The sequence below is a fragment of the Phalaenopsis equestris genome, unplaced genomic scaffold (assembly GCF_001263595.1).
Source record: "Phalaenopsis equestris unplaced genomic scaffold, ASM126359v1 Scaffold000002, whole genome shotgun sequence".
In the NCBI taxonomy this organism is placed as follows: domain Eukaryota; kingdom Viridiplantae; phylum Streptophyta; class Magnoliopsida; order Asparagales; family Orchidaceae; genus Phalaenopsis; species Phalaenopsis equestris.
In genome coordinates, this window is record NW_018164444.1 from 14,660,604 (window position 1) to 14,732,692 (window position 72,089).

Genomic DNA, 72,089 nt, shown 5'->3' on the forward strand with positions numbered 1-72,089 from the left:
CTAATGATATATTGAAATTTAAGGGACTGAGGGGCCCTTCTAGGTGTGTTCTATGTAGATCTGAGGAGGAGTCAATTCAGCACATCTTCTTTAACTGTGCTTTTAGTCAGCAAGTATGGTGTCTTATAGTGCCCAAACTAACGATTCAAACCATTTAGCTGTCCTGGCTTAATTTTTTTCAGAGCTGGTAGGATTGGCTTGTTCAATCCTTACCTCCTGTACCTTGTATTACTGCTTGGTTCTTGTGGATGGCTGGAAATTACATCAAGTTTGATGATTCTAAAATGGAAGCAACTGCCATTGCTACTAATTGCTTTAGTTATTTTCAGAAACTCCCAAGCATAAGAAACTTCCTGACAATCTTTGTCAGCCAGTCCATAACAATCCAAGGACTATTTCTTATACTCTTATCCTTTGGAAGTCCCCTCCTGCTGGTTGGATTAAAGTTAATACTAATGGCAGTTTTTCAGCCCTTCATGCTGGAGTGGGAGGTGTATTCAGAGATTATAAGGGCAACTTCTTGCTTTATTTCCGTTCTCCTACCTGAGTTGAAGATACTTTGGAAGTTGAAACTCAAGAAATATTTTGGGCCATCTTCATTGCAAAGAGGTGTGGTTTCGATCAAGTTCTGGTTGAATCAGATTCCTTGACCCTATTCAGCATTTTAAATGGAAGGATGACATGTCCTTGGAATCTTCAGTATTTGTATGATAGCATTTAAAGAATGAGTCTGGGACTCAGGTTTATTTACTCTCATATTTATAGGGAAGGCTGCAGGTTGGGCTCCATTCTGAGAATATTCTGATTAGTAAATTTTCTCCTCCTTTAAATTTTCTTTTGAAGGGAGACCTCTTGGCCCTCCTTTAAATTAGAGTTTTTGCTTAGTTGGGGTTTTCTAGGAGGTCCTCCTTCCAGGTTTTGTAAACTCTTTCTTTTGGTTTTAATGAATTTGGAGCTACATAAGCTCCTATTATACAAATATATAAATATATATATACTAATTTATTATAAAGATCACTAAAAGCACAATTTTTATCATCACAGATTATTCTCTTAGAATACCAACGAATTGTTTTATATTTTTTCTAGTTCTCCAAGTATTTACATTTAAATCAATTTTCCTAACATAACTTGTTATATTTCATCTTTTCTTGCCTACTTTTATTCAACCACCAAATATTTTTATTCATAAAAACTTTTTTTTTGTTTTCCAAGTACATTTTTTGCCACTTGTTTAACAATGTTTGTTACTTTATCCCACATTGAATTTGTTTCTTCATGAACATCCCTATTCTTGAAATCTTCAAGTTTACTCATAAAAAAAAATTATCTGTATTTTTTAGGTGCCTCCATCTAATTCTATGATAATAGTTTCTAGTATTCTTTATTTGACAACTCTTCATCTTAAAATACAAAACTAATAATCAAGGTTGAGTATTTAAATTCTCACTTGAATTGGCCTTATAATCTTTACATTTTTGACAATCTCTTCTTCCCCTAAGAAAACAACCAATTTTTGTTTTATTAGATCCACTCTTATAGGTAATAATTTGTTCATCTCTTTCTTGAATAAAATATTAGCAATAACAAAATCATAAGTTAAAGCAAAATCTAATATGGTTCTACCATCTTCATTAATCACTTCAAAATCATAGTCACCATGAATGTTTCTAGAATCTTCTACCACTCTACCAATATGTCCATTTAAATCTCTTCTAATAAAGATTCTTTATTTAAAAGGTATCATTTATATTAATTCTTTTAGATCATTCTATTTTTTTTTTTTTTTGGAATTTTGTCTCATAATACCTTGTACTAAATCAAATAAAATATAATTTTCATTATTTTGAACTCCTTAAAAATAATTTTAGGGTCACATTAAAGATTCTCATAACTATCAAAAATTTCAAACTAACATTTTTTAAAATATTGGATGTAATCAAAAGTATAATTACTATTTAAGTAGTTCTGAAACTAACATTTTTAGTAGTCAAACACAAGCAAAAACATAAGTAAAAAATGAAAGTTTCCTTAATTTTAAAATTAAATTTAACTAAGAAAAATTGAATGGAAGTTCAACTCATGATTGGCGAAACATCCAAATGCTTTAATTAAAGTATTAGTTTTTTATGGTATTAGTTAATAGATTCCTATCATTATTACACAAAAAGTAAATAAAATAAATAAAATATCAGATAAAATAAACCAATAATTATAGAATATTTAGATATAGTTAATATTTTATTTTGTTAACTTTAAGAAACTCAAATGAAGCTTTAATTAATTAAATTGACTATAAAAATTTATTTTTATTTGGTTAAAAAAACAATATTTTAATAATAAAAATTGCTTTACATGATGCACATACATTTATTATGTATAAAATTTAAAACAAGTTCTCATACAATGAATCACTTTAGAAATTTTTTTTTCTTGATATTTTCCTAAGTAAATGCTAGAAATATAACAAATATAAAGTTTTCAAATATCCAAAAAATGAATTTTTGTTAAACATTCAAGATGAAATCATGCATGAATGAAATCATTAATACTCAAAATTTAATTTTTCTAATTTTCCTAATTTCAAAATATTAGAACAATAAAATTTTTAGTTTCAAAAATATTAAATTAACAATGATAAAATAGAAATATACTTGAAATTAAAAAGCAGATATCTCAGCCACACTAAATTTTCCATAGTTAAACAAAATCATTTTTCTATATTTGTTAATTAAAATTGCTGATGCTCCAAACAATGACACTCTAAAACTTACCTAAATAAAAATTAAAAAAGTTGGGCACACCCAAAAGCAAAATAATAATTTAAATTAGAATAAATTTCAACTTGAAAATATTTATATTCAAAGAGCAAAAATCTTAAAAAAGAATTCTAGGTCTATTAAAATTTCAAGAACAAAAAAATAATAATTTTGAAACTATCTTTGAAATAATTATTTTAGTATGATGATTAAAGTTTCTTTGTGCTCTTGAAATTTTAAATAATATTATTATAAATACAAGTAATTGGTTTTTATTTTTGCATTCATTGTTATTCATGCAGTTGCTAAAAAAGAAAAATATATATATATTTTCTTCAATCCCCAAAGTAGATTTCCGTGGCATAAAACACAACATAAAAAGAGATTTACAATCTTCCAAAAGTAAACAAATCTTCATGGTGAACTTTCAGAATGATACTAGCGATAAGAAAGAAGAAACAAGCGTGTGCTATAGAAGTATAGCCTTAGCAATCATAAGTTTTATAAGCCATCTTTATATTCATGTCAAGAACAAGTTCCTGATCCTGGGCAGGGCACATTTGCTTGCACCACGTAGATTTATTTAACAAACTAAGTCCCAAAAGGAAGAAAGAAACAAAAAAGTGCAATCCAAACTATTAGATTCAAGGTTGAAATAACTGTTTAATGTTGGGGGAATGAATCATCCAGAAGCCGTCTTTTTCTGCTGGAAAATAACGGCATAGACAGGAACACCAACGCCAATGCTGAAGGCTGTCAGAACGCCAAGAGACACTTTCAGTTTTTGATGCTTCATGCGGTCCAGATTATACATGTGCTTGGCATGAATATAGAATGGTTCGTCGTGGCCATGGGCTCCCATTTTCTTCACTCCAGTCGCATGAAGTCCTCGAGACACTGGAAAAAAAAAAAAACAATAGTGGTAAGCATATTGGAATAACTCTGCAAGACAATAATCAGTAAAAATCATTAATTTCTCTCCAAATTATTCAATCAGCACTTCCCCTCGCCTCAATGTGTTTGAGCAAAAGCTTCAGAACACTGATATGCCATTTGTTTTTTTAAATATTTACGTCATGGATGCCAAATAAGAACTTCCTTGGCCACACAAACTCTATAATCAGACAATTCATGAGTATTCATGAAGGTGCAACGATGAAATTAACATTCTGTACTGGAACAAACCATTCCAACAAAGAGCTGAGAAGCGCATTAAGCCAATTATGGAAACATGAACGCTTGTCTAATAAGGGAAACTAGGTTTCTTTCTTGCGTTAATACCGACATGGAGATCAATAAAATACAGTTTATTAGTAGGAAATCAATTTTTAAGGATGATTCCTCCTCAGTTAATATATAAATAAAATTTATATGCCAAAGCTTAAAAATAAAGAAAACACATAAGAAAGCGTACCCAAAATGGTAAATATAAACAAAAACAAGCAAATGAAAATGATAACGGAGGTAGTATTATACCTATGATTCTAAGGCAGTTTGAAAAGCTTCCATACATTCTAAGCTGAATTTTTCAAGCAAACTGGAAGATAGGTGAAGAGCCACGTGAGCAATTTTTTTATTTGGAAATAACAAGGCTACAGAATAGGGCAATTTCATGTGTAAGACTCAAATTTTGATTAGTCAAAGAAAAGTCATAATTATTTTTATGTACAATAATATCCCCTGATCTTGAAGATCACAACAGAACTAACAATTTTCTTTCTCAATAAATTGTTAAATTCTCAAGAATTTGAATGTATTGCCAGCAAAAATATACTTTGCTAATTCGTTTTAAATCGGTAAAATGCTTAGGTGTTAATTTTGTACGATTTCAATGGAAAATATGTAAATCCCCCTTTCATAAAATTACTGCATGGTAATCCCAATACTTTTCATGTTAACTAGCCTTATTTGCGGATACTATATCCTTAAATCTCATTCTAATATCAATCAGCTGGAAAATTTGACCTTTCCACATCTTAAGAGCTAGTTTCCCTTGTTTATTTGTTTGATGACTTTATAATATATTACATTATGTATTTATTTATTATGCTCTTCTAAGAAATAGTCCTAAACAATCTAATTTAATAATTTCTTAAACTATCATGTCCGCATTTTATTTAAACATTACAAAGCTATAAAAAGAAAATAAAAAAATTAAACATAAACCTATGAATTGATTAACATTCCCTGACCAATATGTAAAAAATATACTTATACAAGGCAATACAGAAATAATAATGATTTATAAACTGCCATGCTAGCTGCTTGTATTCCAGCCACACCATTTTCAAAACTAACACTTCAAAACTCCCACGAAAAAGCAAATGATGTAGCCCATGAATGAGGCATTTGCCTATGCGAGGTCTTTGGAGGATTGCCGCAGCTAATACAAAGCAACAAATCCATGGCTCCAAGCCTCTCTTAACCTTTAAGCAAACTCATTAAGCTCACCAAGGTGAATCAGGATTCTATTTGCAAGTAAACCCCCATTAAACTTCAAAAGATTGTAAAGAGCAATCATGGATGAAAAACAAAAGGAGCTTGTTAGCTTCAAGAGGCTCTCCAGCCAATTGGACCAACTGACCAACACTAGTTTGGGTCAATTCAAGTTGACCACTTTGGGCTAGCCGGATAGTTTGGTTATTCTACATTGAGCTCATGAGCACATATGAAGCTACATAAAAGGTTGCATGACAAGAAGCTGCAAGGTAACAAAAAAGATACATGAATGATACAAGGAGGTTAAACATCAGCAGTCTCGCTCATCAACTAGGATAAATCACCATGTCATGTCATCCATTACATGGACAACTACCATTCTATATTCAAAGAAGTCAGTTATTTATACCCCTAGCATTTTTATTTGTCCATCATAGCTAATTAGAAAAGTCATCCTATCAGGTGAGAAACTAATCGTTATCCTTATTGAATTCAGACAAAAATTGTTAGTAGAAGCTATCCCGTCATTATGAAGAGAAAATTTCCGTAAGCACAATTTTATGCATTCCTAAATATATTGCTTCAAATTTCGTCCTCTCAAACTGGCTGCCTATTTTTTTCTCACTAGAAAACAAGGCTTTCCCTGTCTAGCCAAGTCAACTCTTCATATTATTTCTCTAAAAGACGAACAACAATTCAAAGAAGCAAGTATCAAACTCAAGCTAAGAAGATCCGACTCGACAGCTTCCCCTTGCGATTATAAGTTTTCCTAATTTAAATGCAGAACAGCTGGAGCCCATAAAAGGACATGAAGGATCAAGTGACGAAGTAGTATTTTGGGAGACAAATCATCTCAAAAGGACAACTTGCACTAACCCCATCAACTCAGCAAGATTTTTCAGTTTCCCTTTGCACTTCAACCTAGGATTTACAAATTTTAGGTAAGCAATGCAATGCACTGACAAATCTTTTCAACAGCATTTAGCAGCTCAGAATCTAAGCCCTTTCTCCCAAATTGTAAGACTCTAGTAGCCAACCACGCAAGCCCTTTCTAATCACAAATAAGCAAAAAAGGGTTTCCCAGTCTTCTTAGCCTACAACCTGAGTAGAAATTTCTCAATAGAACCTTTGGTACTCCATTAGGCTAAAACAACCACCTCAATCTTTTCTAAGAGAGGTTACAGTTGCTTTTGCAAGTATCCCTACTATTTGAGATTTGCTTTAACACTCCGCTTTCATTTATTCGTATCGAGTATTATTTAAAGCATTAAATATATTATTGGCAAATCATTTTAATTTAAATCTAGTCAATTTCATCCTACTACTCTTAACACTAATTTTAGATACCTGTCTAATTAATGTATTTTCAATCCTTAGTTATGCTCAAAGTAAGTAAATTTTCAAATACCTCGTTTTTAAAAAATGCTACTACAATCATCCCAATAATAAAAACGTCCATTGATTTATCATCCTACTTTTGTCACATATTATTCTTGTCATTCACATTTCTGTCACATTCAACTTCTCTATCAACAACCTTTTAGTGCCCAACACACATATATAAATATATTTGAAAAGCCCAAGGGCTGATTTTATTGAAATAGTGAAGATACATGAAGGTTGTATAAGAGGACCCAATAGAGGCACCCTACTCATATGATACCAAGTAAAGTAATATCCCAACTAAAAGATACAGATAGACTCAAAAAATTAAAATTTGCAGAAAACAAGTAGCTAGGGACGAGCAAGTTTAGTCATGTGTTTAGTCCTGCCTCTTCCTCTAGTTTTAGGAGCGGAGCCAGATAACAAACTTTGAAGTGTCGTGTCATTGTCAGGAGTAAACAAAGTATCATCCATTAAGTTTTAAAGTTGGAGTGTGCCCCCAGCCTTTTTCTTACATCGAGAAGTGTAAATCTGTCATTCTTCATCAGAAGACTGGCTCATGTGATCCTCGGTTTGATTAGTTTGATTAGATATTAGAACAGGAAAGACAATCGTTGCTACAACGATAGGTTCCAGTGTATGTTGTCAGTAAATTGTCACCTCTGCACCTGATGCTTCCTGAATCGAAGCTGTGTGGCTATCTGATTTTCGGTCTGAAGATTATCAATTTTAGTATGGTCGGGAGAAGGGTTCCTAGGGGCAGACACCAAATCTTATCATGTGGTGATTCCCTCCTCGAGTTGTATATATATTAAAAAAAAGAATGGAGAGTTGCGTTAGGTAGTTGACAGTCAACGTTAAACTTATCAAAAAAATCATGACATGAATCCTTATGATCATTGTGTAAGTGTTAGGTCGTCCACTGAAAGCAATGTGTTGTATGACTAGAATACAATAAAATGTGTGCAAGGGCCGCTGCACCGGCGCCCGGCTGTAGTGTCAAATAAGCATGGGTTCCCACATTACGGACGGATGCGGGTAAAGAAATTAGGATCTTAGAATATAGGTACTCCCAATGGTAAATTAATGGAATTAGTTGATATTATGATTCACAGAAAAATAAATATCTTATGTATTCAAGAAATTAAAAGGGTTGGAGAAAAGGAAAAGGAGATTGATAACTTAGGTTTTAAACTTTGATATTCTGGTAAGAGCCAGACTAGAAATGATGTAGGTGTAATTATATATAAGAGTTTGAAAGATAATGTTGTAATATTAATAAAGTTGGACATAGAATTATAGCCCTTAAGATTATTATTGATATTAAGATTTTTAATATTATTAGTGCTTATGCTCCTCAAGTAGGTTTAGATATAGGTTCTAAAAATAAATTTTGAAAGGATTTAGAAGACTTAATACAAATGATGCCTCTTGAAGAAAGAAGATGAGATTTAAATGGACATGTCGATAGAGTGATATAAGATTTTAGAAATATTCATGGTGGCTACAGTTTTGGGGTGATTAATGAAGATGATAGAGCAGATGATAGAGCCATATTAGATTTTTTTTAGTCTATAATTTTATTATTACTAATACTTTATTCAAAAAAAGAGATGAGTATTTTATTACTTATAAGAATGAATCTAATAAAACAAAAATCGATTATTTTCTTTAAGAAGAGATCGTCGAGGTTGTAAGGATTGTAAGGTCATTTTAGATGAGGATTTAAGTACCCAACATTGATTATTAGTTCTGAATTTCAAGATGAAAAATTGTAAAATAAATACTATTAAGATTCGTCATCGTAGAATTAGATGAGGGTATCTAAAAGACACAAATAAAATTATTTTTATGAATAAAATTCAAGAATCAAAATTTGGGATGTCCATGATGAGGCAAATGCTGTGGGATAAAGAAACAAACACTATTAAACAAGTGGCAAAAGATATACTTGGAGAATCAAAAGAAAAAACTTTTATAAATAAAAATAGTTGGTGGTAGAATAATAATGTGCAAGAAAAAATAAAATATAAGAAATTATGTTATTGAAATTGGTTTAAATGTAAAAGCTTTGAGAACATGGAAAAATATCAAACAACCCGCAAGGAGGCTAAAAAAACAATCTGTGACGCTAAAAATTCTACTTTTGGTAATCTTTATAATAGATTATATACTAGAAGGGTGAAATATATGTATAACTTGCCAAAGAAAGAGAAAAGAAAAGTAAAGATTTAACTCAAGTAAAATGTATTAAAGATGAAAATCAAAAAGTGATTTTCTTAGAAAAATATATTCAACGTAGGTGGGTGACTTATTTTGATAAACTTCTAATGAAGTTTCTGAAAATATAATCGACCTTTGTGATCTTAATATCGTTAATAATAATAAAATGTTTCATTTTTACAGTCGCATTAGTAAAAAAAATGTTAAGGAGGCTTTAAATAAAACCAAGGGTGAAAAGTCTGTTGTACTTGATGATATCCCAATTGAAGTGTGGAAATATTTAGGAGATTTTGGAGTTTCTTGGCTTACTAAACTCTTTAATATTATTTTAAAAACTAAAAAAATGCCTGAGGAGTGGAGGAAGAGTATTTTAGTCCCCATTTTTAAGAATAAAGAGGATGCATAATAGTGTGCAAATTATAGAGAAAATAAGTTGATATGTCATACTTTAAAATTATGGGAGAGGTCAATGTCCTTTTTTGTGTTGTAGTTTTGCAGGCGTATCACAAAGATTTCTCATAATTAATTTGGATTTATGTCAGGCAGGTGTACTATGAAAGCTATACATTTATTGAGAGGTTTGATGGAGAAGTTCAGAGATAATAATGAGGATCTACATTTGATTTTCATTGATTTATAAAAAGCTTATGATAAGGTTCCAAGATATATCATTTGGAAAGTCCTTGAGAAGAAAGTTGTTGATATGACTTATATTCAAGTCAGTAAAGATGTGTATACTATAGTTGTTACTTGTGTTGGAACTGAAGGAGGATTACCAAATATTTTCTTATTTCTCTTGGATTACATCAAAGATGGGCTTTAAGCCCCTATTTTTTTGCTTTAGTTATGGATGGTCTTACTGGACATTTATAGAAGGATGTACCTTGGTGTATGATTTTTGCTAATGATAATTTTTGCTAATGATATGTATGCTTTTTGCTGATGATATTCTTCTCGTGGATTAGAAGAGAGAAAAATCCCAGAAAAAACTTGAATTATGGAGGTCTACATTGGAATCTAAAGGCCTTCTTTTGAGTAAAACTAAAACTAAATACATGGAATGAAATTTTAGTAGTAGTAGCTCTAGTAACAGAAGTGCAACTTTGGGTGATCAAATTATTAAAAGGTGTGAACAATTTAGATATATCGGGTCTATTGTTCAAAGCGATGGTAATAAAGATGGGGATGTTAATAGTATAATTCAAGTTGGTTGGTTGAAGTGGAGGAATGCTTCGGGCCTTTTGTGTGATAAAAAAGTACCGCTTAGACTGAAAGGAAAATTTTATAAGATAGTGGGGAGACCTACAATACTCTACGACATTGAATGTTGGAAGCATAATACTAAGTTAAGTGTTGCCGAGATGAGAATGATTAGGTGGATGAGTGGCTTTACACTTAGAGACAAAATGCACAATGAATATATCCATGATAGGGTTGGTGTAGCTCCAGTGACGGACAAAATTAGAGAGAGTCGCCTTAGATGGTTTCGTCACACTAAACGTAGATTATCTGATGATCAAATTGGGAGAATAGATGTTTTAGATTCGACTCACGATAAGAAAGGCAGAGGTAGACCTAGGAAGATTTGGGCTTATTGTATAAAAAATGATCTTAATTTATTAGAATCAAATGGAAATATGACACTAAATAGGATGTAATGGAGAAAAAGGATTCATATAGCCAACCCCACTTAGTGGGATTAAGGCTTTGTTGTTGTTCTTAAAAAAAAGAATGGTCGGAGGCTATTATACGAGCCCCTAGTGACCCTCATGTGCTTAACTATTCGAGGATCGCCCTCACCATCGGCAAGTGGCCCGTGGGGGAATCGAACTCGTGATCTGAGGAGAACTACGACCTTCAAAGAGGCTGCTCTACCAACAGGTCACGGCTGACGACACAAATATATACATATATGAGTACTCAACACTAAATATATATATATATACAGTAACGCCACCCATCCTTCAAAATTCCCATCGTGGGATTTAGGTTCCAACCTCCCTGCTATTTCAATGGTGGATTCCGTTGTTTTACGATGGTTGATCTTCAATGATGCTCTCAAGCAGTCTATTATAAACAATGGGTGAAGCAAGAGAAAACGATGCCTACGAGGAGGAGCTTCTCAACTATGAGGAGGATGATGAGAAGGCCCAAGACTCTGTTGGGGCGAAGGCCTATGTTGATGCGGCAAAGGGCTATGTAAGAAATCACAGCTCCGGGTTTAGTAACTTTTTGTTAAAGCCAGAGCTTTCGTGTGCTATAGTTGATTCTGGATTTGAGCACCCTTCAGAAGTACAACATGAGTGCCTCCCACAAGCCATTCTGGGAATGGATGTCATCTACCAAGCGAAGTCTGGAATGGGGAAAATGGCTATACTTGTTCTATCAACCCTTCAACAAATTGAACCAATTGATGATCAAGTTGCGGCGCTTGTCTTGTGTCACACTAGGGAACTAGCATACCAGATATGTCATGAGTTTGAGAGATTCAACAATTATTTGCTTGATATCAAAGTTGCAGTATTCTATGGTGGCGTTCACATTTTAAAGCACAAGGATATACTTAAAAATGAATGCCCACATATAGTTGTTGGCACACGAGAAAGAATTCTTGCACCAGCTAGAGACAAGGACCTTTCTTTGAAGAATGTGAGACATTTCATTCTTGATGAATGTGATAAGATGCTTGAGTCACTTGACATGCAAAGAGATGTTCAGGAAATCTTCAAAATGACTCCACATGCTAAGTGATGATGTTTTCAGCCACACTCAGCAAGGAGATGCTACCCGTTTGCAAGAAATTCATGCAAGATCCAACAGAAATTTAAGTAGATGATGAGGCCAAACTGACCCTTCATGGTCTAGTACAGCACTACATCAAACTTAGCGACTTCGAGAAGAATCGCAAACTAAATGACCTTCTTGATGCCTTGGACTTTAACCAGGTTGTCATTTTTTGTTAAAAGTGTGAACAGAGCAGCAGAACTGAACAAGTTGCTAGTTGAGTGCTACTTCCCCTCAATCTGCATCCACTCTGGCATGTCACAGGAAGAAAGGTTGACAAGGTATAAGGGCTTCAAGGAAGAACATAAGTGGATTCTTGTAGCAACTGATTTGGTTGGCAGAGGAATCGACATTAAGAGTGTCAACATTGTCATCAATTATGTCATGCCAGATTCTGCTGACACTTGCATCGGGTTGGCAGAGCTGGTAGATTTGGAACAAAAGGGTTGTCATAACCTTCGTCTCATCTGCATCTGATTCAGATGTTCTTAATCAGATCCAAGCTCGATTTGAGGTTGACATCAAATAGTTGCCTGAACAAATCGATACTTCCACGAACATGCCGTCTTAAGGCTCTAAGAAAGTTAGAGGGAGGTAACGGCTTTTCCAGCTTATGCGCAAGGTGAAAATTAAAAGCAGCATGAAGCACTCTAATGGACCTATGAATCCATGAACTACAATTAAAAATACTCAAAAAGTAGAGCTATTAGGTTGTGGAACTGAGCCTTCTAAGCAGTCAAGCTCATATTTTTTATTTTATCGGAGATGTTCCTGTATTGTTTTAAATTAGATTAGAACAAAATTGTGTTTTATATTTGCTTATTTTGTTTTTTTTTAATATATATATATATATATATATATAGTAAAACAAATTATGAGTATCACCCACTAAATTAAGCATTATATTATTCTATAATTATAAGCCATCTGACTTCTAAACAATTCCCCTTTATTCAATCTATCTAGTAATTTTAGCAAGGCTTTCACTGTCTAAAGCTATGAAACCAACGAAAATATATAAACATGGCACACCATTTGGAATATCAATTATTTATATCTTTAAATATAATATATATATATATATATAAACTCAATGATGCTACTTTATGTAATTTTATTGTAATTTATAACCTTTTGATAATTCAACCACTTATTTGCAATAATACATGCTCCATAAAAATCTTTAAGAATATTAATATACCTTTCGACATATTTCTTCTTTGATGCACATCAAATTATATCCATGATATTCAATCATAGGCCTTCTATAAATCAATAAAAATCATATGAATGTCATTTCTTGCCCTCTATACTTCAGGAATTGTCTTGTGGCTGCAATGATAAATCTCTTTGACATGAAAGTGAATCAATTCTCTAAAGAATAATATAATTTTTTTTCAAAACCTATTATAATTTATTAAGAGTCTGCTTGGAAGAATATTTATAAAATGAATAAGTCTAAATGAGATACTTATTTAGGCTTAGACCATTGTGGGGTATATTATTCTTGCCGATTAACAAATTCATTTTATTTTTTTTCTTAAAATAAACAAAATAATAAGAAATATTAGAGATTAATCTAAAAAGCGAGTGGGGTTAGCTTGGAAGTAGATGCATAAAATTAACATTTTAGGTCTACATGAGATAATTCTCGATTGCAAAATGACTACGTTGCATTCCTTTTGCACTGCTTTTAGGATTTCAAGTGTTTGGCATGGAGAATTAAAGATTCAATGTAAAATAAAAATAAATTTAGAAATCAATCTTTAGTTCACTTTCATTGTATTTGGATTTCAATTGATTTGGCCGAATTTGAAATAAATAGCTCTATTCAAAGTGTTGTTGACCACCCGCCTCCGCACCCAGTCATTGGCCACCTATTGTCGACCACCCGCCACCAGCAGACACCACCTCCGACCATTGCTCTTGAACAATCCCCACCGCCCCTGTCCACCCGACCACCCGCCGCCGACCCGCCACTACAACAGCGGCAGCCATCGCCAACCCCCACCACCACCTCCTACTGCCAGCTGCCGACGAGGACGATAGCCACCACTGCCATTGCGCAGTCTCCATTAATTTATAAAAGGCCTCATATACTTTAAATTACAATGCTTTCTATTTACATCAAGCCAAACAAAAAAAATTCATATGTTTATTTTACTTCAAATCAAACAATTATAAAATATTTCAAATATAAAATATTACTTCTGCATTGTATCATTTTGCACTGCATTATTTTTTTAGCCTATCAAAGAACCCTTAAATTATCAACCTAATATAAAATTAAAAAAAAAACATATTTTGTATTCAAATTCTCAATAATTTGATCATGGCAAAACACAAATACATCGGTTCTTCAGTTTTTTATTTATTTCTTTTTATTTATTTTATAAAAATGTTAAATTTCAATTGCATGTGGTACTTATAAGTCTCCCGTAACAAATGGGTTCTCAAAGAAGCACCTCAGACTTCCATTAATTTTCTCATCCTTAACTAAGATCTTAGTCTTTGCTTCTAATGGATATAACTTGATCAAAATTTTTAAATCTTTTATCACTTTCCTTAATTATTTTATGTATCTTTTTTAATCTCTCCTTAGTAGCAAGTAATATTATAAATCATAAAAAATTATAACTTTTGTTTTGCTCATATGCATCTACGCAAAACATCTTCCGTATAATATATTTATAAATCTCAATAGTTCTAACTTTTTTTCACTCATTGCTTGTGTGTACCCATTTACTCCAACAAATCTCCTTCAGAATGATTTTTCTTTTGGAACTAGTTATGTTATTCAACATTAACTCTAGTTCAACTAAAGAATTCTAATTTGCATCTCCATCTTTCAAATTCCACCAAATTATCTGAAGGCAAATATTTTATTTGATTATTTTCCTTTTAGTTCTAACATCACATCCAAAACTACTATCTTATATTGTGATTGAACTATCTTTTATAAATTACTTTACAGTCTTTATTAAAGAATTTTTTCCTTCAAATAAAAAAGAAGAATTGTGATTTAGTGACTCCTTTCTTAAAACAATTAACAATGTTATTAAAAGTGGGCTTCAAAGCATGTTAAATAGTGAAGTGCTACATATTGCTTACATGCAAAGCACAAGCTTGCAGCAAAAAGCACATTTTGCCGCTCAATGTGTTGCTTTGCAACATCGTGTATTCGGATCCAAATTGTAATGAAATCTTGATTCAACTTTCATGGTTCATTTCAACATTAGTCTGATAACTAAGCATGATTTTTCACATATCCTCAGTATTTCTATTAGCCAGTGACTTATTTCTCATCTATTCTCCATTCATTCTTACTGAGACCTAAAGAAATTCTTTTCTTGGTGATTATTCATATCACTCTTTCTTGCCCGCTAGTTTTTTTACATGCTCACTGGTTTATGTCACAACCTTTAAAAACTTCATATTACTTTTGAATCATGGAACAGGAGTCAAATTCATAAGAACGAAAAATCTAAAGATTTATCCAATATAAAAGAACTTGTATCTTTCATAGATACTTCATCTTCACACAAGTAAAAAAAACAGATTTAGGAAGTATAAAAAGATGGCAAAATAACTCTCCTTTCCCTGCCATTTGGCAGGGTTTTTACAAACTTGACAGATGGAGACAAGAATCATTCTTCTAAGGCCACATCATATAGTTTTGATGAATTAAACAATAGACGTGATGAATAATGAAGTGATTCCCTCCAACGTGAATGTTGAATAAGAAGAAATTATTTAAAAAGAAAAGAGTAAAGTGTTAAAATAGTCCCCAACTATTTAGTAGGGTTATTATAGTCCCAGAGTTTATCTAAGTGCCAAATTAGTCCCAGGCCCCATGTAAATAGTCAAGGGACTATTTTGGCACTTTGCTCAAAAAAAGAAAAAAAAATCCTTGATGGATGAAATTAGAGAGTTTTGAAACTGCCACTAAAAAATCAGATTTTTCATTTCCGAATTTTTTAACTAAAGCTTATTGAACGATCAGAAATGAGCCATAAGTCAGCTTAGTTTGCTTTTATTTTTTGATTTCAATTGAAGTTGAGAAAGCATGGGTTTTGTATAAGTTTAAATTATTCCCTTAGTCCCTGTTAAAGATTATAAGAACTGTGAACATCAAGAGCTCAGAATTGCCCAAGTACTCTTTGTCGCAAAGATTTTTTTTAACTCCAATTAATTCGGTTTTTCTTTTTTTCACTTCTTTCAGTTTATTTTTCATATGATAGTTGTAATCTTTTATTCTACATACCCTTAACTCTAATTGATTATCAATGGATTTAACTAGCAACATCTTGAATCGCTACTTAAATTTCACAAGATGAAACCACAAAATTTGAATTTCAGTAGTCATGTAAGTCTCATGTGTTAGGTTTTTCCTCCATTATGTTCAAAATGCTTTCGTTTGAGTAGATCAAAAATTGAATATATGGAATGTAATTTTAATAGTAGTAGATCTAGTGGCGGGGTTGTAACAATGGGTGATTAAGTCATTAAACTAAGTGAATATTTTAGATATCTTGAGACTATTGTTCAAAAGTTATGCTGATTCAGATGGGGATTTTATTAGTAGAATTCAAGTTAGATTGCTAAAGTAGATGAATGCATCCTATCTATTGTGTGATAGAAAAACACCACTTAGACTCAAAGGAAGATTTTATAAGATGGTGATGAGACCTGCAATGTTTTATGGTGCATAATGTTGGCCTTTAAAAGAGAAGCAAAAAGTTAAGTGTTGCAAAGATGAGAATGCTCAAGTGGATGAGTGGCTTGGAGACAAAATGTTAAAAGAATTTATCCGCGAAAGGGTTGGAATAACTCCAATGGCAAACAAGATTAGAAAAAGTCACTTTAGATGGATTGGTCACATCAAAAGTCGATCATCTGATTACCCTATCAAGACAGTAGATGTTTTTTATTTGACTTATTTTAAGAAAGGTAAAGGCTAAAAGACTTGGGCATGTTGTATAATAAAAAATCTTAATTTAATAGAATTACATGAAACTATGACAGTCAATAGGACACAATGAAGAAAAAAGAATTCATGTAGCTGACCCGACTTAGTGGGACAAAAGCTTCTTGTTGTTCTTGTTGTTGTTCTTGTTCTATTGTTGTAAATTGCATACTAGTCTTTTTGCAAAGAATAACCTTGAGAATGTATGTCTTTTTAACAAAATAAATGAGGTTAAATTTCCATCTTATTGTAGATGAATGTCCTGTTGAGTTCTTTCCAAATGTTAAACACTTCAAGGATGGGTTTAACTCTTCCCCTTTCCTTTGCTCACGTTGACCTTCTTCATCAACTTAAACTTGTTCCTACACAAATTACCTGATTTTTCTTTTTATATATCATCTTTTGCTCAATTTCTTGAATTGACACATCTATTACTAGAGAAATTTTTTTTTTGCATTTATTGCAACATAGAAACAAAAATTATTTGAACATTTTTCTTTGTCCATCTCTTGGCTAAAATGAGCCTGATCTTATTAATATTTCTTTATCCATTAAATGGTGAACCAGGAGATTATTCTTTGTTTCCATTCAAGCAAGTGACCATAACTTTTTCAGGCCAGCTCCAAATTCCTTCCCAAAGGACGAAAGTGGATGTGGTAACATTCAAGGAGATGGAATCATCTAGGGAGATTTCTCTCGTAATCTGATTTTAATAGCCATTCATAGGGCTCAAAATAGATGCATAAATACGCCAAATACCAAACTCAAATTAAGCTAATTGCGTAAAGAATATAATTCATTTTGAATAATTTATTTTTGCAAGAAGGCTTGGAGTTGAAGACCAAGCTAACAACCACTTAGTGGGAAGTAGCAACCTAGTCTTTTTATCTTCAAATACCAAACTGATGTAGTAGCAGTCACCTCACCTAACCACCCATCCTAATGCCAACTCAATTCCCTATGCACAACTCAAATTAAGCCAATTGTGTAAAAAATATAATTCATTTTGATTAATTTTTTTTGCAAAAAGGCCTGAAGTTGGAAGACCAAGCTAACAACTACTTAGTGGGAAATACAACTTAGTCTTTTAAACGTCAAATACCAAAACTGATGTAGCAGCAGTCACCTCACCTAACTGTCCATCCTAGTGCCAGCTCAATTGCCTATGCACAACTCTCTTAGTCCCTCTACAGGATTCTCCCTATTTTTTCCATTTTCGGTTCAACAACTTTCTATAATTTTTTACTGCTAATTTCCTTTATCATGTTGCTTATCCACTAGCCAATGGAATATAGGTGCAAGAATAGAAGAGGGTAAATATTATCTTTCTTTAGCAAAGAAATAGATAAATATTCCATCCAAGTGCCCTGTTTCTTATTCTTTTTGTTCAGCACACATTAAACATCCTCGTTCCCTTTTGGCTTGCTAATTGATTCAAGATAGTCTTAGAGCCCGGAATTCCTGCCAATGGCCGATGGAGATATTGCTACTGTAAAGCAGACGTGGAACTTGTTGTGTAGACTCTTCGAAGTGTCCATCACAGCATATGAGAGAAAGTTCACTGCCTTATTTTTAAAGATTTAGAAGATTCTCACTGCAGTAGACGGAGAAACTATTACTAATCAACCTCCCTGAGAAGCCACCATAATGTTAATCGAATGCGAGAAGCCACTTTCCAAACATAATGTTCACAGACCGTGAGTTCAGCGAAAAAATTAATTTAATGAATCTCAAAGTTCTAGTTCTAACTCATCACTGCGACATCAAAAAGATGAAAGCTACTTGGGTTGGATACCAATCCCAAGCTGGACGCGTAGGTGTATAATGAGCCTAAATAAGCTCGCCACCCAAATCCTTATATCCAAGATCAACAACAGTACATGCTCAAATTCAACATTCCCCACTTCAATGGTCATCTGCACCTTGAAGAATGTTTTGCTTGGCTCAAATTGATGGAAACCTTTGAGCATATGGAGACACCTAGAAAAAGCAAGTTAAACTCAAAACATACAGGTTTAAAGCTCAAGCAACTGCATGGCACAAACAACGCCAAACACACCGGTGGTAAGAAGGTTAACTCCAGATTCATTCATGACCCATGAATTTTGAGGTCGTTGAAGAAGTGGTTCCTAGCCACTAATTAAGATTCAATATTGTGCAGTCAATAAAAGCAATACATATAACAAGGCCGCCCAGTCAGCAAATACAAAAATGATGTATCACCTCAATGCTCATGTTGGCCTCCATTAACCTGAGTGGCACTAGGTATCACATTATCTTAGCGAGCTACAGGAATCCGTTGGTGACCTACTAACTCTTCAATCCATCCAAAGGCTACAACAAATCTCAGAGCTCTAGTAAAGTTTCCACATTTCACCAAATCATTGACCAATAGTCTGTTTGGGGCAGTTGCAGATTATTTATAAGCAGATTATCCTGACAATCTGATGATAATCTACAGATTAATTATTAGGATAAACTGGCTTGTTGTCTGAGGGATCTTATTCAGAACAGCTTATTTGCAGCTGTTACTGGATAAATGACCATTCTGCCCCTCTTTAGTGATGTTGTTTGCAATAAAGCTGTATGAGGAAAATAATAAATAAAACAGAAGCCGCAAACTGTTATAGAACTTTTATCCCTTCTCTGCAGAGCTAATGGACCCTATATTAGTAATTCCAGCAACTGGAAACAGGGACTGGCTGTTCAGACAGGGAAGCCTATTGCAGTTCTCTCTTGGCATCAAGAATGACTTTGGGTGGGTATTCAGGGATGCTGCAACCAACAGCGGAAATTCTAGTGGCACAACAATTCTATAGGAAAAGGAAAAACTTCAAAAACGGCAATTTCCACTCTAGGGAAGCGACCAAAACTCTGGCTGCAGTAGCTGGAAATGAACGCCTAAGCAGGCCAAAACTGAGGAAGAAAGAAAGCAGGGCTACAACCACTGATGGAAGTTACAGCAGTCCTGAATTGGTTTCCATTGTCTTAATCGTTCTTTTAATTTTCTTGCAGGTATTCTCCTGCATGTCTGGTGGCACAAGCTTTGGATGAAAGTTGAATAATTGGATATGCAGAGGAAAAAAGTAGAGTGAAAGAAAATGATTCTTTTAAAGAAGTAAATTCCCATTTCTTCATAAACATTAGTTTCTCTAGTTCTTTTTATTTTCTTGCAGGTATTCTCCTGCATGTCTGGTGGCACAAGCTTTGGATGAAAGTTGAATAATTGGATATGCAGAGGAAAAAAGTAGAGTGAAAGAAAATGATTCTTTTAAAGAAGTAAATTCCCATTTCTTCATAAACATTAGTTTCTCTATTTTCCGTTCTCTCAATGTTTTATCTGTTTTCTTTGTATATGAAACACTAGATCTGATTGCTTCTTAATTTGTGTCTGAAGTAACAGGAATTTCCAGCCATCCTGAGCTTCAAAACCAATTGATGACGGGTAGGGAGTTCACCGTAGAATAGAAAAAGGTTTATGGAGGTTTAGATTGACAAAGGGCGTATCTCCAATAACTTCTCTGGCTATCCCTTGCTTAAGCCACAAATGGTGCTCTTCCTCGGCATATGGAGGAAAGTAGAAAAGAAAAGCCATAAAAAAATGCGTAGGCAAGAGGCCAAAAATGCTTACAGTGGACGGGGAAGGTGTTGAGAAGAGAAGGGCTGAAGGAGAGCTTCCATCCTCTTAATCCCTGGAGCCTTATGTCTGCCAAGGATACTGCGGTTCGAGTGTTGGAGAGATTCGAGCCCTCTTCCTCTCCGCCTTGGACCGCGATCAGAACGAGCTGGGAGAAAATCGCGAGAGAAAGGCGGAGGAGATCGAGACGTAGAAGATTGAGACGGGATTGGGGAAGAAATCGAGGGCTGGAGGTAATAAGCGCGAACGAAAAACAGAAAGCAGGGTCCAAAACGCGGCCGCGAATAATGAAGGAATGGCGTCGAGCGATTTCCTAGCATCATCCATATGCGCAAAACAAAAGCTCGGTGGCGTTTTTAAAAAGCTGTCGCACCCCAATAAGCTGCCCCAAATGAGCCCCAAAATATGATCTCCAGGAAAATAAATACCAACTCTCTTCAAATCAAACCATGCTGACACAAGCCTGTGCGAGAGCAACTGCTAATGTACCTAACATGAACACTTCTTAGCAGTTCAATCACCGCATCCAAACTCAATGCAAGTCCAAAAGTCACTCATTACTATCAGTTCAATCACCACAGAAAAAATAGAGAATCACCAATGGAATAACTGAATCATGTGATTAGCAAGTAATTTTAATGAGAAAACTGATGACATGTTTAACAACAAAAAACCAATGGTCAAGCCATTGATTAAGAGTTAGGACCGTCGGACATCCTACAAGGAATAGTCAACAATCAAGAAACCAAAATTTGTAATGGGCATAAATGTGGCTTCGTAAATTTGAAGGCAAAGCTCATACTCTAGTTTCTTGAAGTTTCAATTTGTCATTTCATACAACAAAATATCTAACTTTTTATTTTCAATTTTACTGCAGAGTTCAAATTTCAGGGCTTGATTTATTAAAGAAAAAAATAAATTTTCAAAGAGCTATTTTTTATTTTTAGGTTAGAACTATGTTTTATTTCATAGATTGTATAAATTTTGTGTCAGAATAGTTTCACTGTTGTAAATTGAAACAAATCACAATTTTGATGTTGTCAAAATATTAAAGCGATGACCAAAATTAAATGATTTGTGAGTTTTAAATCTAACCAAATTAATAAATACAATCAATTTAACTAATACTTTATGTTAATTTTAAATTGTGTTAAATTGATAATAATAATTTATAAGAAAACTAGGTTTGTGCTTGGCATATGATTTGAATTATATGATTTCATTATTAATCAAATTAGATGGATTTAATGAAAAAGATCAATAATTTACATTTATCGAAAATACCTTAACTTCATAGAACATATGGATATCTAAAATCAAGGAACATGGATGTCTAATAGACTCCTAGACAAAAAGGATTAACTGAAAAATTTAGCATTAGAGTTGAATATTTTGTGTGTGTGACTTTTCAACTATCTATCTATCATTCCAAGCAAAAAATTTAGATGTTCATATGCTAAACATAAAAATCAAGCATACTAAACACCAGATGAAGTTCAGGTTCATCTATATTAAAGCGAATTTTACCGAATTATTAGAGTTGGACTTTATAAGAGTACGAGCCATCTATCATGTCTCATTGTGACCTTCAACAAAGTTCAGAGCATTAAACAATAATAAAAGATGGAGCTACAAGGAAAAGATATTCAATGTTACATATACTCAATTTACAGAAGCTAGGAATGAGCCTCCTAATGATAAAGCTCAAAAAATTTATAAACTATTTAAGGCAACTTAGCAACCCTTGTGGAATAATTACACTAAGTACTTTTAGCTATATATTACAATGAGAATGCTTAATATTAAAATAGAGTTCATATGCCCTAAAATTGTTTTAATCAGTTTAAAGGATGATAATGAAAGGAACTAACCTAAGCAATAACTTAAGTGCCGAAGGACCTGTATAAAACTAAGAAATTGGTATTCATACTGAATTTAAGGGTGAAAAAATATACTTATGAAGTAATGAATGCATGCAATTAATATTGATTACAAATTTTGCATGGCATCATAATTTAAGCCATAAAAAAAAACATGAACATAAGATGTTTCGCACAAGAGGTAATTTTTTCTCATTTCACAATTGAAAAAAATTTACACATCCTTACGTTCTATTAAACATATGAAATTGCAATACTAAACCAAATGTTTTGAGCAATCTAATAGATGGACGCATGAAAACACTCCAATCATACATATCTTGAGTTTACTTCTGAGCCACAAAATAACACGCCTGAATTATGGGCTAGTAATTTCACACAATAATCAAAATTGTCACACCTTACTCAAATTGTTCAGTGACAATAATATCATAAATTTTATTTTAAATGATGTGCATAACTACTCCTTTTTTACCCTCACAATACTCCACACAGATGAGTCAATCGAGCGTGACGAAGCTGATGAATGAAGAATGCAACACTGCACAATATAATTTTGAATGCCTCGATCATTCTTAAAATTCTCCTCAAATAATCGTTGATCGCAAAACGAACCATGTGAGTGCTTTCCTGAATATCAAAATTGCCTAAGAATTAGTCTTCTACGATCAAAAAGAGCAGGCACTACGGAATTGATGAATTGACGACATGAAGCATGCAATTCGGACAGGACTCATCTAGACAAGCCTCAAGTCACACAAATGACTCCTAATTGTAAAAATAAATTGTATGAGCGCGTCCGGAATATGAAATTGCCTGAGGAAATGTCCTATGTGATTAAAATGAAAAAACATAATGAAAACGACAAACTGCTTGCATGTCGTGCGCAATTTAAGCTTAAATTATCTTGATCGTCAATGAAGTCACCTAAATGATCTCCGATCACAAAATGGAGTGTGTAAGTGTGTCTGAAACATCGAATTTAGCTAGGAACAATGCCCATAATATTTGAGCCATGCATATAAATCATCGTCACAAATTTCAAGACAACGGATGATTTAAAATAACAAATTTTATTTAAAATATATCTGCCATCGGAAGCCAAGACACCGCCATTCACATTTGTTGCCCATGTCTGCCCCGTTTACTTGCCCACTATGAATGAGCCAATGCAAATAAAAACAAACATATTATAATAAAATTAAAGCAAAAGCAAAGCAAGGCAGCAGATCCCCAATTTCTTTTCCTTCTCACGCATGCAGGCCCAAATCCCATATTCTCTCACAAATCTCCCCTCCAAGACCTCACCACTACGCCTCCTTTCTCCTCTCTTCACACACCAGACTGAAACTTTCCCATCCCCGCTGCCTCAAGCTCCGGTTGCGACTGCACTAGCTCCAGCAACCCCCTCGTATACACGACGTCTCATCTCCTTTCAAAGCCATGAAGCCCCACTCCTTCCTGCTCTCCCCCCACCATGAGCAATCGACAACTACCCTCCCTCACCATCCCAGCAGCCACCTTATTCCCTGTTACCAACTGAAGTCTTTAGCCTTCTCGGCACCCCATGCAATTTGTTGTCTGCTCCGCCACCCACACCTCCCCCAGGCCGCCGCTCCAGCTGTGACACCTATTCCAAAATCTCGGATACGCCTGTCCCAGCTCGTGAAAAAACCATGGTTACCTCTCCTTCTGCCCACACACAAACCCAAGCCACAGCTCCCAAACCTACAAATCTCTCCAGCAAACTCTATACTCATGCCTAAACTCGCCTCTCCCTCTACGCTTAGGCAAGAATCTGACCTCAAGCTGTACACCAAACCTTCCAACTTCTCGAACACACCCCACAAATCCCTCCCACACAACCTAAAGAGAGCTATCTTCTCCATCTTTCCTTCATAAGCCAGCCCATCTTTGCTTAACTCTAACCTCAACAGACATCAAGGTAAGTGAAACAAAAATATGATTCAATATTTTATATTGTTTATTTTTGCCGTTGCTGTTTAGAAAAATTAAGTTAAGTGCTATTTGAATACATCAAACAGCATGTTTACTGTAAGATTTAAGGCAAAACAATGAAGAAAGCAAATTTCAGGATTCTGTTAGGATGAAGTCGTCATTTTTGCTTGTGTTAGTGCAGCGAAGAGAAATATAATTAAAGATTTTATGTGAAATCTATTTTGCTGTTTCTACACACACACACACACACACACACACACACACACATATAAGGGGGAAGAAAGAAATATGTTGTTTTGAAATCCCGGCAAGTTCGACAATCACCTCACTTCACAAAGGTATAATGCAAAATATAAGTACCCGTTCAAGTTGTTCCAGGCGGGAAAACTTGCTATGGCTTTTAAATATGTATTTGAAATGCGTCTTTTAGCCAAGTGGGATTGAAGATTTATAACCTTAAATGCCGCCCATGCACGTCATTTAAATGGGTGGGATCAAAGATTTACGGCCTTGGTGTTTAACACCAACCATACACATCTTATAGACGGGTGGATATGGCCCAACACTCTCGAGGTAGCCCCCAAGCAAGGATGAAGCCGGGAGGCTGTCAAATTTTCAATTGACAGGGGGACTTAAAATAAGACTTAGGGTATGTTTAGTATAGCTTTCTGTCTGCTTTGCATTTCATACCGTCACCACAACTCCGTTTAGGAAACTACTTTCTAGAAATTTCTGTGGTGGGAAGTTTTTTTCAACTTGACCAGTTAAAGAGCAGTGGCTGTAAGAAAGCAATTGTATGATTTTTTAGAAAAATACATATATATATTTATAGTTTCCAATGCAGCTTTCTAAGAAGTTCATTTCTCCACTACAGCTTAACAACCAAAGCCGTATACCCTTAAAATGAACCTAACCAAAACTTAAATAGATTAAGTAAATAATAGATAAAGCTTAAAAGACAATTATATATACTTAAATTAAAAGACGCAAAAAAGTGAACTTGAAAATTTGAAACGTCACGTTAAAATACCGTCAGAACCTACTTGCACTGAGAAAATTTTTTAAAGCTGAAAACTAAATTCAGAAACTGAATGAAATGTATTGAAATTGTCCGCTATTTATAGAGGAAAAAAAGATGTCACGTAGGCCCGCTTAAATTTGATAAACTGAATAAAGAAGAATTTCGCCACCCAAAAAAAGACAAATTTCTAAAATGACATCTGGCTAAAGCATATAAACAAGAATCTAATTTAAAAACTACAATTGTCCTCAAATAATGCCCCTTGACACAGGCTCGACAACCCTTTACATAAGCGAACAGAAGGCAAAATTAAGAACTTAAATGAAATTATTTGCACTCATATCAATAATAACAAACCCGTGCAAATAATAATAAAATCCCCCTAAAAATCAAATTAAGCTAACAAATATAAATGCCCGCATGTGCTTCGACTAACATTTTAAATATTCAATCACGAAATCCGAGAATGTTGCACGAGCTAAAATGTATGCTTAAGCTTAAAGGTAACATGCTCCAAAATATGTGCGGAGCCATTTAAACATCGATTCAAACCACGAAACATAAAATCTCCTGCATATGCTTTGATTTGCTCCTAAAATTGCTTCCAAAAATGTGTATAAATTCCAAAGCTTTTTAAAAATCTTATTTTTAAATACTGTATTAAAAATATTAATTATGCATGATTTTAAGTGGATCGCCTTACTTATAGGGCAAGTTCATAAGTCCTGCATGTTGGCCAATATGATCCTCCTCCATATAGTGACTGAAGTTAATAAGATTGAGCTCCCACTGAGTAAGTTTGATCCTACTCACATAGATTTGAGCTGACATGACTAATGCTCTTAATGATGTCTAACTAATAATTCTCTGATGATAGCTGAATTAATAGAATATTTCAACCAAATGGATCTACTTTCAAAATTAAACTTCAAAATATATAATAAACATTGAACCTAGTTCTCTGTAAGCGGGATCGAGTCGACAGAGTTTAAAAACACTGTTCCCCGATGATGACCAAGTTGATAGAATATTTCAACCGAACCACTCATCAAATTAAAAGATTTTAAATCATAAAAAATTATACTTAAATGAAAAATTATGTCACCAATGCTTAAAGCAAGATACATCCATGCATCCATAAATTTCTGTCGAGGCGAACAAATATAATATTGACTCGATCTCACAAAGAGTCTATATCATCTTAAATATGTTGTTAAATTCATGCTCAAAATGATCTAATGACATGCCATGAGTCCTCTGCCTGTGTGGTTTTGTCGTCAAATTGCACCAAAAATAGTTATGATCAGAGCCATCTGACCAGATGGTTTACCACTAAATGACACCATTATATTACGATCATAGCTATAGATCGTATGTTCCCTAATGACAATCTGTTTTTTTGAGTATTGAATCATAGGGTATATTTAATAGGACACGAAACGCTCGATAAGCTAAGGTGGATTTAGATTATTCCTCTTAAACAAACATTCACCCTAGATATATAAGGTCCTCTAGACGAAGCAACCCATGGTTGTTGGCAATGATCTTTATGTCAAGTTGGGTTGACCACCACCGCTGACTAAGTAGACCTAGGACCATAACAACCTGAGATGACAGAAACATGGGATCTCAATTGGGTTCTTCATCATTTCCCTGACCATCTACTTTGAACTCACGGTGAAAATTTTATAATTTTAAAATCTAAATTTGTTTGCTACTATATGTTAAGTCTAAATACTTAAAATCTAATGATTAGCTTTAATAAAAAAATGCTTTCCAATTATCGAGAAGAGTAATTAACCATAGGGGTTTGTGCCTATGAGAAACCTTGTACCCCATATCTTAAAGTCCTTGCAGAATGAGGGTGAAATCTCTACGTAATGTCTTATCTACTATCCATCTACCATCTAAATATTAAACTTGGAATTGAACAGCTTAAGCTATCAACGAGAGTTTGGTGTTTTTCGAATTTTGGAGCCCACGCCCCTTATATCTTTCTCGCTATTAATATTCTTACAGCATAGAGCCCAAAAGAAATAAATTGAAAATTATTTACAACCACTGATAAATAATCAAAAAATTTTATGAAAGATGGTGTGTTCATACATGATATCTATAAAAGAAAATAATTTCAAATGAAGATGACAACAATGTGAATTATTAATAATTTCCAATCTATGGCATCTTATCAAATTGGAGCACTATAAGAAAACTAGCTTGCTTAAATTACATTGAATCACTAAACGCATTTATATTGAAAAATGGTGGAAATAACTTAATATGTCACTGCCTACCTATCATACAGACCATAAAGAATTAAAATGCGTTCCTATCATACAATTCAGAAAGAATTAAAGGCATTTCATGTTTCTGCCTACCTATCATACAATTCAGAAATTTAAAATGCATTCCACAAAAAATATAGTTAAAAATTTTCAGCTCCCACCAAAACTGAGTGGAGATTAATTATGACAAAGGGCTGTCTCAATATCAAAGATTACCAACTCCCTCATGTTATCGAATAAAGAACTCTATGGTGTTGATCATAATTGAAATGAGACAAGTAATATTTTTAGATCTCTCATATTGAAAGCAAAAGTTAATATAACATAATCTCGATATTATACATTTAAAAGAAATAGATTATATTTAACACTGTGATGGATATAAAAATAAAAAATGAAAAATAATTTAAAAGCAAGAATAGATTAGTAGAAGTACTACAGAAGAAGAGAGTTAAAACTTCAATAAAGAGAATACAAAAAAAAAAATTTAAGAATAAAGCCAAATATTGCCTCACGTTAAATTAGAGAATAGCAATGTGAAAGTTGGTACCATTACTAAAAATGACAGATGACAATACATTAAATTTGAGTAGTTACGTTAACATATCAGAAAAAAATAACTGAAATGAAAAGTCAATTGCAATATCCGCATAGAGGGCATTTTACCAAAATTCATTCTAAATCTTTTAATTGAGTTAATCTTATTCTTTAAGGATCTGTTTTCAAGACATTTTAACGATGACTCTATTGAGGAAACTTTAACTGAATATTCTAATCAAATGCATATTAGAGGATATTTTCACCTAGCTTCATTGTCTCAATAGTAAATTTACTTGTCTAGTCGATGATTCATTCCAATACCGATAAAAGAAGCAAATATCAAAACTTGCTACCACAAATGCATTGCTTCGACCGAATTTGTCGCCTCGGCCGGCTCTTACCTTTTGCGGGACTTAAGTGAATCTTTTCGCTGCCTTCGCGAGGATAACCGTCGAGACTCGCTACTGTGGTGATTTGCGTCTTACCATTCACAGAGCTCGTCGTTGTTGGGCAGAGAACCACTTCATGTCCTTTATCCACATTGAGCTTTGATATTGGTTTTTTTATACTTGGTGTTGTGGGTCGAATTTGCTGTTAAGAAGCCAATCGGACGATTATAATATCGTTGTCGATCGCCTTCTTTTATGTTTTACCGATCGGACGTCTATGGCGTTGTTGTCGCTTAATTTGTGATATTACCGATCGGCTCGTGTCTTATACTTTCTCAAGTCTCAGTTATTTGTTCGTATCGTCCCCCCGGTCGGGCCTCAACTTTCATCAGGACTTAAGCGGATCTAGTCGTTGCCTTCATGGGGGTAACCATCGAGACTAGCTAATATGGTGATTTGTGTCTTACCTTTCACGGAGCTTGTCGCTACTTAAGAAACCATCTCTAGAGCTTTATCCAATTCAAGCTTAGAGACCAAGATTTTCGATGTGGGTGTGTTGTATGCTATTATGCCGACCGAACCTCTTGGGAATTGTTGTCGGTGTTATTCCTTGGATTCAAGTTCCCTAGTGTTAATTGGACCTAGGAAGAAATTAAGATAATTTTGTCATAGCATCAGAAAAGTTTTTTGAATTTATACTCCTTTTATCACTAAGTAGTGTGTCAGTCGCCTGAAATTGATTGAGCGGTGTGCAAATACGATCAGTCGGCTCATTGCGATGGTTGGGAACCAGCCATTAATTTTGTGGTACTCGTCTCCTAGTCAAAGCCTCTAGAAAGGCGACAAAAACAGCATTTTCAGCTCCATATATGTTATTTCATGAACTCCTTGGCATGCTTCTTGTTTAATAGTATCTTTGAGATACATTTCTCCTCGTTGGTATCGCTTTCCTTCTTGTTGGTAGCATGCTCTACGCTCATCCGACATTTTAAGATGTTAAATCCAAATTTGCCCTATAAGCATGCCCAAGGACCAGAGCCGTGGGAACCTTGATGGAGAAGCAGAGAGAAATAAATAGAAGAGCACACGTAAACTTGCCTCGTAAAGGCGAACTAGAATAATCCAGGTCTCTGTGACCATTTTATATATTGAAAGTGTGGGTTACTAGAACGGAGAGAGTTTTCTCTATAGAGCATGGGTCTGATATAAGAGCGAAAAAGCTCCTAATACATGCTATAGACCTGCTATTTATAGAGGATAGAAGGAAAAAAAAAGGTGAAAGATTACATGACTGTCATTGTTTTAATAAGAGTATTATAGGACATTATTGTCCTTTATATTGCCTTTTTGTATTTGTAACTGACCCTTGTACCTTTTCATCTAGCCTGAACCTTGGTCGGCAAATCTGGTGTTGGTTGGCTATTTTGTCTAATATCAGTTTGTTTTTGCTCTAGGAAGTCGGCCGACTTTGAGAGAAGTAGCCAATCAGCCCAAATGAGGTCGATCAGTGTGTTTGATTATAATTCCTTTCTGATTTCAAGATATCCTTGGGGGAGTTATTGAGAGAGCCTCACGTTGATAGTTGTGAGAGTTTGTTGGGGTTATTACACGCTTATTTGTTCATTGTCGTGAATATATGTTTCTGCTCAGCCTGGGTGGCCATTTTGGTTGTCAGACCGGCCTTGAGTTGCTCGTCTATAGTTAGTCGCCAGCCCTTTGGATGGCTAAACAACGGGTCGGGTGGTAGTTTTTCAACCGATCGACTTCATGAGTACTTGCAGTTTTTTCGTTAAGTGGTGATCTTTATTTTACCCTTTTGATATGGACTGCTAGATTGTCTCAAGATTCATACATATCATTTTTTGGTGTACACTCCTCATATAATTTTGGATATAAGTACATGAAAAAAAAATTGAATGATTTAGAAGAATTAATTCACATAATACCTCTAGAAATAAGATTTTTTATTATAGGAGATTTAACTAGACATACTGGTAGAGTGGTAAAAGACTTTAGAAGCATTCATAGTGGCTATGATTTGGGAGTGACTAATGAATATGATTGAGTCATATTAGATTTTTTTTAGTTTATGATTCTGTTATTGCTAATATTTTATTTAAAAAAAGCATGAGCATATTAACAATGATGAGAATAAATCTAATAAAATGTAAACTAATTATTTTTTTGAGAAAAATAGATCGTCGAGCTTGTAAAGATTATAAGATCATTCAAAATAAAAATTTAAGTACTCAACATCAATTATTAATTTTTACTTTTAAAATAAATGTTGAATGATAAAAAATAAAATGAAATATTGTCATAAAATTAGACGTGGGCAACTAAAAGACAAATAAAATTAATTTTATGAGTTAACTTTAAGATTTTAAGATATGGGATGCTCATGAAGAAGTTAATACAATATATGATGTATAGAACACTATTTAGCAAGTTATAAAATATGTGTTTGAAAAATTAAAAAGAAAAATCTCATGAATAAAAATAGTTGGTGGTGGAATAAAATGTGCAAGAAAATGATAAAAAAATAAAAATATATAAAAAAATTTAGTATATATGTAAAAATTTAGAGATTTGGGAAAAAGGCAATAAGATGGCCAATAGGGAGTCTAAAAGAATACTTTGTGATGCTAAGAATTTTATTTTAATAATCGTTATGATAGATTACATATTAAATAGTGTGAAAGATATATGTATAAACTCATTAAGAGACGATAAAAGTAAAAAAATTTAGTTCAAGTAAAATGTAGAAGTCAAAAAGTATTTTAAAGAGACGATAAAAGTAAAAAAAATTAGTTCAAGTAAAATGTAGAAGTCAAAAAGTATTTATCTTAGATGAGTATATTCAACAAAAGTGGCTGAGATATTTTGATAAACTTTCAATGAAAACTCTGAAAATATGATTGTCTTTAGTAATCTTAAAATCGTAAATAATAATTTTTTCGTATTTTCACCATCGCATTAATGAAATAGAAGTTGAGGAGACTTTATGGAAAATGAAGAATGAAAAAATAATAGAACCTAATAATATTCCAATAGAAATGTGAAAATTTTTAGGAGATCTGGGCATTTTTAAACTTACTATTTTTTTACTATTATTATAACAACTAAGAAGATGTCTAATGAGTAGAGAAAATTTAATTAGTTTCTATTTTTAAGAATAAAAAGGATGCACAACATTGTGTCAATTATAGATGAATTTAATTAATATCATACATTAAAGTTATCGAGAAGAATAATTGAAAATAGATTAAAACGCGATATAAGGATTTCTCAAAATCAGTTTTAATTCATGTCGGGCAAGTCCAATATGGAAGTTATAGATTTATTGAGAGTGTTGATAGAGAAGTACAAAGAGAATAAGAAGGATCTACGTATGATTTTTGTTGATTTAGAAAAAAACTTAAGAAAAAGTTGCAAGAGAAATATTTTGGAGAATTCTAGAAAAGAAAGGAGTTGATATTGTTTATATTCAAGTCATTAAAGATATGTATACTAGAATTGTTACTTGTGTTTGAACATAAGGTGGATTTACCAAGTATTTTCCTATTTCAGATGGATTACATCAAGGATAAACTTTAAGCCCATATCTTTTTGCTTTAGTTATGGATGTTCATACTGGACATTTACAGGATGAGGTATCATGATGTATGTTTTTCACTGATGATATCTTTCATGTGGATAAGACTAGAAAGAGAGTTCAAGAAAAGTAGATTTATGGAGGTCAACTTTAGAATCTAAAGGCTTTCTTTTGAGTAGATTCAAGACTAAGTACATGAAATGTAATTTTAGTAGTAGTGGTCGGGTGGTGGGATTGTAACAATTGGCAATCAAGTCATTAAAATGAGTGAAGGTTTTAGATATATTGGTTCTATTGTTCAAAGTGATGGTGATATGGATGGGAATGTTATTAGTAGAGTTTAAGTTGGACTGTTGGAGTGGAAGAATGCATCGAGTCTATTATGTGATAGAAAAGTATCTCTTAGACTTGAGAGAAAATTTTATAAGATGGTGGTGAAACCTAGAATGTCTTATGATGCAATATGTTGGTTGTAAAAGAGAAGCATAAAATTAAGTGTTGATGAGATGAGAATGCTCTGGATGAGCGGCATTATACTTAGACATAATGTGAAACGAATATATCTGCGAAAAGGTTGGAATAGCTCCGGTGCAAACAAGGTTCGAGAGAGTCATCATAGATGGCTTGTTCATATTAAATATTGACAATCTGATGACCCTAATAGGAAAGTATATATTTTAAATTTGACTTATGTATAGAAAAGTATAGGTAGAATTAGCATTTTGTCTTAAAAATAATCATAATTTATTAGAATTAAATGAAAATATGACTCACAACAAGAGACAATGGAGAAAAAGATTCTATGTAGCCGACCCCACTTAGTGGGACAAAGACTTGTTGTTGTTGTAATCAAATCCAAAGCCGATGCAGCCTCAAGAAACATACATTTTGAGATAAGGATTTTACCCCTACATGTCAAATTACATAACCAAAATCAAACACACTTAATAAAGTAGGCTGTGAAAATTGGGTTATACACGCACACCCTAATAACAACCAAGAAGGTTGTTAATCCAAAACTAAAGTTTTCTTCTGGTGAAAGCTTCTTCGAAAACACAAACAGAAAACCAAATTGAATGACTCAAAACTACCATCAGGTTGTTATCAGGTAGTGGCAGCATGAATACGAATCAATCAAACCAACGTCAATACCAGCTACACATTATATTGTTACGCAATGTAAAAGATCAACTGCCTCAAAGAACGTAGATAAGCAATGCATCGGACGGCCACTGGAAATGCAAAGGCATACGCAATCCCAAATACTGAAAAAATATGCAAATTTAAGGGAGAAAAAAAAAAGCTAGAGATGATTAGCAATGGCTGAATTGCAGCAGTTGACGAAGGAAAGAGAATGGTTGCCTGATTTTGATAACAGTGATTCATTTGACGTAATAAGCTTGAGACCGGATCGGATTCCGCCATTCAAAGCCATAGCTGCCCCTCTTGAACCCTGCTGCCTCTTCTCTTACCTGCCACGGGGATTTGCGTGCCCTAGATAGAAATTACGGGTAGGGCAATCGATTTAGCTCGAAGATCCTAAATCGCTCGAAATTGATTCTAATTTTAGAAACGGGTAGCCAAAATTTTGTACGAAATTTTTTCCAGCCATATTTTTACTTCCAAATTTCCAATATAAAAATTTGATTCTAATTTTTTCCAGCCATATATATATATATATATATATATATATATATAAGAGTTACAATTCGATTTCAATTTGAAAAGATTCAGAGCAAATTAATTTCAGCTATCTTGTTTCGATTTTGAGCTGGATTGAGCTGATTTCAAATTGAAAAAGATCCAAATTACTCAAATTTGAGCTAGCATATTTCAATTTCAAGCCGGATCGAGCTCAATTCAATTTCAAGTCGAGCTGGCTCAAAATCGAACATAACGACTCACGAGCTGATTTCGATCCAAACTCAATCCATTCGAGTAAATTTTAAACCAACCCTAGCTCGGCTTAAAATTGACTTAATAATAGCCCTAGTTGACTTAGTGGTGAGGAATGGGAACTTTGAGTAACAAAAATTTAAGAAATTTTAAGAACAGCGGGCCGTGCACAAGACCAAGACTAATTTTTATGACTGAGTTGTCACAAGACCTTCCATGAAATGAGTGGCTTAATTTTCATATGATCACATCCACCCATAAAATGTGTTTGATTGCCCATAAATAATAATCTTTTGTTTTACTAAAAAAATAATTAATTATGTTTCATTCAAATTTTTATATTTAATCTCAATCTAAATAAGTAAGCTAGTAAATTTATATTTTGTACATATCACTACTGAATAATTAATAATCTTCTAAGAATTAGATGTATGTATTGTAGTTTTATTACACTTATTATTGCTTATGTCATGCTTTAGTATTCGAGTGATATTATCATTGAGTGTTGGTTGTGTAAATAGTTATGATTTAAATATTACACATTAAACTGTTATCAAAATAGAAAATTTTGATTTTATGTGCCTCATAATAATAGAGATTGGAAAGATAAGTTTGTAAGCTCAAAAATTCCTTCCAGACTAAAATAATCATTTTGACCACATATTATTTCGATTACGTTTTATCTGTTTCTAACGACGACGGTTTCGAAAATAATCAATTTGATTTCGATCCCATAGACAATTCTCAAATTGTACACAATCTCGATGGGTTCAGCGATAACAAAAATAGTAATAATAACAATGACTATGATAACAGCAATCAGATGACAATATTGTTGCACTTGAATTACAAAGAGTGCTAATTTCCATGAAGTTGGAATTCTCAGACTCTGAAATGGCTTTAGAAAAATCAATCGATGTATCTCCAAAAGAAACTCTAAATTTGGCACAAAAGCAAGAAGAGATAACTAAGGTCAATATACGGAGCGGAAAAGTTTTACCTTCAAAAATAGCTCCTAAAGATAAAGCAAAACAAATGGTCGTACTCAAAGAAGTGATTTCGTCGGTACAAGAGAAATTAATTCAAGAAAACATTACGAATCTTATATAAAGTGAGCAACAATGTTTTAGCCCATCTTAGAAAAGTACTAACAAAGTTGAGCATTTATGATGCCCTGATCTTCTCCAAGGAAGTGTGTGAGTTATTAGTAAAAGCTCTCTTGGATTCCAAGATCAACTTAGCTCAACTTGCTAGTGCTTCCTCAGATGAGGCTTATACGTTGAAGGGACAGTCCAAAGTCACATTTTGTATAATGATCTACTGTTGGTAACAACTGAACATAACTGTCTGTTGTATATCTCGGTGAATGTTAAAACACCATGCTTTCAAGTGTGCTTATTGACCTGGGTACCTTTATCAACATTGTGAAACTGAGGACACTCGCATATCTGGATATTGATTCCTGTAGGCTAACAACAAACAAAATGATGCTACGTGACTTTAATAAAAAAGGAGAAAGTGTCGTGGGTTCGATATCACTACTCTTAAAGATCAGCGATTTAGTGCCAACAACAAAATTTTATGTCATAGATTCTGAAACATCTTTCAACGCTCTGTTAGGTTGACCATGGCTATATGAGCACAAGATGTTCCCTTCATTGCTGCATCAATGCATTAAATAACCTTATGAACGACAGAAGTATTACATTAAAGGAGACCTACAATCATTTTCAGTACATGAAATCAAGATACATGAAGATGCTTCCAGTTAAACTCTGTTGAAGATAATGGTATTCTCCCGAGATATGGTGGCAAGTGCAGAAGAAAAGGATAAAAATAGGGAAGTCGATAAAGAACTCAAAAAAGAGATCAAAGAAGAAGAAAAGAAATTCAACAAATATCATGCCCTTAAACAACAAAGGGGTAAATTCTCAAAAACTCACATCTGAGGTCAAGGCTAGGGATAAGGAAAAGGGAGAGAAAACCCATCCTTTGATATAAAGAAAACTTTAAGGATTAACATTAACTTGGATTCTAGTTCCACGGAAGAAAGAGAAGAAAAGATCAATGATAATAACTTAGGAAAAATGACAATTCAAAATAACAGTCGAAGATGAAGAAGAAAAAGAAGAATATGTGTCAATGTACGAAAGAATTAATCACTATGTACAAAATATAACCCTAACTTTGATTTCTTCATACAAAATTGAGGGTTGGGTGGTCAAAGTGGTATGTAGTGAGGGTATGAAATCCATTATATTTCGTCTTAGATCTTCTTTTTCTAGTTCTGAAATAGATGTAAGTTTGGAAGAAGATAATTTCTTAAAATTAATGGAACTTCCTATTGAACACTATATGTCAACGTGGTCTGATACCAAAATAGTGATTGACAGATCAACCCCACCTCCTTGAACAACTATAAAATAATAAATACAATGATTGTAATTCGAATGAGGGTGTTGGATTCAGCACGATCGGGCCTCTAAATAACACAAAATTTTGTCTAATTGTGTCGAAGAATCTATTACAAAATGTGCAGAAGCATCCAACAATTCTGAAGAACCTCCGATTGAAGATGCACCACTAAAATTTAAGGAAGAAATCAAATTAACAATAGATGAACTAACAAAGGTTAATTTGGGAACCGAGAAGGTCCTAAAACTAACATTCATTAGCTCACTACTCAATGATACTGAAGTAAAATAAATAGTCTAAGTGTTGAAAGAATATAAAGATTACTTCGCCTGGACCTATGACGACATGCCCATACTTGCTTTGGAGGTTGCATTCCACAAACTTGGATTTGAACAAATTGTAGTCCCAGTGAAGCAAGCTTCAAGGAAAAGGTGTGTACAGATAGAACAATGGGTCATAGATGAGGTTAAGAAATTGATCGATGTCGGCTTTGTCCATGAAGAAAAAAATCCAACTTGGCTAACCAATGCAATGCTTGTAAAGATGAACAATGGCCAGATCTGATTTTTTGTCAACTATAAGGATCTAAATAAGGACTACCCAAAGGATGAATTCCCCTTACCAATTCCATAATTGATGGTGGACATTGCATCAGCACAGACAATCTTCTCGTTCATGGACGGATCGCCAAGCTAAACCTAGTTCAAAATATCTGTAGAAGATGAACTAAACATGGATTTTAGAACACCCACTGGGATCTACTTCTATAAAGTAATACCCTTTGATTATAAGAATGTTGGAGCAACATACTAGTGAGCTATGAAACGGATCTTCGATGAACTCATCCACAACCAAGTCGAGTGTTATGTGGATGAATTAGTCGTCAATAGAAGACAAATGGACGATCAAGTGTAAGATTTAGAAATCATCTTTTAACAATTATGATGATTTAATCTTAAGATGAATTCCTTAAAAGTGCGTCTTTGAAGTGCGTCTTTGATGTCACCTAAGAGAAATTCTTAGGATTTGTCGTTTGTCATTGAAGGATTGAAATTGACCCTCTCAAGCTTAAAGCTACCTTAAATATGTCACCATGATGCAGGTGTTCACAATAGGCTATAAATGTCTTTAAACAATACAATACACTAGCAGCTTACTATAGGAAATATTAATATCAGTCATAATAAATCTAACTTCAGTTTAATTAGTTTTATCTTAAAGCTGCCACTCCTAATAAACTAAGGCTTTTTGATAATTTTTATATCATTACTATGATGCAAACAAAAGTATACGTATCGCTCAAGTAATAAAGGGCTTTAACAAAGTTCTAAGTATCGATCCCACAGGGAGGCAATAAACTTATGATAGTAGCACAAATACACCATATTCAAACTATGTAAAAACTCCATTAAGAAATACAAGTCGATGGTGTTTTAATGTAACTAATAGAACTACATTTTCTAAGCTAATTTCTAATTTTTGAAGTTAAATTTACTAGATTAAATTAAGTTTTAGTAACAAAGAGTTCAAATTTAAGAAAGTATCATTCCCCTTACAATGAGGTTATGGTTAGTGAATGATTCAAATTGTCCAAAATTGTATTTTACAAAATAGGAGCATTCCTATTCTTTCTCCTCTTTATGAGTGAAAAAGAATATTGGCTAATCCAAGTTTTGATCCCTAAATTTGCAGTTAGGCTAGGAGGATACTTGCTCTCACTCTAAAGCTCCCATGTTCCCCTCGCCTGAGGATTAACATCTCGCTTTAATTTTCAAATGCTTAGACCAAATTGTGGATTTTAGTCTGTTACCCCAATATCTCCAATTCTACATGCATCAAAGTATATTTTCCTATTTACTTGCACTCAACCCCATGGACTACATTCTCATCCATGAAATTTAATGTGATTCTCACTTTGTTGTAGAATGCATAGCCCTTCCAAATCGTATGTTTCACAACAAATTTTAACATTTCAATTGATCAGATCGAAAAGTAAACGAAGTTCTAAGTTTAAATTATCACAATTATTATCATTTAATTATTACACAACAATTTTGATTCATCACAAAAATATATCTCATTTTAGGGAGAAGGACAAAGAAATCTACTCAAAATTAATGGGTAAGATAAAACAAAACATAGATTTTATATGTAAAAACAAGTTCACAACAAAAAAAGTAAGAAGCACAACTTATCTCAAGCACTTCCCCACACAAATCCCTTGAAGTTCTTTTGAATCTCTTTCTCTTTTAACAACACCACTCAAATCTCTTTAAAAAGGTAAGAAAGAATCAATCTCTCACTTTCCCTCTTCTACTACAACTCTTAAAGAAAATCCCCTTCAAATCTTCACATGAAACTCTCTCCAACTCTCAATAACTGACTCCACCCTCTCACACACTTTATCCTCTTTTTTCTGACATAAGAAAACTCCTTTATAATGTTGGGATGAATTTCTCAAGAGTTGCCTCCAAAAATCATCCAAATTCATTGAATATAGGGAGTAATCGTCTCTTCACTGCGACGCTAAAATCTGGCACCATCGACGCCATCAGTCTTAAATCTGGCACCTTTTTCCTCTAAATGTTTAAAATCATTATACCTAAAACAAAATATCAAAATACATTCCTTTAAAGTACAATATCACAAAAAATTAGCATACAATGTATATGAAAAATCAAACATTTTTTGTGCATCAAAATTCCCCAAACATAACTGTTACTTATCCTCAAGTAACTCTTTTACTACATAAAAATTATGACTTATGGTGTTGAAATATACTTTAACATGACTATAATTTTTGTTTTATAAATATGACAATAAGATTTTTTGATAAGTTTTTAATGACTTTGGTCAAATATATAAGTATAGGAATATTTAGTAATCAAGCATAAGAGTTCTAATTTTCTATCATTTCAAGAATAATTGTAATTTGTCATATTACAGATGCTTGAAGTACCATATGAAAAGAATTTCATGAGACTCTATTAGTAAAGATGTTAATTCATAAATATAAATTCAGAAATATCGATAAGTTCTTTCTTTTAAGTAGATTTAAGTGAAGCTAATTTTTGGTTAGGCATCTCCTCAGGCTTCTCTCACGTATATTTTCTTTTCTTTCTTTTCTTTTTCTTTATGATTTTTTTTTTCAATCCTTTCTTTTCTTTTATTTTTCTTTCTTTTCATGTGAGGATTACTATATCTGGATAGCCTTTAATGATTTTGAACTTCAACGTCCTCTCCCTAAAGTAGAAACTTATGACATTCATTTACTTTATAAATATATTAGTTTTTTAATGATTCATCATAGGGTCTCAATCTTTTCTTCTTATATGTATCCCTAAGACACTTAATATTTCAAAAATACAATTTCCTCTACTTTAAATAGTAAACTATAGTCTAATACTCTTATATTAAACATCTTAACTCTAAAGTTAACATTCATTATTAAAAACTTTAACTTAACTCTACAATGATATTTAAATAAAATAAAAAATATAGTTTTCTAAATATAAGTTCTCATACCAAAAGTCATGTTAAAATAATTTTTAAAGACATAGTTCATTGAGGAAAAATGAAATTTAGTCTCTTTTTTAAGAAAAGTTTTTATCCCCCCCAAACTTACTTTTTTCAATAAGTATGTTTTTAGTACTAAGATGTAGGTGGAAAAAAAGCATTAAATAAATTCAAAAAGACTAACTTTCTGTGCCAAATTTCTGAAATTGAAACTATGCAGGTTTCAATTTGAAAAGAACAGGTATATAGCAATGTAGAAAATTTACTAAACATAGTACATCAAAAGATTTGCAGGGCAAACAAAAATTAAACATAAACTTTAAAAATAACTAAAAATCCAAGTTTAACATATAGCAGAATAAAAATAACATCAATCCAAAACAACAAAACAAGTTCAACATTCAAATTTAACTAACAAACATAAACAAAGTTTAATTAACTAACAACAATAAAACAAACTACTAAAATAACAAAAACAAAGTTTAATTAACTAACAACAATAAAACAAACTACTAACAAAACCAAAGTAAACGGTGATCACACAAATAGCCATAAACAACACATCATCCTCCTCTACAACATCATCTTCCTCTTCTTCTTCATCAGCTTCATCTTCCATATCATCGGGCTCACAAAGAGTGAATCTAGGGCAAGCAAGGAATTCGACTTTATCTCTTAGTCTAGAGGTAGGAGATGAGCCAAGCAGTAAAATTGGGGATTTACTGTACAGCTTCGTAAATTTAAGGTGTGCTGGGGGTTTCGGTAAACTGGCGTCGTCGGCACCAGGCCAAAAACTTTCCAGATTTCAAATATTTCATGAATTCAGTCATTTCTAAGTCACGCCATCATTTATCTAGCCTAATTTAGCCCTAATTTTTATAATTAAATATTCTACACAAACAACACAAAACTAACATTTACTTATAAAATCCAACATATACAAACAAACATTTCAAACCACACTTACACAAGTTTTGCAAATCACACAACATAAAATTTTAGCATCGAAATCACACCACACCAACTTAATGTTAAAAACTAAATACCTAACACAAACACCAACATATAAAGTCTCAAATCGAAACTTAAGCAAGTTCAAACCAAACATACATAAGCTCACATAATATAAAGTTCCTTACTTTGGAGTCACTACTCATCGTCGTCTTCCATGCTATCTTCTCCTCTGATATCTCCAATGGATTGATGGTGCACATACAAGTTATAAAAAGGATGGTGGGAAAATTCATTTGTCAAATCTTCTTCAACCCAAGCATTTCTCTTAAACATATGCATCATACCTTCTTTTAAGCGCCCAATATGATCAAATTGCTCATTCATCCTCTAATCCAAATGATCAAACAAGTAAGAAATATTGTTAAGTGCATTCATGATATTTTGTACCTCTTTCTCCAATTTCTTGATTCTCTTCAGAATAACATGTGAACTATCAGAAAAGCAGGGTTGCATAGGTGATGAATTTTGAGATGATTGATCCATAAGAATGTTCATATCATTTACCTCCCCATTTTCTATGTGGTTACAACTAATAACTGGGTCCATGGGCTTCCATGAAAGAAGCACTTTTTCCCAACTTTCATAAAGTACTTGTGACTGACTACATACCAGGAATATGGTAGATTGATGTCCCAACCCATAAGTAGTTCCATTTATAATCAAACCCAAGACAGATTTTACAATTATAGCACCCACATCAATAGGTCTTCCCGTTTGAATACAATAATTCAAGATAGCACTTTCCTTTGTTACTTTACTGATTTTCATGGTAGGAAGTAATTTTGCTGAAATAAAGAATTGTCATTGCTTCAACACAAAATTTAATAATGAAGAAGGAAAAACTTACATGCCCATTATCTCTTGTCTCCCAACCACCTTCATTAGTTAGGAATTGATAGACTTCATACACATCGTCTCTTGTAAGGGAAAAATTTGTGTAATGGCAAATCAGGATGCTTTCAATCATAAGAAAATCATTTATTCTTGAAGGATTACATTGTACCCACCTACCTTAATCCTACAAAGATTTGCATAAAACTCTTTTACTACGGGAACAACTACTGGAACAGTTGTGTAGCACAACACTTCCCAACTCCTCTGCATAATAATCTCCTCCAATTGAGAACTTAGAGTGTTGAATTGTCGATTCACAAAGCCTCTTTCCTTGATCAATATCTTCTTCATGAGAATCCTATCATATAATTTCTGCGCATCAAAGTTGTTGAACTTTCTTCTATTTAAAATTTCATATCTAGAAGTTCCTTTAGAGTTGGAAGCCATGAGATTCAAAATTGGTGAGTTTATTTCGTTTCACTGACTTAAATAACTCCAAAACATATATTTTGGGAGTTACAGGGAAGAAAATCAGTCCAAAAATGCCAAAAACCGCCTTAAGAACCTTCCAAACTATCATTATAACTGCAGCACCGTCGGCACCGAAATCTAGCATTGCGGCCCTAAGGCTCATTTTGCACCGTTTTGCTTTTAGTGCAAATAATTCCCAAAACTTACTTAAAATCCAATAATTACCGTGATTTATGCATTTTAGAATGTGTAGGACTCTAAAGTACAGTTAACTCATAATAATAAAAGCTAAGATATCATCATACTATATATAAATGTAAAAACTGATTTAATTTATTAACAAATGTAAATATGGGTTGCCCCCTACAAAGCACTTGGTTTAATGTCGTCAGCCTGACAATTCCAATTTTTACTTTGGGTGACCCAACATTAACATCTCATTAAAAATTGGTCTATGTCCCTCAAAATAAGGTTTCAACCAATGCCCATTAACTTTAAATATTTTTCCAGTTCTCAAATCTTCAATATCTACAACTCCATATGAGTAAAATTTAATAACAGTTAATAGCCCTAACCACTTAGACTTTAATTTTCCAGGAAATATTTTCAATCTTGTGTTATACAACAAAATTTCTTGTCCAAGTTCAAATTTATTTTTTATTATCTTTCGATCATGCCATTCTTTCATTTTCTCTTTATAAATCTTAGCATTGTGATAAAATTCATTTATAATTTCTTCAAGTTCTTGCAATTACAATAATTTTTTCTCACCAACATCTTTTAAATTAAAATTAAATTCCTTAATAACCCAATATGCTTTATGCTTCAATTCTACTAGTAAGTCAATTCTACTAGTAATACTAGTAAGTGACAAGTCTTCCCAAAAATTTATCTATATGAGGACATTCCTATAAGAATTTTGTAGGTTATCCTGTAAGCCCATAATGTGGTATCTAATCTAGCAGACCAATCAAATTTGTTGGGATTTACACTCATTTCAAAAATTATTTTAATTTCACGATTAAATACTTCTACTAGACCACTAATCTGGGGATGATAAGTAGTAGAGATCCTATGCACAATTTTTTATTTTTCAACCAATTTCTCAATTTTTTATTTCTAAAATGAGATCTTCCATCAGTAATGATTACTCTAGGCATTCCATATCTTGTAAAAATATTTTTCATTAAAAATTTAGAAACACTCCGAGCATCACATCGAGGTAAAACAATAGCTTCAATCCATCTTGATATATAGTTTACTGCAATTAATATATATAAATTCTTGAATGAAAGTATAAATGGTCCCATAAAATCTAATCCCCAAACATAAAAATTTTAACTTCTAAGGTAAAATTCAAAAGCATCTCATTTCTTCTGAAAATATTACCTACTCGCTGACAACGATCACAAGTTTTAATATAAGCATTACCATTTCTAAAAAGAGTAGGCCAATAAAATCTAGATTATAAAATTTTATGTGTAGTTCTATCAATTCCAAAATTTAAAATCAGGCCATTTTTGAACAATTTCTTCAGTTTCTTCATAAGGTACACATCTCCTAATAACATGATCTTTGCATTGTTTATACAAATATGGGTCATTCCAAAAGTAAAATATCGCATTGTTAATAACTTTCTTTTATTGTTTCTTTGTCAATTCATATGGTAAAATGTCACTCACAATAAAATTCGTAATGTCTGCTTACCACGGTATACACCATTCATTAATCATATACAATTGTTCATCAGGGAAGACTTCATTAATTTCAATTTCAAAATCAGATGATTATTCTTGTTCCAACCTCAATAAGTGATCGGTTATTTGATTTTCAATTTCCTTTATGTCTACTATCATAAGATCAAATTCTTTCATCAGAAGTATCCATCAGATTAATTTTGGTTTCACAACTTTCTTTTGCATTAAATATCTTATAACAGAGTGGTCGGTATACACCATACATTTAGTCCCAATTAGACATAACCTAAGCTTATCAAAAGTATAAACAATTACCAATAAATCTTTTTCAGTAGTGGTATAATTAATTTGAGCATCATTTAGAGTCTTACTAGAATTATATATAACTTTAAATATTTTGTCATATCTTTGCCCTAGAAAGCTCCAATGGTGTAATCACTAGCATTGTACATTAACTCAAATGGTTTCTCCCAATCAGATGAAACTATTATAGAAGCAGTGATTAATTTTTCTTTTAGTAATTCAAAAGAATTAAGGCACTCCTTATTGAAATCAAATTTTGTTTCTTTTTCTAAAAGTTGGCATAGAGGCTTAGTAGTTTTCGAAAAATCTTTTATATAACGCCTGTAGAAACCATCATATTCTAAAAAAACTTCTAATCTCTCTCACTATGGTAGGAGGTGGTAGCTTTGCAATAACTTGAATTTTTGTCAGATCTACTTCCATAAAATATTTAAAAATTTTATTCCCAAGTACAATTCCTCATACAACCATAAACTGACACTTCTCCCAATTTAAAACTAAATTCATTTTTTCACATCATTCTAGAACTTTCTCTTAATGATTTAAACATGATTCAAATAAAGTTCCAAACACCAAAAATTCATCCATAAAGACTTCTATTCCTTTTTTTTATTAAATCACAAAAAATTGACATCATGCATCGTTAAAATGTTACAGGTGTGTTACATAAACTAAAGGGAATTTGCTTAAAAGCAAATGTGTCATAAGGACTAGTAAATGTTGTCTTTTCCTGATCCTTAAATTCAATTAGAATACAATGATAGCCAATATATCCATCCAAAAAGTAAAAATATTTGTGCCCAGCCAACCTATCCAACATTTGATCCAGAAAAGATAAAGGAATGTGATATTTCCTAGTGGCAAAATCTGATTTTCTATAATCGATATAGATTCTCCAACCTGTGACTTGTCTTGTCGGTATTAATTCATTTTTCTCATTTATTTCTACAATCACATCCTCTTTCTTTAGAACACAATGAATTGGACTCACCCAAACAATGTTTAAAATTGAATATATTATTCCAACATCTAACCATTTTAAAATTTCTTTATTAACCACTTCTTTTATCATCGAATCTAATATTCTTTGAGGATCAACTTTAGGTTCATGATGTTCATCCAACAAAATTCTATGCATAAAAATTGAAGGACTGATTCCTTTGATATCAACTAATATCCATCCAAAGGGTTTCTTGTATCTTCTTAAAGTTTCTAATAGTTTTTGCTCTTCTAATTCAATTAATTCCAAGGATAAAATAGCAGGTAATGTAGATAAATCTCCCAAAAAGACATATTTTAAGTGTCTAAGTAGTATTTTCATTTTAAGTTTTGGAGGTTTTATAATCAAAGGAATGAGATTATTATTATTATTTTCTGTAATATCCAACATCTCGAACCTTTCCTGAACATAATCTAACTTTTCATTGCCAATTGCTCTTCTAATTCAATTAATTCCAAGGATAAAATAGCAGGTAATGTAGATAAATCTCCCAAAAAGACATATTTTAAGTGTCTAAGTAGTATTTTCATTTTAAGTTTTGGAGGTTTTATAATCAAAGGAATGAGATTATTATTATTATTTTCTGTAATATCCAACATCTCGAACCTTTCCTGAACATAATCTAACTTTTCATTGCCAATTTCAATAGACTTATCTTGCATTCCATCCTCATCTTCAAGTTTCAAGTCTTCTTGATCTATTTTCTCTTCAAACTTTTCTTTGAAAAGATCATTACTCAAGTAATCACAAATTTCCAATATGAAGCATTCATCATCTTTTCTTTTTGTAATGTATTTCATGGATTTTGATATATTAAATGTTACCTCTTGATCATTAACTCTCATGTTAATTCTCCTTTTTGAACATTTATCATAGTTCTCCTAGTAGCAAGGAATAGTATTCCCAAAATAATAGAAGTTTTTTTATCTTCCTCCATATCTAAAATAATAAAATCCATATGGAAGATAAACTTATCAACCATAAATAACACGTCTTCTACTACTCCTTTAGGATAGGTGATCGAAGGATCAGCTAACTAATGAGTTATAGTAGTGGGGGAAATCTCTCGTAAACCCAACCTTTTAAAAATATATAGAGGCATAAGATTTATACTAGAGGCATAAGATTTATACTAGCTCCCAAATCACATAAAGCTTTTCTAAAGAATCTTTCACAGATTGCAAAAAGAATGGTAAAACTTCCAAGATCTTTTAGTTTTTCAGGAAGATTTTTCTGAATAATTGTGTTACACTCCTCACTAAGTGTAACAGTCTCATTATTTGTAAACTTCCTTTTTTTCATTAAGTATATCCTTCATAAACTTCACATAACATTTTTGTCAAGGCTTCAACAAATGAAATATTTATGGTTAATTTCTTAAGTGTTTCCTTGAATTTTGAAAATTATTTATCTCTTTTTTACTGTTTCAATCTTTGAGGAAATGGAGGTTGTGGTTCTTCTACAGTAATTTTCATTGGTTTAATGGGATATTTTAAATATTGATAAATATCTTCGTCAGACTTTTCAATTTCCACCCCTTCTTTTTCAACTTCAATTTTATTTTGAAATTTCATTTCCAATTTTCTTCCACTTCTAAGTTGAATAACATTAATTTGCTCTTTATTCTGATCTTTCAGATTAATTTTGATATTACTAGGAAGAGTTCCTAGAGGTCTAATGCTAAGTGCAGTAGCAATATGTCTCAATTAATTTTCAATGTTTCTAATTACAGCTCCTTTACTTTGCAGTTGTGCTCCTTAATTTTGCAATTGAATTCCTAACGATAATATCAATTCTTCCATAGACAATTTCTTCTTCTTAAATTGTGAGTTACTATTAAAATCTTGAGGCTAAGAAGGTCTATAATTTGTATTTCCCTTATTTTTTGAATTTCTAACTAGATTCACCACATTAGAGATATTATTATTGCAACTAAAATTAGGGTGATTTTTCCAACTAGAATTGTAATAATTAAAATAGGGATTAATAGTTCTATTATTTATTGCATTCAAAGGCTCATATGATAATTGTGAATCTATCATCTGTCATAATGAATTTTCCTTAAACACAGGAGGTGTTTGAGAGTAGTTCATTCCAAACTAATATATCTTCTTTGATAATGCAACAATTTGAGTAGCCAAAATAGATATTACATCAGAATCATGAATATTAGTGACTCTTTTTGGATTTAACCTTTCAGTAGGCCATTGAAAATTGTTAGTAGCCATCTCTTCTATTAAAGAATATGCTTCATCGAATGGTTTAGACATTAATGATCCACCTGCAGCAGCATCGATAACTGATCTAAGAGATCCCACTAATCCATTATAAAAGTTTGAATTATTAACCAATCTGGTAAAACATGATGTGGACACTTTCTAAGGAGTTCTTTAAATCATTCTCATGCTTCGTATATTGATTCCCCTTCAATCTGACAAAAATATGTAATATTGTTTCCAAGCTTAGAAGTCTTTGATGGTGGGAAATATTTTGTTAGGAATTTCTGAGATAAATTGACTAATGTTCTAAAAGATCCAGGCGTTAAAGAGTTTAACAACATCTTAGCTTTGTCCCTTAATAAAAAAGAAAAAAGTCTAAGTTTGATCACATCTTCTGACACTCCATCATATTTAAATGCAGCACTCAGTTCTAAAAAACCAAAAAGATGTAAATTAGAATCTTTAGTCGGTGATCCCCCAAATATGTTATATTGTACCATTTGGATAATAACAGGTTTAAGTTCAAATGAATTAGCAACTGCTGTAGGGTTTTGTACCTCAAGTAAATTTCATCTATTGTAGGATTATCATAGTCTCTTAAGGGTCTATGATGATGTTCACTTTCCATCCTTTGGTTATCTAAGTTATTCGTCATTTTGTCCAAATTTTTTGATTTTTTTTGATTTTTTTGTAATAGTACGTTCTAACACTAAATTGTAAGGTACTAAATCTTTGGATTCTAAACTACACAGACAAAACAATCAATAAACTTAAAAGTAAGCAATCACACAAAAATATATAATAATATTTTTTATGCTAAAATATTTCCTAATATAAGTTTTCTAGTTCACACAAAGACTTTCAAAATGCTACAAAATTCATTGTTACCTCCTCAACAATGGTAAAAAAAACTTGACGCGGGTGTTCACAACATGCTATAAATGTCTTTCAATACAACAACACACTGGGCAGCTTAATGTAGGAAATATTAATATCAATCATAATAAAGATCACTTCAGTTTAATCAATTTTATCTTAAAGGTTCCACTCCTAGTGAACTAAGGTTTTCTGATAATTTTTATATCGTCACTAGGATGCAAACGCAAGTATACATATCACTCAAGTAATAAAGGGCTCTAATGGAGTCCTAGTATCAATCTCACAGGGAGGTGATAAATCTTATGATTGTAGCACAAATACACAAGATTCAAACTATGTAAAAACTCAATTAAGAAATACAAGTCGATGGTGTTTTAATGTAGCTAATGGAACAACGTTTACTAAGCTAATTTCTAAATTTCAAAGTTAAATTTACTAGACTAAACTAAGTTTTAGTAACGAAGAGTTCAAATTTAAGAAAGTGTCCTTCCCCTTACAATGAGGTTATGGTTAGTGAATGGTTCAGATTGTTTAGAATTTTATTGTGCTAAATAAGAGCATACTGATCCTTGATATTTATGCTTACGTTTTATATATGAATTTATAATTTATATTTCCTTTTAATTATATCTCTTTCTTTACAACACCAAAAACTTGATGCCAATGCAAATCAGTGTTCAATTGTTATTATTATAAAATGAGATTCTATGCAAATATACATATCGTTATCAAGTAATATAGGACTTTCTGATTAAGCCCCAAGATATGGAACCCACAGAGAAATTTTTATATTCTTAACAAAGAGAACAAAAAAAAAAGACTTTTACTTTTTATAAACAATCTTACTCAAACTAAAGATAAAATTCTAGGAAAGAAAGTTCAATTTTTTTTGTAATTTAAAATAAAAGCAAATAACTAAATTTAACTAGATTTTTGTAAGATGAAAGAAAATGCAAATAAAATATCTTTTTCCTTATTATAAATCAATAACAAGTCATGGAATTCAGTTGTGGAAGTATCTAAAATGTGTTGTGCTAAATAGAAGCAATTATATTCTTTACCATTCCTAGAGATTCTATAAAGAACATAGCTTAATCTAATGCTTTAGTAATCTTGAAGATGGGCTAAGAAGAAAAGATACTAGCTCACACTTTAGAGTTTCCTCTTCTCCCTCCACCTGTGGACTAACATCACGTATGAAGAAAAAAAACATTAAATCGAATTGGGGGCTTTAACTTGTCACTCTAAAGTCCTCTAATTCTACACCCATCAAAGAATATCTCCCTATTTATTTGCACTCAACCATATGGATAATATTATCACCCATATGATCTCATGTGATTCTTACCAATTTTTTATTAAGACAATACCATTCCTATTCTTACATGTTCTCATAACAAATATTAACAACTTAATTGGACAAATCAAGAAGTAAATGAAGTGCAAAGTTTTGAATCATCACAACTTCTTCCAACATTGATTTTCTATACTTCACACAACTTCCATCCATAACTTAATTACTTAATCATTTTAAGGAAAAATATAAAGAAAACTACTCATAATTCATGGAGAAAATACAATCACAACTTGGTTTAAAGTAGAAATTAGAGTGAAAACACAAGAAGTTTTAATTAAAAACCAAATGTAGATACAAAGATAAAAAATTATCTGAAAATCCTTTCCACAAGACTTTGAAGTTCCTTTGGAAAACTTTGCTTTTCCTTATAATCTTCCTTGGAGAGTCGCGCCAAACTCTAAGGACTCTAAATCTCTCTTCTAATCCTAATACAATCTATACTAAAGTAAGTAGATATGGTGAAGTGGAGTGGCGTGATACTTGAAGAGCTATCCTACACTCACTATCCTACACACTAAACATAAACCACATGCCCTCCAACAACAACTAACTTCTGAACTTCAAGTCTTCTTTATATAATTTTCCAATGGGTGCTTTGACGTCTCTTCAAATTATGTCTAGATTCAATGAATCCTCCAAGGGATACATCATTTCAAGAGAAATTTAAATTAATTTTTGCGTAAATAGGAAGTTATCCACATTTATACCAAAGGATGCCTCAAACACCCCTTCAAAATGGTGCCAAAAATTATTTAAATTCTCCAAAATAACTACCGCGCTTAAGTACAGGGTCTCGACGCTTGGCCAAAAGGCTCTGGGCGTAAGCACCAAGTCTGGGCGCTTAGCCGACACAAATCAGTTTTGCACCTTTTCATCATTCTCATCATTATCTTCCTCGCTTCATACATGTGTAGGCTCGTATGGGGTGTAGTGTGGATGCGAAGGAAACACAACACTATGATCTTCTCTAATCCGTTGTCCATATAACTGTGATAACTCTTCTCATACTTACTATGCTTCTGTAGATAATCCCCTAGACAATCTTCTTTTTCTTTAATATCATGTACAATTTGATTATCAACACCCTTCCTATCTATTATTTCAAAGTCAAATTCTTGTAAAGAATAATTCTTCTTATCAGTCTTGGTTTTGCATCCTTATTTTTCATTAAATATTTAATAGCAGAATGGTCAATATGCACTACACATTTCGTTCCAATTAAATATGATCTAAATCTATCAAAGGCATATATTATAGCTAATAACTTTTTCTCAGTGGTGGAATATTTAATTTTAGCTTCATTAAGAGTTCTACTAGCATAATGGATCACTTTGAAAATCTTATCATGTTTTTGTCCTAAAACAGCTCCAATAGCATAATCACTTGCATCACACATTAATTCAAAAAGTCTTTTCCAATCTGGTGAAATAATATCTAGTGCAGTGATTAATTTATCTTTTAATAGTTCAAAAGCTTTTATACATTCCTAATTATCTTTTTCCAGTAAACATCATAGAGGCTTAGCAATTTTCGAAAAGTCTTTAATATAACACCTGTAGAATCTGGCATGTCCTAAAAAAAACCTAATCTCCCTCACATTTGTTGGGCAAGTTAAATTAGTGATCACTTGAATTTTTGCAGGGTCTACTTCCATACCTTTTTCTGATATATGATGTCCCAAAACAATTCCCCCTATTAACATAAATTGACATTTTTCCCAATTAAGGACTAAATTTGTTTCTTCACAACGCTTAAGAACTTTAGATAAATGTTCTAAACACGATTCAAATTTAGTCCAAACTCTGAAAAAATCATCCATAACACTTCAATTCCATTTTCTATTAAATCACAAAAAATCGTCATCATACAAATTTGAAATGTAGCAGAGGCATTACATAAATCAAAGGGCATTCTTCTAAAAGAAAATGTACCATAAGGATTGGTAAACATTGTTTTCATTTGAACCTCAAGAGCAATTTGTATTTGGTGATAACCAGTATATCCATCCAAAAAACATAAGTATTTATGCCCAGCTAGTCTATCCAACATTTGATTGACAAGATTTTATTTTCTATAATCAATACATATTCCCCACCCTATGACTTATCTAGTTGGTATAAACTCATTATGCTCATTAATTTTCACAGTAACCTCTCCTTTCTTAAGAACACAGTGAATAAGACTAACACATTACTATCTAAAATAGGGTAGATAATTCCAGCATCTAATTACTTTAAAATTTCTTTCTTGATAGTCTCTTTCATAATAGGATTTAATCTCCTTTAAGGATCAGCCCTAAGTTTGCAGTTCTCTTCCATAAGGATTCTATACATACAAATTGAAGGACTGATTCCTTTAATATCAAAAATAGTCCATCCAAATGCTTTCTTAAATTTCTTTAAAGTTTCAAGCAAACCCTCTTCTTCTTCTACATTTATTTTTAAGGACGTTATAACTAGTAAAGTTCAAGAATCACCTAAAAAGACATATTTTAAATGTGCAAGAAGTAACTTTAATTCAAGTTCAGGAGGGTTTTTAATTGATGGACTAAAAGATTCATCTTTCTTTGTCATGTCTAAAACCTTAAAACTTTCTCGAACATAATTTAAATTTTCATCATGAAAATTATCAAAATATTGTAATTCCTCTTCTTGCTCGTGTTCCAACTTTTCACTTTCAGATTTTTCCTCATAAGTTGCTTTGAAATGACATCCACTCAGATATCTTGTAACATCCATCCTATAACATTCATCATCTTTACCTTTTGCAGGATATTTCATTGATTTTAAAATATTAAATATAACAATTTGATCATTGATGTGCATAGTTAATTTCCATTTTTGCACATCTATCATTGCTCTTCCTGTAGCTAGAAAAGATCTCCTCAAAATAATAGGTATCTCTTTATCTTCCTCTATATCTAGCACAATGAAATCAATAGGAAGATAAATTGATCTTCTTTTACTAAAACAACTTCTATAACTCCTTTAGGATATGTTATCAAACGATCTATTAACTGCAGAGTTACAGTAGTTGGGGTTATTTCTCTTAATCCCAGTCTTTTAAATATAGATATGTCATAAGGTTAATGGTTGCACCTAAATCACATAAAGCATTCCCATAAAATCTATCTCCGATTGCATATGGAATTGTGAAGCTACCAGGATCTTTAAGCTTTCAGAAAGCTTCTTCTGAATTATAGCACTACACTCTTCACTAAGTGCAATAATATCATTATCTTCAAACTTCCTTTTTCTATTGAGGATATCCTTTATAAACTTCACATAGCTTGGCATTTGTTCTAAGACTTCAACAAATGGAATATTAATTTTAAGTTTCTTAAAAATTTTCAAGAATTTCAAAAATTGATTATCCAACTTTTGTTGTCAAAGTCTCTGAGGAAATAAAGGTGGTAGTTTCTATAAATCAATTTTAGGTGGAGAAATAGGTTTTTTCAAACCTTTCGGAGCGTCCTCTTTTGGTTCTTGAATTTCTTCTTTCTCTACTCCAATCTCTTTTTGAACTCTACCTTCCAACTCTCTTCCACTCTTAGTTGAATGACTTTTACTTGCTCTTTATTTTGTCTCTTGGATTTATCTCTATATTACTCGGAAGGGTTCCATAGGATCTATTACTTAATGAATTGACTATTTGTCCCAACGGATTCTCAATATTTCTAATTGTAGCTCATTGACTTTGCAATTGATTTTCCATTTGTAACACCCCATTTGTAACACCACTTCTTAACACCACTTCTTCTATAGACAACTCCTACTCAAATTATGAATTATTGTTAAAACCTGAATGATAAATGGGTCTATAATTATAACTACCTTGGTTGATCCAGTTCCCAATGGGTTTACTTGGCTGTTCCACCATTGTTGATTACTACCACCCAAATTATTGTTATTCCAGTTAAAGTTTGGATGCTTCTTCCAACCTGGTTATAATAATTGAAATATGAGTTATTAGGCTTGTTAATGGCATTCAAAGTTTCTAATGATGTTTGAGAATCTAACATTTGGTCTAATGAATTTTTTCAGTCATAGAAATTAACTGAGAAAAATTCATTCCAAATTGGTTTATCTTCCTTGAAATTGCAGCAACTTGATTTGCTAGCATTGCAAAAGTATCAGATTCATGAATATTGGCTGCCTTCTTAGAATTTACCCTCTCAGAAGGCTATTAAAAATTATTAGTAGACATTTCTTTAATTAAAGTATAAGTGTCATTAAATTGTTTAGACATCAATGAACCACTAGCAACGACATCGATAATAGATCTAAGAGATCCAATTAATCTATTATAAAAAGTTTAAATTATTATCCAATCTGGTATCGAATGATGTGGACACTTTCTTAAGAGATCTTTAAAATGTTCCTATGCTTCATAAATAGATTCTCCTTCAAATTGACAAAAAGATGTAATATCATTTCTAAGCTTCGCAGTCTTTGATGGTGGAAAATATTTAGCAAGAAACTTTTGCGCTAAACCACCCCAAGTTCTGATGGATCCAGGTGCTAACAAATTTAACCACATATTAGCTTTATCCTTTAATGAGAAATGAAAAGCCAAAGTTTAATAGCATCATCCGAAACACAATGAGAAAGGAAAAGCCAAAGTTTAATAGCATCATCCGAAACACAATCATATTTAAATATAGTTCATAATTCTATAAAATTGGTAAGTTGTAAATTTTGATCCTCAGTTGGTGCTACCCCAAACTGATTATTAGATACCATTTGGATAATAGCAGGTTTAAATTCATATGAATACTACCATGAAGTTCATACACTGTAGGGTTAGCATAATATCTTGAAGGTCTAAATTCTTGATAAATTTCAGCATTTTGATTGTTTTGATTTGTCATTTCTTGAATATTTTTGTCTTTTTCTTTATTTTTTATTTTTATGATTTTTATAACAGTTCTTCCCAATTCAGAATCGTAAAGTACAAGTCCTTCAGAGCCTGAACTATGTAACCACTATTATTAAAAAAATAAAAACACATAAATAAGAAGTTATATAAAAACAACACAACAGTTTCCAAAAATAAATCTAACTTGTTTAAATAAGACTTTAAAAAGTAAAAATTAGTTTTTTTAAAATTTCTTCAAGTATTTTTTTTGACTGTTTTTCCCCGACAACGGCGCCAAAAACTTGATCCCCGATATTTATGCTTACGTTTTATATCTGAATTTATATTTTATATTTCCTTTTAATTATATCTCTTTCTTTACAACTGCACCAAAAACTTGAAGCCGATGCAAATGAGAGTTTAATTGTCATTATTATAAAATGAGACTCTATGCAAGTATACGTATCGTTATCAAGTAATATAAGACTTTCTGATTAAGCCCCAAGATAATGAACCTATAGGGAAATTTTTATATTCTTAACAAAGAAAATAGAAGATTGACTTCTTACTTTTTAAGAACGATCTTACTCAAACTAAAGATAATATTCTAGGAAAGAAAGTTTGATTCTTTTTGGTAATTTTGGTAATTTAAAATGAAAGCAAACAACAAAATTTAACTAGATTTTTGTAAGATGAAAGCAAATGTAAATAAAATATCTTTTTTCTTGTTATGAGTCAATAACAAGTCATGGAATTTTGTTGTGGAAGTATCTAAAATGTGTTGTACTAAATAAGAGCAATTATGTTCTTTACCCTTCCTAAAGATGCTATAAAAAACATAGGTTAATCAAATGCTTTAGTAACTTTGAAGGCGGTCAAGGCAGAAAAACTATTAGTTCTCACTCTAGAGTTTCCTCTTCTCCCTCCACTTGAGGGCTAACTCCATGTATAAAGACATAAAACATTAAATCGAATTAGGGGCTTTAACCTATCACTCTAAAGTCCTCTAATTCTACACCCATCAAAGTATATCTCCCTATTTATTTGCACTCAACCATATGGACTACATTCCCAACCATATGATCTCATGTGATTCTTAACAATTGTTGACTGAGACAATACCATCTCAGTTCATACATGCTCTCACAACAAATATTAACAACTTAATTGGCCAAATAAAGAAGTAAATGAAGTGCAAAGTTTTGAATCTGTACAACTTCTTCCAACATTGATTCCTATACTTCACACAACTTCCATCCATAACTTAATTACTTCATCACTTTAAGAAAAAAGATAAAGAAAACTACTCATGAAGAAAATATAATCACAATTTGGTTTAAAAGTAGAAATCATGGTGAAAACACAAGAAATCTTAATTAAAAACTAAATTTAGATACAAAGATAAAAACTTATATGAAAACCCTCTCGACAAGACTCTTGAAGTTCTTTTGAAAACTTTGCTTTTAATTACAATCTTCCTTAGAGGGAGGCATCCAACTCTAAGGACTTCAAATATCTCTTATAATCCTAATACAATCTATACTAAAGTAAGTAGATATGGTGAAGTGGAGTGGCGTGATACTTGAAGAGCTATCCTACACTCTAAACATAAACCACACGCCCTCTAACAATAAACAACTTCTGATCTTCAACTCTTCTTTATATAATTTTCCAATGGGTGCTTTGGTGTCTCTTTAAATTACTTTCAGATTCAATGAATCCTCCAAGAGATACATCATTTCAAGAGAAATTTAAATTAAATGTGGCGCAAATAGGAAGTTACCCATGTTTATACCAAAGGATTCCCCCTTTCAAAATGCCACCAAAATTTATTTAAATTCTCCAAAATAATTGTTGTTCTTAAGCGCGGGGTGGCTCTGGCACGTAAGCACCAGGTCTGGGTGCTTCGCCACGATAGATTAATTTTGCACATTTCTTCATTTTGCTCCAAATTTGATCTTTTTTACTCATTTCATCACATTCATCCATTTAATCATATCTATAAGAAAAATACACAATACCTTCCATTAAAGTGCAATATCATCAAAAATAGGTATAAAATGTGTATAAAAATACTAAATATTTTTGGTGTATCACATACTTATTCATTCTCCTTTTTACGAGCAAAAATGAAAATTGCCTAATCTAAGGTTTAGTCCCTAAATCCACGGTTAGGTTGGGAGGATACTGGCTCTCACTCTAGAGCTCCCACGTTTCCCTCTCCTGAAGTGAAAATATAACAAAAAATGAACATAAAATGGGTATGAAAAATCAATCATTTTTTTGGTGCATCACACCCCTAAGGAATTTGACCAATTTACAGTCCTTCCTAGGTAAGTTGGCATATATAAGATGTTTCATATCTTATTTTTAGGTAGGTGTTAACTACTCACTGCTTTGACCAAAAAATATGCTAAATTTTGTGGGATGACAAATGTTAACACACTTTTGAATGCCTCAAATAATATATACACTACAACTTTAGAAGACTCCCTAGGAGCCTTGCTAACCCAAGTCAATGACAAGGGTAAGGGAAACACACTATACTACCTGAGTTGTTATCAAATCCCAAATAAAATAAGATATCCCTCTATTGAAAAACATTAAGTAGCTTTAATTTTGATCGTTCCAAGGCTTAGGCATTACATGTTTTCTTAAAAGGCAACTCTTGTTTTGAGGATCAATCTTCTACAGTACTTGATGAATCAACCAACATTGTCTAGAAGATTAACAAGGTGGGTGATTATACTACTTCAGTTCAACATAAGTTTTGTGCCCCTACAAGCCATAAAGGGATAGATACTAACAGACCTCCTAGTAACACACCTATTACCGACAGGGTCACATCTCAACGAACGACCTGCCCGAAGAACAAATATTAGAGCTAAAGGTTTCCTGCACTCAACATTGGGAAATGTACTTTGATGAGGCTTCATCTTCTTACAAAGACAATGATACCCAAATAATCATACCCAGTAAGGCTGGAGTTGTACTGATCTTCATCCCTCTAGACTAAGTGATGATGCCTTTCTCTTGGCATTTGATAGAGCCATCTACAACTAATGAGGTTAAGTATGAAGCGCTCATAACTGGGTTAGAACTAGCAATTCTAATCAAGATCAAGAACAATAATGTCTACATTGATTCTCAATTAATAATAACCCAACTCACTAGAAAGAACAAGGTTCTAATGTCAAGGCTCGAGCAATACTTCGTTACACAATGAAGTTGTTGGAACAAATTCCGAACATTGCACACCTTAGAATTTTAAGGAAATAAAACCCGTTAGCAGATGCTTTGATAATGCTTGCGAAGAATTTTGCATGTTTGGATGAGGACCACATTCCAATCTCAGTACAAGGGCAATAAGTTCTCTCACAGGTAGACATGAAAATTTTCACAAACTTGGTGTCGATACAATAATAGCAACTAACGAAGAAGAAATGAAGACTTGCGATAACCATTTGTTGAATATTTGCAAACTTGAAAATTACAAAAAAATAAATCTACAACAAATCAGATAAAAAAATGAACACTGTCCAAGCTTTGGTAAGCAATGTCCACTCTTGTAGTTTCTTTGACCAAATGTGGTTGTAATTTTTTAGAAAAACTAAAACTCAAAACATTGTTAAAGAAGTTCACTCTGGCCTTTGTGGTGCACACTAGTTGGGGTCAAAATTAAAGATGAAAATTAAATTAATTGGATACTATTGGTTTGCAATGATGATAGATTGTTTGAAAACTGTAAAAAGATGTCACCAATGCCAGGTGCATGAAGTGGTCTTTGATCCCCAAAATTATAGTTGTGTACAATTAATAAAATTGACTCTGCTTTGCAGCAATGCCAAGAACTTGGTTTGTTATTTTATGATTAAGAAATTGAAACAATTTATGTTGGGATTCTACACAAGTATATGTATCATTATCAAATAATATAAGACTTTCTGATTAAGCCCCAAATTTTGATCCCACGAGGAAGGTTTAAATTCGAAATGGGAATTTAAATTAGGAAATTCACAATAATAAAGAAAATCTACTATACTAATTTCAAATATTTATGGTGCTATCAGAACTAAATTATCAACTATTAGCAAAATTGTAAAGCAAAGCTAAACAATAACTACCAAACTATGTTTTTATGATGAAATTATCTAATATGAGAAAGCATCTTTCCCACTACAATGAGTTTTTGGTTAAATGAGAGAGATAAATGATTTGAATTTGTATTGTACCAAATAGGAGCAATTTTAATTCTCTACCCTTAAGTGTTATAGAGAATCATTGGCTAATCTCAGGTTTAGTCTAAATCCATGGTTAGGCTGAGAGGATACTGGCTCTCACTCCAGAGCTCCCACTTTTCTTCTAATGAAGGATAACTCTCTCTTTAGTTCTTAAACACTAAGACCAAATTGGGGATTTTAGTCTGTCACCGTAGAATCTCCAATTCTTCGCCCAATAATATATATTTTCCTATTTATTTACACCCAATTCCATGAACGAAGCACTCCTTCATGGAATCAAATGTGATTCTCACTTTGTTGTAAAACTCATACTCAATTTTCAGGATAATATGTTTCACAACAGATGTTAAAATTTCAATTGGCCAAATCAAAAAATAAATTAAGAACGGAGTGAAAAATCATCACAATTTATTTTATATTTTAAAATTGACACATCCAAGTTATCTCTTCATTTCACCATATCTCAGAGTAGATAGAAAAACAAAGAAAACTACTCAGATTTATGAGGAAAATATAACAAAATACAAATTTCATAAATAAAAGAATGTTTATACAATAATAATGAACAAACACTGATTATCTTTAACCCTTCCTAAAGCAAATCCCTTGTAACCTCTTTTGGACACTTTCTCTCTTTATAACACTCTTGATTCTCTCTTCAAAGATGTAAGGAAGAAGAAATCTCTCACTTCTCTCCCTCTCTAACAACTTTTAAGAGAAATCACAAGAGAAATCACACTTAAATCACACTTAAACTCACCACCTTAAACAATACACACAATGGAACACTCAAGAAAACTCAATGACACACTAGCCCCCCTCTTTTCTGATCAATTTTTGCTCTAAATAAAGCAAAATGTTAGTTTTCCAAGAGGTGTATCCAATAACTCTTCAAAAATCATCCAAATTCATTGATTCTTCTAGAAATTTGTCCAACACTGACATTTGCGTTGTCGGTGCCTGTGGTCTGATTTATTCCTTGTGCACTCTGTCAAATGGCATCGTCAGCGCCCAGTCTGGCACCGTCAACGCCCCCGCTGTTATGGACTCCTCCTTCATGCTGGCGTCGTCGGCGTCCTTGTTGGCATCGTCGGTGCTGAGTTTTTCTACCAAACGCCATTTTGACTCCAAATTCCATCCTTTTTGCTTTAAGTACTAAAAATCATCAACCAACAATAAAACATAAAAAAACCTTTTTTTAAAGCACAATAACCTTCTTTTAAAAGTTAATATGATAAAAAATGAGTATAAAATATAGGTCTAAAAATGCATATATTTTTGGTGCATCAAAATCACCCAAACATAAATGTTACTTGTCCTCAAGTAACTCTTTTACTACAGAAAAATATGACTTATAGTAAAGAATTTAACTTCTAGAGTTCCATATTTTGGTCTATTAAATATCATAGCATAACTTAAGAAAAATTTTAAAATAACTCAAGTTATTACTAGAGGTATAAGAATATCTAACAGTCAAATCTAAGATTTCTGATTTTCTATTCTTTTTAGGAAAAATTGCAAATTGTCATATTAAACCCACTTAGAGGAAAAAATGCAAATTGTCATATTAAACCCACTTAGAATATCCATATGAAAAATAACTCAATGAAAACTTTATTAGTAAATATGCTAATACTTAAGCACAAGTTTAAAGAATGTAGTCAAGTCTTCTTCCTTAAGTTGATTTAAGTGAAGCCAATTTTTATTAGGCATCTCCTCAAGTTTCTCCTCACATTTTTTTCTTTTATTTTCTTTTTTTTTTCTTTTCTTTCAGGATCATTTTCAACCCTTTCTCCTTTTTTTTCTTTTTTATGTGAGGATTACTATATTTGGATTGCCTTTAATGATTTTGAACTTCACTATCCTCTTCTTAAAGTTAAAAACTTTTCACATTCCTTCACTTTATAAATTCATATTAGCTTTGAAGATTTTTCATAAAGTTTCATTCTTTTCTTCTTACATGTAACTCTAAGATTTTTAATACTTCATATATACAAATTCCTTTACTTATAATAGAAAAATATAGTCTTATTCTCTCATACCAAATACCTTAATCTCTAGAATTAACATTTATTATTGAAAGTTTTTTACTTAAGCTTACTAGAATTTAGAAACAAAAATATAGTTATCCAAAGTTAGGTTCTACTACCACAGGTCATGTTAAATTAAAAATTTTAAAATATAGCTCATTAAGGACAAATAAAACTAAGTTTATTTGTTTTAAAAATGAATTTTTCTCCCCCTCAAACTTAATTTTTTAAAATATTTAGCATGAAAAATAGAAATTACAGGGTGAAAGAAAATAGTTAATACATAAGAAAAGACTTACTTGTTGAAGGTTTTTATTTTGAAACTTAACATTGAAATATTGCAGGTGCTATTATGAAAAGCTAAAAGACTTAAAATATTAAATAACACATAATATATATAAAAATATTTGATGAGAAAGAGTTAACTAAAAATAAATACAACAAAGTACTAAAAACAAATAACAGTGCTAAAATAAATTTCAATTCAACATCTCTACAGATTATAGTTCCAAACACAACATTCAATACAAATCAAAGTTTCACATTTAACAAACTAAAAATTAACAACAACAAAAAAATACAACAAACAATAAACTAAATAAAAGATTAGAACTAAAGTTAGACTCTACCACTACAGATCTTGTTAAATTAAAAATTTTAAAATATAGCACATTGAGGACAAATAAAATAAATTTTTTTACTTTGAAGAAAAAATAAAATTTTCTTCCCCTCCAAGCTTAAATTTTTAAAAGATTAAGCATGAAAAATTGAAATTATAGGGTGAAAGAAAATAGTTAATACATAAAGAAAAGACTTCCCTGTTGAAGGTTCTGATTTTGAAACTTAACTATGAAATATTGCAGGTGTTAACATGAACAACTATCTCAAAGTTTCACATTTAATACATAAAGAAAAGACTTGAAACATTAAATAAAATATAATATATATAAAAATATTTGCTGAGAAAGAGTTAACTAAGAAAAAAATACAACAAAGTACTAAAAAAATAACATAACTAAAATAAATTTCAATTCAACAACATCTCTACAGATTATAGTTCACAACACAACATTCAATACAAATCAAAGTTTTACATTTAACAACCTAAACAAGAATAACAACAACAAAATGCAACAAATGATAAACTAAATAAAAGATCAAAACTATGACTAAGCAGACATCTTCACTCACCCTCTTCTTCTTCTTCTTCGTCTTCTATATCAAAGTTCTGCTATTGATAAGGGGTAAGGATAGGGTGATTAGGAAACTGTACTGAGTGGTAACCCCTCATTTATCTTACCATAACATCATCATATGCAACATCATATTCAAATTTTTACGTTGTTAAATTATCATTATGTGCATTCTTGCATCCAAATTTTCAATCCTGCTCTCCATCCTTAAAATATCTCCTTGTTCGATCATCATCTGTTCCATAAGTTCCTGAAGGGTGGGGGTGCTAGAAGTAGAAGGCATATCCCTAGTCCTACTTCCCGTTCTCCATCCAAAATGAGATTCATAGGTTTTAATGTTTGCTGGCCCAATAAGTTTAAGAGGCTCAACCTTTTCCTCGTAAATTATAAAATCAACACCTGACTGCTCATATAATGGGAAAATCAGGGCAGGGTATGATAATCTACCAGTCGTCTCACTCATAGCAACAGAATGAATGTTTCTATGGATTATAGATCTAACATCTAAACTGCCCATCTGTTGGATACAAAAGTTTAGGATAGCTCTATCCTTAGTAACTTCACTATGGTAATTCGTAGGTATCATTCTAACAGATATAAAGTAATGTCAGGCCTTGGATATCGCATTTAACATAAAAGTAGGGAAGTTTACCTTAACATTATGATTCACTTTCCGAGCGCCTCTTCCACCAATAAGAAATGAAATAACTTCATCCAAAGCCTCGTTTGTAGTAGAGAATGTGTTGTACTTACAGAGAAATGCTTCTCGCAACTGATAAAATTCATTAATCCTCCTCGAGGTGAATTCAACCATTTTACCATGAACATAGACGTGGTCATCAAAAGTCTCCTTAAAATTGACATAGATTTCCATGACTATACCAACAACAGGCTCGATAGTAAAGTAATAAAAATTCTTCCACTGCCGAGCAACAATTAATCTCTTGACTTCACCACCCAAATTTTTAAAAGCTCGATTTGGAATTTTTTTCTTTGTATTCAGTAGACTATTGAAATGAATGTTAGCTTTGTAGTTCATAAATTTTTTGTCATCAAATTCCAATTTCCTCTTTCCTTTGATCATCCTTGGTGCCATTTTAATGTTCAAAAGAAAGGAGAAAAAATGATAAAATCCAAATAAATTTTGAAAATTTTGAAAATCACAAAGTGGAATGTTTTAAACTTAAACCCTCTAAGTAAGAGTTCTTCACCAAAGGATTTTCTCAAAATCTCCTTAAAAATTTTAAAATTTTGGATCTCGACAATGTAGGAGAAATCCTTGATGGAAATAAAAAATTTTTAGTTTAAAGTGTAGCTCTTACCGAGAGAAGATGAAATCCAAACTCCTTTTGTCTTCTATTCCCTTTAAATCTAAGTGTTTACAAGCCCCAAGGGTGTAAATCGAAGGTTGAAGGTGACCAAAGGGGTAAAAATGGCATTTTGCAAAAAGTTCAAGGTAGTTGGAGATTTTTGGGTCTCGGGCGCCATCGGCGCCATTGCTAAAAAAAAAATTTCCATAATTTTCGTACATCAGTTATTTCAAATTCCCTTCAATGTCTAATTAGTTTTTTTAAACAATAATATTCATCCTTAAATAGTCTACAAACAAATATTTTTACAAACAACACAAAACCAACGTTTATATATGAAATTCTAATTTTTTACAAACACTGATTTTTAATCACACTCACACATACATAAAGCAAATCACACTATAATTCAACGTCGAAATCAAGCCACAACGCTAGGATTCTTAAAAATAAACTATACATACAATTAAAGTTATAGGATTTTTGAAGCAAAGAAAATCAAACACAACTACATTAAAGACATAATTAATTTTAAACAATAGAAAGTCCAAATTATTCAATTACTCATCTTCATCTTCAGTATTATCTCCTCCTCTAATTTCTCCCATAGATTGGTGATGGACGTACAATTTGTAGAAAGGTTGGTACGGGAATTGATCAGTTGAATTTTCATCGATCCATTCATTGTTCTTGAACATCTACATGAATCCTGCTTCAATTCATCCCATATGATCAAAGTGTTCCTTCATCCTTCGATCTAAGTGATCAAAAAGGTAAGTAAGATTTCCTATTGCATCCATGATATTCTAAAGTTCTCTTTCTATTTTCTTTATTTTCTGCTCCAAAACTTGTGAACTTCCAAATGTACATGGAATTAAGGGTGTCGAAGCATGTGATGATTGATCCAAAATAATATCCAACGCTTCATTTCCATTCCCAATATAGTTTCCATCAATAGGATCCATGGGCTCCCAGGGTAATAACACTTTCTCCTAACTTTCATACGGTACTTGAGATTGACTGCAAAGTAATATATAGGCCCATTCATTATAATACCCAAAATAGATTAAAAAATAATTGATCCCACATCAATGGGCTTTCTCATTTGAATGAAATAGTTTAAAATTGCACTTTCTTTTATAACTTTACTAATTTTCATTATAGGGAGTAGTTTTGTAGAGATGAAGAAATGCCATTGTTTAGATATTGGATTTAGCAGTGAAGCGGAGGAACTAATGTACCCCTCATCTCTGATTTCCCAATTATGACTTTCATCAATCAGAAATTGGCATACATCATACATCAAATCCTTCGTTAGTATAAAGTTCATATAATGATAGATCGACAAGCTTTCTATCATAAACATATCGTTAATTCAAAGTAAATGGTATGTCCTTACCTCGAATGAAGATGACTCCTTGGTTAAGTCCATGTAGGTTAGCGTAGAATTCTTTTACCATTGGAACAACTACTGCAGCGATAGTGTATCATAGAACTTCCTAACATCTCTGTACTATGATTTTCTCAATTTGCAAACTTAGATTACTCAGTTCATGATTGATAAAACCTCTCTCCTTGATAATTCTATTCTTAGTGATGACTTTGCTGTATAATTTCTATGCGACAAAACTTATGAACTTTCTTTGATTGAAAATCCTATATCTTGAAGTATTTTTGGAACTGGAAGCCATGGATTTCAAAATCTGGAAGTATCTGGTCATCCAAAATGGTTTTCAGGCCTTTAAAAAAACCTTTAGGGCCTTTAAAAAAACCTTTAGTTTAGGCAATTATTTTGAAGTGAAATCCCGCAACAGTCCTCCAAATTCTTCCTGAACTGCTGAAATTGCACTGGGCATTGTTGGCACCCCCGATGGCACCGTCGGTGCCATGACTCTGTAAAAGGGCATCGTCGGCAGCCATGCTGGCGCCATCGACACCAAAATCATAGTTGCATCCGTTTCAACTTTGGTTCAATTCATTTCCAAATTTTCTTCTAATACCAATATTTGTCTTGATTTATGATATGTAAGATTGTGTGGGATTCTAAGGTATTATTATTTCCTAATACTTAGAACAATTATTAAACAAAATGATAGACTTTGATCACATTAAATGGTCCTAACCATCTATATTTTAGTTTTTTCTGGAAATAATCTCAATCTAGTATTACATAATAGAACCTCTTGCTCAGGTTCAAATTTCTTATTTATAATCCTCCAATCATGCTATACTTTCATTTTCACTTTATAGATTTTTGGATTATCACATGCTTCATTTCTAGTCTCATTAAGTTCATTGAGTTGCAATAATCTTTTCTCACCAGCATCCTTTAGATTAAAATTAAATTGCTTAATAGCTCAAAATGCTTTATGTTCCAACTCTACTGGTAAGTAGCATGTTTCACCAAAAATAAGTTTATATGGGGACATTCCAAAAGGAGTCTTATAGGAAGTTCGGTATGCCCATAGTGCAGTATCTAATCTAGTAGACCAATCCAATTTATAAGGATTTACAGTTTTTTCTAAAATTTGCTTTATTTCACGATTTGAAATAACACTTTCTCCTCTAGTTTGGGGATGTAAGCAGTATATAATCTATTCATAATATTATATTTCTAATCAATTTCTCGGTCCTCTTATTCCTAAAATGCGATCCTTCATCCACAATAATCACTCTTGGCATTCCATATATTGTAAAAATGTTTTTATTTAAAAATTTTGAAACACTTCAAGCATCACATTTAGGTACAATAATAGGTTCAATCCTAATAGGTTCAATCCATTTGGACTCCATTTGGACGTATAATCAACAACAAGTAATATGTATAAATTTCTAAATGGAGGCATAAATAGTCCCATAAAATCTAATTCCTACACATCAAAAATTTCAACTTTGTAATTCAGAGGCATTTCATTTCTTCTAGAAATATTTCCTACTCGCTGACATCGATCACATGTTTTAATACATTATTCATTAACATTTCTAAAAAGAGGAGGCCAATAAAATCCAGCTTGCAAAATTTTATGTGCAGTTCTACTAGCTTCAAAATGGCTTCTTCGCAAGGCAGCCTCTAAATTCAGAATCATGATATCATTCAATAATTTGTTCAGCTTCTTCGCAAGGCATACACTTTCTAATGATCAAATCAAAATGGCTTCTTCGCAAGGCATACACTTTCTAATGATCAAATCTTTATACTGTTTAAATAAATATGGGTCATCCCAAAACAAAAAATTGAATCATGAATAAATTTCTTTAATTGTTGATTCTTTACATCTGGTGGTAGAATATCACTCACAATATAATTTACTATATCGGCATACCACGATATATTGTTTATATCAATATTATACAATTGTTCATCAGGGAGTGTTTCCAAAATTTCATTTGCAAAATTAATTAATATTTTTTGTTCTAATATAGAAAAATGATCAATTATTTGATTATCATTTCCCTTTTTATCTACTACCACAAAGTTGAACTCTTGAAGCAGAAGTATCCATCTAATTAATCTTGATTTAACATCCTTCTTTTGCATCAAATATTTGATAGCATAATGGTCTGTATGCATTATACATTTAGCTCCAATTAAGTATTAATTAGGTAAGGTCTAAACTTATCAAAGATATAGACAATAGCTAATAACTCTCTTTCAGTAGTGGTGTAATTAGTTTGAGCATCATTTAGAGTTTTACTAGCATAATATATTACTTTAAGAACTTTATTATACCTTTATCCTAAAATAACTCCAATAACATGATCACTAGCATGACACATTATTTCAAATGGTCTCTCCCAATGAGGTGGAACTATTATAGACCAGTGATTAATTTTTCTTTCAATAGTTCAAATGCTTTTATGCATTCCTCATTAAAATTAAATTTCGTATGCTTTTCTAAAAGTTGGCATAAGGGCTTAGTAATTTTTGAAAATTTTTTTATATAATGCCTGTAGAAACTAGCGTGTCCTAGAAAACTTTTCACCCCTCTAACCGTAGTATGAGGCGGTAATTTCATAATAACTTGAATTTTTGCTGGATCTACTTCCATGCCATTTTCAAAAATTTTATGTCCAAGTACAATTTCTCTTGCAACCATAAATTGGCATTTTTCCCAATTTAGTACTAAGTTGATTTTTTCACATAGTTCCAAAATTTTTTCTAAATAATTTAAACATAATTTAAATAAAGTTCCAAATACAGAAAAACCATCCATAAATACTTCCATTCTACGTTCAATTAAATTACAAAAAGTTGACATCATACATCTTTGAAATGTCACAGGTGCGTTACATAATCTAAAAGGCATTCTACAAAAAGCAAAAGTTCCATAAGGGGTTGTAAATGTTGTTTTCTTATGATCCTCAGAAGCAATCAAAATTTGATGATACCCAGTATATCGATTTAAAAAGCAGTAATATTTTTTTTCAGTCAATCTATTGAACATTTGATCTAGAAATGGTAAAGGAAAATGATCTTTCCTAGTGGCTATATTTAATTTTCTATAGTCTATAGAAATTCATCAGCAGTAACTTGACTTATTAGAATTAATTCATTTTTCTCATTTACTTCAACTGTCATTCTCCTTTCTTTGGAACACAGTGAATCAAACTTACCTAAGCATTATCTGAAATAGAATATATAATTCCATCATCTAACCATTTTAATATTTCTTTTTTAACAACTTCTTTCATTATTGGGTTTAATCTCCTCTGAGGATCAGCTTTAGGTTCATATTGTTCATTTAATAGAATTCTATGCGTACAAATTGAAGGACTCATTCCTTTAATATCTGCTAAAGTCCATCCAAATGCATTCTTATTTTTTTTCATTATTTCTACTAATTTTTGTTCTTAAATTTCAGTTAAATTAGAAGATATAATAGCAGGCAATGTAGATAAATCTCCTAAAAATACATATTTTAAATGGGCAGGGAATACTTTCAGTTCAAGTTCAGGTGGTTTAATACTCGAAAGAACAAGATTTTTATTATCATTTTTCAAACAGTCTAAAATTTCAAATTTTTCGTGAACATAATATAAATTCTCATTTTTTATTTCATTCTCATAATACTCTTCTTGCCTTAATTTTTTCTTCAATCATTCCGTTGAATCGCTCATTACTTAGATAATCAGTAACTTCCATTCTAAAACATTCATTATTTTTTTATATTGCATGATATTTCATAACTTTTTCTATATTAAATGTTACTTCTTGATCATCAACTCTCATTATTAATTCTCCTTTTTGCACATTTATCACAGCTCTCCCTATTGCAAGAAATGGTCTCCCCAAAATAATATGAATCTCTTTATCTTCCCCATATTTAATACAATATAGTCTACAGGAAAAATAAATTTATCCACTTTTACTACTACATCTTCTATAACTCTTTTAGGATAAGTTATTGATTGATCAGCTAACTGAAGAGTTATAGTAGAGGGAAAATTTCTCCTAAATCTAAACATTTAAAATTGATAGAGGCATAAGATTGATACTCGCTCCTAAATCACATAAGGCTTTCCCGAAAAACACTTTTATAAAACAAAATTTCACCAATAGCACAAGATATAGTAAAACTATAAGATCTCTTAACTTTTCAAGAAGATTTTTCTGAATAATTACACTACACTCTTTACTAAGTGCAACGGTCTCATGATCTGCAAACTTCTTGTTCTTTTTTAGTATATCCTTCATAAATTTCACATAACTTGGCATTTGTTCTAAAGCGTCAATGAAAGGAATATTTATCGTTAACTTTTTAAGGATTTTCAAAAATTTTGTAAATTTTTTAACTTTATTCTTCTGCTTCATTCGTTGAGGAAACAGAGGTGGCAGTTTTTCTAAAGAAATTTGTATTGGTTTATTTTCATCATTGTCGATTTCAATTTCTACCTTCTCCTTCTCAATTTCAGTTTCTCTTTAGATTTTTGTTTCCACTTCTTTTCCACTTTATAATTAAATAGCTTTAATTTGCTCCTTATTCTAATCTTTTGGATTAACTTCAACAGTACTAGGAAGAATTCCTGAAGGTATGTTGCTAAGTGCAGTAGTAATATGTTCTAATTGATTTTCAATATTCCTAATTGTAGCCCCTTGATTTTGTATTTGATTTCCCATGTTCCACATTACTTCTTCCATAGTCAACTTCTTCTCCTTAACTTGTGAGTTATTGTTAAATCTAGGAGAATAATAAGGTCTATAGTTAAGATTCCTTTGGTTATTTAAATTTCTGGAGGGGTTACCGAATTGTTATAATTATTCAAACTAAAATTAGGGTGATTTTTCCATCTAGGATTATAATAATTAGAATAGGGATTATTATTTTTATTATTTATAGAATTTATAGTTTCATTAGATGATTGAGTATCAATTATTTGTTCTAGTGAATTTTCCTTTAACACTGGTGGTATTTGAAAATAGTTCACTCCAATTTGATCTATCTTCTTTGATATAGCGGCAATTTGAGATGTCAAAATAAACATTGCATCAGAATCATGAATACTAGCTACTCTCCTTAAATTAACCTATTTAGAGGGCCATTGAAAATTATTAGTAGTCATCTCCTCTATTAAAGAATATGCTTCATCAAAAGGTTTTGACATTAATGATCTACCTACAGCAGCATCTATAATAGATCTAAGTGATCCTACTAATCCATTTTTAAAAGTTTGAATTATTAATCAACTTGGTAAAGTATGGTGTGGACATCTCCTCGGGAGATCTTTAAATCTTTCCTAGGCTTCATATATTGATTCCCCTTCGAATTGATAAAAAGATGTAATATCGTTTCTAAGCTGTTTCTAAGCTTTCTCATAGGTTAAAAATATTTAGCTAAAATTTTTTGTCATAGTTCTTCCTAAGTTCTAATAGATCTAGGGTTCTGTTAATTTAACCAAGCTTTAGCTTTACCCCTTAATGAAAAAGGAAAAAGTCTAAGCCTGACAGCATCATTAGACACTCCATCATAGTTAAAAGTAGCACATACTTCAGAAAGCTAGCAAGATGTAAGTTAGGATCTTCAGTAGGTGTTCCTCCAAATTGATTATTTTGTACCATTTGGATAATAGTAGGTTTAAGTTCAATTGAATTAGCAACAATATCAGGATTTTGAATAATCAAGTGAAGTTTATCTGCTGTAGGATTAACATAATCTTTTAAAGGTCTTTGTCGATTTTCATTTATTTGATTATCTAAGTTTTTTACCATTTCGTTCAAATTTCTAATTTCTTTTTTGTTGTTTTCAAAATTTTCTAATAGTGCATTTTAATTCTGAATCATAAGGTACTAAACCTTTTGATCCAATACTACACATAAAAAAATATAATAAGCAAAGAATTTTTTTTAAATTACTCTTAAATTTTAAAAAAAATTAAATATATTTTTTTATGATTTATGATTTTTTTGATTTTTTTAATTTTATTATTTTATTGTTAAATTTCCTAATTTACCAAATCTATTAAATTTAAATTTACCTTCCTCGATAACGGTGCCAAAAACGTGATCCGCAAAATTATAGTTGTGTAGAATTAATAAAGTTGTCTCTGTTTTGCAGCAATGCCATAAACTTGGTTTGTTGTTTTATGAATAAGAAATTAAAGCAATTTATGTTGGAATTCTATGCAAGTATATGTATCGTTATCAAGTAATACATGACTTTCTGTTTTAGCCCCAAATATCTATCCCACGAGGAAGGTGTAAAATTGTAATGGAAATTTAAATATGGACATTCATAACAATAAAGAAAATCTAGTACACTAATTTCAAATTCTTAGAGTGATATCAGAGCTAAATTACCAATTATTGGAAACGCAAAACTGTAAAGCAAAGATAAATAATAACTGCTAAACTATGTTTTTGTGATGAAGTTATCTAATATGAGAAAGCATCTTTCCCACTACAATGAGTTTTTAATTAAATGAGAGAGATAAATGGTTTGAATTTGTATTGTGACAAATAAGAGAAATTTTAATTATCTACCCATAGTCAAGTCTTATAGAAAATCATTGGCTAATCTCAGGTTCAGTCTCTAAATCCATGGTTAGACTGGGAGGATACTGACTCTCACTCCAGAGCTCCCACTTCCCTTCCCATGAAGGCTAACTCTGGCTTTAGTTCTTAAATGCTAAAACTAAATTGGGGATTTTAGTCTATCACCCTAGATTCTCCAATTCTTTGCCCAATAATATATATTTTCCTATTTATTTGCACCAAATTCCATGAACAAAACACTCCATGTAATCGAATGTGAATCTCACTTTATTGTAACGGTCATACTCCAGTTCCCAGATAATATGTTTCACAACAGATGTTCACATTTCAATTGTCCAAATTGAAAAGTAAATTAAGAACGGAGTGAAAAATCATTACAATTTTTTTTATATTTTAGAATTTACACATCCAAATTATCTCTTCATTTCACCATATCTCATAGTAGGAAGAAATACAAAGAAAACTACTCAGACTTCACGAGGAAAATACGAAAAAATACAAATTTCATGAATAAAAGAAAGTTTCTACAACAATAATGAACAAACACTACTTATCTTTAACTCTTCCTCAAAGCAAATCCCTTGTAGCCTCTCTTGGACTCTTTCTCTCTTTAAAAGACTCTTGGTTCTCTCTCCAAAGATGTAGGGAAGAAGAAATCTCTCACTTCTCTTCCTCTCTAACAACTCTTAGGAGAAATCACACTTAGACTCACCACCCTAAACAATACACACAATGGAACACTCAAGAAAACTCAATGACACACTAGCCCCCCTCTTTTTGATCAATTTTCACTATAAATAAAGCATAATGCCAGCTTTCCAAGAGGTGTATCCAATAACTCTTCAAAAAGAGTCCAAATTCATCAAATCTTGTAAAAATTCACCCAGCACCGCCATTGGCACCGTCAACATCCGTGGTTCGATTTATTCCTTGTGCTCTCTGTCAAATGGTGTCGTCAGCGCACAGTCTCGCACCATCGGTGCCCCCTTTATTATAGACTCCCCCTT

At 32.1% G+C, this 72,089-nt stretch overlaps 1 protein-coding gene and 1 pseudogene across 1 annotated transcript; one reads left to right on the forward strand and one right to left on the reverse strand.

Moving 5' to 3' along the window:
- Positions 1 to 3,226: 3,226 nt before the first annotated feature.
- Positions 3,227 to 33,449, reverse strand: LOC110028599. The gene is made up of 2 exons (XM_020730514.1): positions 33,223 to 33,449; positions 3,227 to 3,656 (listed from the first exon to the last, which is right to left on the reverse strand). Exons 1-2 carry the CDS (start codon positions 33,293 to 33,295, stop codon positions 3,442 to 3,444), a joined length of 288 nt encoding a protein of 95 aa, XP_020586173.1. The 5' UTR covers positions 33,296 to 33,449; the 3' UTR covers positions 3,227 to 3,441.
- On the forward strand, positions 10,884 to 12,159 carry LOC110028590 (annotated as a pseudogene).
- Positions 33,450 to 72,089: the final 38,640 nt, after the last annotated feature.

Bases quoted from the DNA above. Each gene is read 5' to 3' on its own strand.
- LOC110028599 (XM_020730514.1), bottom strand. From the start codon at position 33,295: ATGGCTTTGAATGGCGGAATCCGATCCGGTCTCAAGCTTATTACGTCA. The intron at 3,657-33,222 runs GCAACCATTCTC...TTTTTTTTCCAG, and splicing joins ATCACTGTTATCAAAATCAG to TGTCTCGAGGACTTCATGCG.